At 43.2% G+C, this 72089-nt stretch overlaps 1 protein-coding gene across 1 annotated transcript; it reads left to right on the top strand.

Annotated features, from left to right (window-relative positions):
• The first annotated feature begins 44121 nt into the window (after positions 1-44121).
• Positions 44122-50439, top strand: tdrd15 (tudor domain containing 15). Its single transcript, XM_067985268.1, has 2 exons — positions 44122-44759; positions 44820-50439. Exons 1-2 carry the CDS (start codon positions 44122-44124, stop codon positions 50335-50337), a joined length of 6156 nt encoding a protein of 2051 aa, XP_067841369.1. The 3' UTR covers positions 50338-50439.
• Positions 50440-72089: the final 21650 nt, after the last annotated feature.

Raw genomic sequence — 72089 nt, 5'->3', positions numbered from 1 at the left:
CCAGGTACAGAAACAAAGTTGATAAAGTTCTAGGTCATTTGCTGTTTACAAACGCACTGTTTTCTTCCAATGTTCAAGTAAAACATTTTCAAAGAAAATATTAACAGATTATCTTTTTGAACAAACATTGAGTCATCACATGTTCATGAGCTAAAATACTTTTCAAATAACTGACACACATTCCCTCAAATAATTTTTTAAAAATCACGTCTTTCAAAAGATAATGGGATTTTCGACTTCCACCCTAATTGGGGGCGAAGTCAGTACAGCGACCACACCACCCATTCGAAGCTACAATCGAAAGTCCTGAACTGTTATTGAGTTCGGGACTCATTTGAATGTAACCGGCTAGATGAGTGCCCTTCTGCAATTTGCTGACTGTGGGAAGACAACTGAGACCTATGGTGAGCCAGCCAACAAATCGGGCCTGGGAAGGGGTCGGAGGTGATCCTGGGGGAGGGGAGTGAGCAAGGGCTGGCGCCTGCTTCTCCGGGCCCCACAAAAATTTAACCCACGAAAATTTCTGAGCCTTTTTGTGTTTAGGCCTGGTACAAATCGGCGAAGTGCACTGTTCGTCTATTCACAGGCCTGCCTGAAAATTGCATCATTCGGGCCTTGAGTGCCCATGAAGCAGCCAAGGTGCACCCCCCCACCACCTATTTTCAACTGCAAGCTGTGAGAAACGGGTGGCCAGCAGTTGAAAATCGCCTCCAATGTATTCAATTCAACCCCACCCCATTTACTTCAACCAGGAAAGATATTTGCATGGTAATCATTAAATGCATCTCATACTAAATTGCATACTGTATACAGATGATCTTCTCCAATGGTTTTACAGATCTCTGGGGCTGAATTTTCCTTCCATTGGCAGGTTAGCAGCAGAGCAGGAATACTGCTCGCCAATATGACTCCACCACGAACCTTCTGCAATTTCTTTCTGGGCTCTCGTTTGCTATGCAGGTTGGGTTTGGAGCAATAATACTGCTCCTGAAAGGTTTCCCACTGCTGGGAGGAAGGGAATTTCAGTTTAAAAGGCTGTAGGTAGTTTAAGGGACGCATCACTTTCTGAGCAGAAGGAAGAACAGCAGAACTGTTTGAAGCAGCAGCAGCATTCTCAGTGTGGTCAGCAGCTGCAAGGACTCCCAAATTCTCAGATGCATCTTTAGGTGTGTTTCTGATTGAAGTGAGGGCCAGAAGAAGCAGATTGCTGGGAACTGAGGGTAGAAAAGTGGTGCAGGCTATATGTAGGGAGGTGATAGAGGTAGTTGGTACAACATGCACCACCCCAGGAACTGCAACACAGTGCAAGAGGTTCAATGACCTCACAATAGTGCTCAACGTAAATCTAGGCACTCTTGTCAATACACATCCTCTAACATACAGCCTTCATTCAGCCCCTTACTCTCTAGGGAATTTCTTGCCAGATCCACAGTCTCAACTGCTGCCACTTTCTCATCAACTCCGTCACAACATCACACTTCAGAAGCACCAGCCCAGAGACACCGACTCAGGAGAAAGTGAGGGCCAGAAGAAGCAGATTGCTGGACAATGAGGGCAGAAAGTCCCATAACTGGATGGTGCAGGCTCTCTGCAGGGAGGTGGCAGGGATAATCAGTGCAATTTTTACCACTCCAGGAACTGCCACACAATGCAGGAAGGGTTCAATGATCTTACATGGTTAAATAAACAATTGCCCTTGGCTGAGGAGCCTAGGGACATAGATTTAAGGGGTAACAGTTTTCAAAAGAACTACAATTAGAGAGCACTGATCTCATGTGCAGGCAGTAGAGACAGTTTCCCGCATATGGTTGAGATGATGAGCAAATGGTAGGAGTCCATTACCCACATCTGCAACACATTTTAGGAAGTTTCCCAAGACCTTCAGAATACACTCTGTGACAGCCTGGGGAATTTCTGTGACATCAAGATTTCAAGAATACCTTCTAAGAAGATTGTTGGCTTCTGGAGTAGCAACAGTGCTGCCATAGATGTTTTGAACAAGACATTTTCACAGGGATTTCAAGATCTGGTTGTGACTATTCGGTCTGTATTGACGCTGACCAGTTACAGATATTTGCTTGCGGGTAAACACTGATATGGGCTGGTTGGGCCAAATGTTTCCGTGTTGTAACTTCTGTGTATGTATTTCTATATATCTGAGCCTGTGCTCAGCTCCTGTGAGCTGCAAGGAATGGGCACAGATGTTGCTGTCTCTCCAGAGAGTGTCATTGAGCCGGCTTCTTTAAAGCCCCCTCCGTTCCTCTGAGCATCGCAGTGGATTGCTCAATTCTTATCCATGTCTTCATGTGTGCTTCACTTTGTGTTGATCTGCAGCACTGCTGGGCCTACGAAGAGATGTCACAATCCAAGAGAGTAGCAAATATCCCTTGTCACCCAGCAGCCAGCTGTCGAAATAGAGCCAAGACATTAAACTGATGAAGTATAAAAGCATCATGCCAGCTCCCAGCATGGCGTGAATTTGCATGCAAGAAGCTGTGCCTGTCATTGCAAATGAGCTGCAAATTGGGGGAGTGGAAGCTTTTGCGATTCATATGAATATGGGGCTTTGCATTTGGGGAACACAATACCACATGGGTGCAATCAATAGCCCTGACAACCCTGGGGAATCCAGCAATTCTGAAAAATGTGATGGTCCTCTCATTTGTCTGCGAGCACCTTGAACTGTAAAGAGGGCATTGGTTACTTGCCTTATAGAGGAGTACACAGCAAATCGACTGAGCTGGCAAAAGTTTCATCAGCGTGCACTTAAACTGAACTGAATTTATGCTGGGTGCTTCTGCAGTGGAAAACCGCCCCCTCCCCCCAACCTCCGCACATCAGCCGCCTCAAAAATTTGGGGCCTCACAAAGTGTCAATGCTGATTTACACTCTCCCCAAAGGTCGACATCTCTCAACAAGTGGTTTTACACAAAATTACTTTTGTTCATAAAAGCTATGTGGTGCCGATTTAATTATTCTTTTGAGTGAAACAAATGTTGAGTATAAAATGTTTTATTTTCCTTTGCCTCATCAAAAAATATGAAACTACTAGAATATCAGTTTATTAAACTAAAATGTTTCTTGTAATTTGCTAGCTATCACTACAAATCAGAACATATTGATTAAAACTATATAAACGTGAGGTCTTTATTAACTGAGTAAAGTTGGTGAACTGTTATTATAGACATAAGACATAGATTTTTAAAGAAAATTTCTGTCAACAGAAATTCCAGATATATTTTGGCTTTGTAATTCCAGACATAGTTTTCCTCCGGAATTCCAGATATATTCTTGCTAACTGTGAAGTGCCTTTGTGGGAAATATTGTTATCTTTTGATCATCCCTATTATTTGTTTGTTCTTCATAAAAAATATATTTGTAGAATTAAACTAGTTTTAAAATTAATCTACAGTCTTAACATTTTATTTTCAGATATACTACTGAAATAACCTTGTGAATAATTGTATTTGCAATTGAAAAGAAAGAATTTGTATTTATTTGGTGCCTTATCCCCTTCTCAGGACATCCCAAAATACTTTACAACTAATGGATTACTATTAGAAGTCCAGTAACTGTTGTTATGTAGGCAAACACGTCAACCAATATGTGCACAGCAAAGTCTCACAAACAGCAAATGAGATGAATGACCAATTAATTTGTTTTTGGTAGTGTTGGTTGAGGAAGAAATACTGCCCAGGATACTAGGAGAAATCCCTATTTTCTTCAAATAATGTCATGGAATCTGTTATGTCCACTCGAGCAGGCAGATAGAGCCTTAATTTTAAGTCTCATCCGAAAGACAGCACATCCAAAATGCAGCAGTCCTTTAGTACAGCACTGAAGTCTAAGCCTAGACGAAGAACTTTTATAGTTATATTAGGAAAAAGAGGGTGGTCAGGAGCAGTGTTGGCCTCTTAAAAACTGAAAGTGGGGATATTGTCATTGACAATGAGGAAATGGCGGACATGTTGAACAATTACTTTGCGTCAGTATTTACAGTCGAAAAAGAGAATAGCATGCCGGAAGTCCCAAGAAAACTTATATTGAATCGGGGACAGGGACTCGATAAAATTAACATAAGTAAAGCAACACTAATGAAGAAAATAATAGCACTAAAGAATGACAAATCCCCAGGACCAGATGGTTTCCATCCCAGGGTTTTAAAGGAAGGAGGTGAGCACATTGCAGATGCCCTAATTATAATCTTTCAAAGTTCTCTAGATTCAGGAACTGTCCCTTTAGATTGGAAAACTGCACATGTCACTCCGCTTTTTAAGAAAGGAGAGAGAGGGAAACCGGGGAATTATAGACCAGTTAGCCTAACATCTGTTGTGGGGAAAATGCTGGAGTCTATAATTAAGGATAGGGTGACTGAACACCTCGAGAATTTTCAGTTAATCAGAGAGAGCCAGCGTGGATTTGTGAAAGGTAGGTCGTGCCTGACAAACCTGATTGAATTTTTTGAAGAGGTGACTAAAGTAGTGGACAGGGGAATGTCAATGGATGTTATTTATATGGACTTCCAGAGGGCATTTGATAAGGTCCCACATAAGAGACTTTTAGCGAAGATAGAAGCCCATGGAATCGAGGGAAAAGTACGGACTTGGTTAGGAAGTTGGCTGAGCGAAAGGCGACAGAGAGTAGGGATAATGGGAAGGTACTCACATTGGCAGGATGTGACTAGTGGAGTCCCACAGGGATCTGTCTTGGGGCCTCAATTATTCACAATATTTATTAAAGACTTAGATGAAGGCATAGAAAGTCTCATGTCTAAGTTTGCCAATGACACAAAGATTGGTGGCATTGTAAGCAGTAAAGATGAAAACATAAAATTACAAAGCGATATTGATAGATTAGGTGAATGGGCAAAACTGTGGCAAATGGAATTCAATGTAGACAAATGTGAGGTCATCTACTTTGGACCAAAAAAAGACAGAACAGGGTACTTTCTAAATGGTAAAAAGTTAAAAACAGTGGATGTCCAAAGGGACTTAGGGGTTCAGGTACATAGATCATTGAAGTGTCATGAACAGGTGCAGAAAATAATCAAGAAGGCAAATGGAATGTTGGCCTTTATATCTAGAGGACTAGAGTACAAGGGGGCAGAAGTTATGCTGCAGCTATACAAAACCCTGGTTAGACCGCACCTGGAGTACTGTGAGCAGTTCTGGGCACCGCACCTTCGGAAGGACATATTGGCCTTGGAGGGAGTGCAGCGTAGGTTTACTAGAATGATACCCGGACTTCAAGGGTTAAGTTACGAGGAGAGATTACACAAATTGAGGTTGTATTCTCTAGAGTTTCGAAGGTTAAGGGGTGATCTGATCGAAGTTTATAAGATATTAAGGGGAACAGATAGGGTGGATAGAGAGAAACTATTTCCGCTGGTTGGGATTTTAGGAGTAGGGGGCACAGTCTAAAAATTAGAGCCAGACCTTTCAGGAGCGAGATTAGAAAACATTTCTACACACAAAGGGTTGTAGAAGTTTGGAACTCTCTTCCGCAAATGGCAATTGATACTAGCTCAATTGCTAAATTTAAATCTGAGATAGATAGCTTTTTGGCAACCAAAGGTATTAAGGGATATGGGCCAAAGGCATGTATATGGAGTTAGATCACAGATCAGCCATGATCTTATCAAATGGCAGAGCAGGCACGAGGGGCTGAATGGCCTAATCCTGTTCCTATGTTCCTATGGGCTTAAGTCCATAGTAGGATTTAAACCAAAACTTTCAACTCAGAGGTGAGATTGCTACCAACTGAACCAAGTGAGAGTAGGGAGCTCTAAAAGTAATATTAAAAGGTTTTGTGGATGGGAGGGAAGGAATGGTCACAATTTATCTCTGCATATACACTACCCAAAGAAGCATTTAAACTAATCAAAAGAATTATCACAGTAGCTACAATAATAGATTGCACAAATCATAATTAGAGGAACTGAATCTTTACTCTAGAATTGACTAATATTCAAACTATAACTTTGATTTTAGAATCATAGAATCATAGAAGTTTACAATATGGAAACAGGCCCTTCGGCCCAACATGTCCATGTCGCCCAGTTTATACCACTAAGCTAGTCCCAATTGCCTGCACTTGGCCCATATCCCTCTATACCCATCTTACCCATGTAACTGTCCAAATGCTTTTTAAAAGACAAAATTGTACCCGCCTCTACTACTGCCTCTGGCAGCTCGTTCCAGACACTCACCACCCTTTGAGTGAAGAAATTGCCCCTCTGGACCCTTTTGTATCTCTCCCCTCTCACCTTAAATCTATGTCCCCTCGTTATAGACTCCCCTACCTTTGGGAAAAGATTTTGACTATCTACCTTATCTATGCCCCTCATTATTTTATAGACTTGTATAAGATCACCCCTCAACCTCCTACTCTCCAGGGAAAAAAGTCCCAGTCTATCTAACCTCTCCCTATAAGTCAAACCATCAAGTCCCGGCAGCATCCTAGTAAATCTTTTCTGCACTCTTTCTAGTTTAATAATATCCTTTCTATAATAGGGTGACCAGAACTGTACACAGTATTCCAAGTGTGGCCTAACTAATGTCTTGTACAACTTCAACAAGACATCCCAACTCCTGTATTCAATGTTCTGACCAATGAAACCAAGCAAGCTGAATGCCTTCTTCACCACCCTATCCACCTGTGACTCCACTTTCAAGGAGCTATGAACCTGTACTCCTAGATCTCTTTGTTCTATAACTCTCCCCAACGCCCTACCATTAACGGAGTAGGTCCTGGCCCGATTCGATCTCCCAAAATGCATCACCTCACATTTATCTAAATTAAACTCCATCTGCCATTCATCGGCCCACTGGCCCAATTTATCAAGATCCCGTTGCAATCCTAGATAACCTTCTTCACTGTCCACGATGCCACCAATCTTGGTGTCATCTGCAAACTTACTAACCATGCCTCCTAAATTCTCATCCAAATCATTAATATAAATAACAAATAACAGCGGACCCAGCACCGATCGCTGAGGCACACCGCTGGTCACAGGCCTCCAATTTGAAAAACAACCCTCTACACCCACCCTCTGTCTTCTGTCGGCAAGCCAATGTTGTATCCAATTGGCTACCTCACCTTGGATCCCGTGAGATTTAACCTTATGTAACAACCTACCATGCGGTACCTTGTCAAAGGCTTTGCTAAAGTCCATGTAGACCACGTCTACTGCACAGCCCTCATCTATCTTCTTGGTTACCCCTTCAAAAAACTCAATCAAATTCGTGAGACATGATTTTCCTCTCACAATACCATGCTGACTGTTCCTAATCAGTCCCTGCCTCTCCAAATGCCCGTAGATCCTGTCTCTCAGAATACCCTCTAACAACTTACCCACTTCAGATGTCAGGCTCACCGGTCTGTAGTTCCCAGGCTTTTCCCTGCCGCCCTTCTTAAACAAAGGCACAACATTTGCTACCCTCCAATCTTCAGGCACCTCACCTGTAGCGGTGGATGATTCAAATATCTCTGCTAGGGGACCCGCAATTTCCTCCCTAACCTCCCATAACGTCCTGGGATACATTTCATCAGGTCCCGGAGATTTATCTACCTTGATGCGCATTAAGACTTCCAGCACCTCCCTCTCTGTAATATGTACACTCCTCAAGACATCACTATTTATTTCCCCAAGTTCCCTAACATCCATGCCTTTCTCAACCGTAAATACCGATGCGAAATATTCATTTAGGATCTCACCCATCTCTTGTGGTTCCGCACATAGATGACCTTGTTGATCCTTCAGAGGCCCTACTTTCTCCCTAGTTACTCTTTTGCCCTTTATGTATTTGTAGAAGCTCTTTGGATTCACCTTTGCCTTATCTGCCAAAGCAATCTCATGTCCCCTTTTTGCCCTCCTGATTTCTCTCTTAACTCTACTCCGGCAATCTCTATACTCTTCAAGGGATCCACTTGATCCCAGCTGCCTATGCATGTCATATGCCTCCTTCTTCTTTCTGACTAGGGCCTCAATCTCCCGAGTCATCCAAGGTTCCCTACTTCTACCAGCCTTGCCCTTTACTTTATAAGGAATGTGCTTACCCTGAACCCTGGTTAACACATTTTTGAAGGACTCCCACTTACCACTCTCCGTGCTGGGAGCATATATCACAAGTTTGGGCATACTATGCATGTTTTATTAACCATTTAAATTAACCATTGAAAAATCATGTACAGTGCATGCCTGAATTTCCAATGTGCTGTACCAGCAGGCGAACCTCCCTGCTGGAAGCACAAAGTCAAAAATTACCCTTGTGTTTACTTAAAGGATATAGTTTCACCAGTTTAGTTATCTGTAGAAGATTGACATCCCTTTCTATATGCCTCAAGTATACCTCCTGGTAAATCAACCAAGGAAAGGTGTTGTGGAGGCAGGGGAGAAAAATAAATTTGAGGTACACAATGACTATGTGTAATAGATTTCCCTGGGCAATCCAACTTTAATCTTTTTTCTCCCCACTAACTATTTGTGAAAAAAGCAAGATTAGAGGGATGGAGGTAAGTGTCCATAATTTAAACACCATCCTTTCAACTCTGAGATCCAGGCTGAAATCTAGCACAGAATTATATGATGGGAATGTCGTCTCTCTTGACAGTAAAGGTCCCAAGTAAAATGTGGTCAGGGAGTCTGAAATGGGTTCAGTTAACATCATAACTGGCATGGTTATAGTGGAGTAATAAATGCTCTTTTGAGTTAAGGAAAATACTTCCACCCTGACTTTGGTATTCAAGCCATTCGGCACAAACTTGACGCAAGGTAAAAAATGTCACCTAAATATTTTAATGCATGACTACTTAAGATGACGATGCATTCCTTTTTTCGAAGTAATTTTAATGTACCCCAATTTCTCCAAAGATTATTTAAAAATACTAGCTCTACAGGTGAATTTTGTTTTCAAAGGATCAGGGAATAATAATGTATTACTGCAACATTCACAATGGACACAGTAGAACAAAGAGGAGAAAATGATTTAGGTGGGTAAATGAAAGTGGAAGCATGGGAACAGAAGAAAAACTTATAGAATCAAACAAAAGTCTAGCAATGGAGAACAGAATGGTAAACATATAATACTAGAAAAATCAGAACTCAGCATAAAAAGCATACACTGCTGCAAAAACACAACAAAAAGTATGGTCACTGTTTTCATAACAAACCCAGAAAATGTTGGAAGTCCACAGCAGCATCTGAAAGACAAAGGTTAATGTTATGGGTGTCACATCCAATATGTTAATCTTTCTCCATCAGGTACTAATTGACCTGCAGTACATTTTCAACATTTTCTGTTTTTATTAAGATTTCACCATTCATGTTTTTCTTTTTATCTGATTGTTTCTATTTTTTCCTCTCAGTGTATTTACACTTCTGTGCATAAAGGAGAAATATACACAACATGGGGAAAGAGGTACAATTACATAATCAGTGATAAAGGGGTCAATTTTGGTCTCCCAGCAACAAACTGGGATGGGGTGGGGTGAGAGCAAGGGCCGCTCGGAGGTGTCGTGGGGGACCCTTCCCAGTTACCGGGTCATCACTTAGATGCATTACATTCTTGCCAAGTAGGAGGTGGGAAATTAGGTACTGCTGCAGGCTTATAAGGGCCCGCAGCAGCTTAAAGAGGAGATGTAATTTTTGTGCTGGAGAAAATGCATGGGAGCAAAAAGAATTATAGCAGGGCTCCACGGTTTTCAGATACAGTCGTGGAGAGGCTGGTGAAGCAAGTTCAGGAAAGGAAGTAGGTCCTCCTCCCCTTGGATGGTTGACAGGCGCCATGTTAAGTTGGTGAATGGGCATGCTGAGGGGTAGCACAAAATGTGAATGTAAACAGCATTATCTCAGTTCAGAAATAAATTTAACAATCTCACCAAGAGTGCCGAGGTGAGACTCCTCTTCACATCTCTCATTCTTTCTGCACAGCCCTGCAGGACCCTATCTTTGTCCCTGCACAATCAATCCTTCCCTTCCCTGCTTCCCATGGCTGTCCATAAGTCAGAAAGAAAGACTTCATTATATTTCCTTTCTGCTTCTGCTCACGTCCATAAAAGTTGCTACAGCCCTCACAATTACTTCTCCCTCTTGGCTACATTTGCTGCTACGTCTTTGGACCCCGATCTGCATATTTATAGAAGAATCCCGCTGGCTTTAGGTGGGTGCTTTTGCCGCCTGCTCAGAAGAGCAGGTTAAAATCAGAATTACCACATTTTAGCTGCCCAACTGCCCAGTTCAGGCTTAAGTAATGGCGCATACAATAGTAAATCTATTGCATTTGGAACTATAACCAAATGTTGCACAATCAAAAGAGCGAAGCTGTTATTTCCTCAATCCACCCAAATTGCCTGCAAGGATAGAAGGAGGAGTATGTCACAGTATCTTCCCCTTCCCTCCTTCTCCCCCTCCCACCCCCTATTTAGTAAATGCATACCTCTTAACCCTTGATATATATACAGAAACACAACACCCCTACCTATTCCCCACATTTCACACAGACAATCTTTTCTCCAAACTATCCAGTTCATACTGGCACTCTTCCTCTCCCTCATCAATTCAATCTTGTACTCTTTTGCCTCTCTAATCTTGTCAAGCTGGTACTCTGCAAGCATAGAACAGGTGAGCTGCAATGCATTATGGGTCAATTTCAGGAAGCTCAAAATCAGCTGCTTCCCCAATATCGGCACAAACCGTGCAAAAAATGAACGGTTGGCAACTATGCAGTTATGATGCAGTTTTTGAGATTGAGTGACATTTTTTGTTTGCATCAATGTAAAAACTGAAGCATAACTAGTGAACAAAGTCACTGATCAAATGGCATATCAAATTCTTCCAATTGATGGGATTTCCACAAGGAAGTAGTTGTGCAACTACTCTGCTTTTCCACTGGCTACAGTACAACTGAAACTGGTACAAAGTGAACTTTCACATTTTGTTAATGAAGAACCTGTCTGACTCCACATATCCAACTTTACACTTATATGCCAATCAACTCTGAAACTAACACTCACATAGATATAAAATTTTCTATTTAAAAAAAATATGTATCTATATACAAAATAAATTGAAAACTCATATTTATACTGCATGGGTTTTATATATGTATATACACACACACTTTATATATGCATTACATAAATGCATTTTTAATACATTATTTCATATATATTTTAACTTCCATTGGTTTTATTCAAACATCAGCAATTATATAAAACTCTCTAGTTTATAACCATATAACTTTTCAGTTACATTCATTTCAATTTCAATATAATTTATCTCTGTCATTTAATCTACTTTACCTTATTTTAAAACAATATTCTCTTTATTACCAATACCACCTAAAATGTACCAACACAATAGTGCACTCCAAATTCATGGCCCTAATGCACAAATTCCTTTCTCCCAACTCTGATTGGGCTACGTCCACAACTTATGTTTGTTCGTCATCCCTTTTTTGTTCATCTTCCTCCTCCACCTCTGATTTTTCCTTGGCTTTTCCCTTTTGTTGCTATAAAGGCAAGACTACATCCTCAAGCACTACCTAGCTATTCTCAGTGAAGGGACCTTGATTATCATCAAGGAAAGATTTCCTACTTACTGCATGATTTCTCAGCTAACTTCATCATCCTCTACCATCTCTTGGATATCATAATTGCTTGGGTACTTGAAACTGATGTCTATTTGATGCCTGAAGTCTTCTGACTCACTTACCTAAAAAAACAATCACCTCTAGAGTTCTTTACACTCGCATATTTGTTCTTTTACAATGGGACAGTCCTGATCCTGCCCTCTACATCTGCTTAAGTGCCAAGGTCCCCTGACTGCTCGGTCAGAAAATACTCCCACCCCCAAAATCACTTCCATCACTTGCTTCCTCCCTAAGTCATGGGACATCCCTGCTCTTTTATGATATAAGGTTTCTTCTTTTTAGCCCAGTTAGTGTAGGACTCCAGGCACTTGTCGGGGGTGGTGGTGTGTGTCAGCTTCACCTCTGACTTCTGAGCGGTTCGAATCGCTCCCACTCCCTGGGTTCTAGACCTTGGACTTATTTGGGGGTTGTGACAAAGTGCAGCAGACAACTCGTTTTGGTGCAAGAAAAACTGGGTTTATTGAAGTCACAAATGAATTTATAACATTAGGATTACACTGAGATGATACAGACCTACAAAGTACACTTAGTTAAGAATGGGGAACACACGGCATAATGAGGGGAAATCACGCTACTAATCCCCTTACCCTTGTCCCACCCCCAAAACCTAACTAAATTGAACTAGGAGAGGTCAGGGATCATGCTCACCAACCAGGGTTCCTTGACAATTCGAAATCCAGCCAGGTAAGCCGGTTGCAGTTTTGGGGTACGCTCTTTGTGTCCTTTGGGGCCTGCCGTCCCCACGTGGTCCTGGTCTGTGGAATCTGCGAAGGTTCTTCAGTTGGGTAGAGTCCACTGATGCGGTAAGGCGCGGTTGTGGGTGGGCGATCTTCGTGGAGGGCTGCAGTTGCAGCCTTGTTGTTTTTGGTTGAGCCTGCCACCCTGTGTCCCTCGCCGTGATGTTGCCTGTGGGCTTGCGAACCTCCGGATCTCCTTCCTCTGCTTGGCTCAGCTACCTCTCCCTGCTTAAACTCTGCTTCAACCGCTGAACACCTGCTTACAACCTCTGCTTAAAACCTGTTCCAAAACTGCTCACCCTGCCCCTTCGTAACTGGTGGCCCAGTTATACTGTTTTTCGAATTTCTTATCTGAATCCAAATCAAGGTTAGCTCTTTGTCTGATTTTGGTGAGCTTCTTCAGATGATTGTCTTGTTGTTTTTAAATGGGCTCCCATAATGTTTATCGTTGTCTTCCTGTCCCCGTAACTAGTCTTGAACTGAAAGCCATTGTATATGTGGAGTATTGATAGGTTCGCATAATTGCATTGATTGCTGCCTTCCTGCCTTAGTAGTTAGTAGCAATTATTTATGCAAGATTTTGATGGGCTTTAGTTTCGTGTAAGATGAAGTCTTTCTCTGGGTTGATTGTTTTAATGGGAAGAATGCGTATTCTGTCTCCTCTCGTTGTCTGGTTTCAGGCAACAATCCACACTGCACTCAATAAGCCCGGGCATGTCCAGTCCCAGGCCTTCATGGGCCTAGACTCCAGTCTGCAGGGTTCTACACTTAACCCAGCAGTTGGGTCCTCTGCCATAAAAGTCCAAAAGTCATATCCTTGTTGATGATATGAAAAATGTGGGAATTTTGAGACCCCTTCAACTGTTTGAACACAGTGCCTCTTCCCCATGAGTTCCATCTTTCCGCAGCAATACATTTATTTGCATAACGTCGTTGTGACCCACAGCTCTTAACTGATTTCTCCACTAAAATTCACTGCTAAAAGTCCTTGGCCCCACATTGAAGACATATTTCAGGCTGACTAAGGTAAACGACACAACCTTGGCAACTGCCGATCCGAATTACATTTGGAATGTGCTCAACCAGTCCAGTGACAGGAGTTGCCTGAAGGATTACCTGGAACAACCACAAAGTTTTAAACCCATCCACATCATAGAGTCATAGAGTCATAGAGTTATACAGCACGGATAGAGGCCCTTCGGCCCATCGTGTCCGCGCCGGCCATCAGCCCTGTCTACTCTAATCCCATATTCCAGCATTTGGTCCGTCGCCTTGTATGCTATGGCATTTCAAGTGCTCATCCAAATGCTTCTTGAATGTTGTGAGGGTTCCTGCCTCCACAACCCTTTCAGGCAGTGAGTTCCAGACTCCAACCACCCTCTGGGTGAAAAAGTTCTTTCTCAAATCCCCTCTAAACCTCCCGCCTTTTACCTTGAATCTATGTCCCCTTGTTATAGTACCCTCAACGAAGGGAAAAAGCTCCTTAGTATCCATCCTATCTGTGCCCCTCATAATTTTGTACACCTCAATCATGTCCCCCCTCAGCCTCCTCTGCTCCAAGGAAAACAAACCCAATCTTCCCAGTCTCTCTTCATAGCTGAAGCGCTCCAGCCCTGGTAACATCCTGGTGAATCTCCTCTGCACCCTCTCCAAAGCGATCACATCCTTCCTGTAGTGTGGCGACCAGAACTGCACACAGTACTCCAGCTGTGGCCTAACCAGTGTTTTATACAGCTCCATCATAACCTCCTTGCTCTTATATTCTATGCCTCGGCTAATAAAGGCAAGTATCCCATATGCCTTCTTTACCACCTTATCTACCTGTTCCGCCGCCTTCAGGGATCTGTGAACTTGCACACCAAAATCCCTCTGACCCTCTGTCTTGCCTAGGGTCCTCCCATTCATTGTGTATTCCCTTGCCTTGTTAGTCCCTCCAAAGTGCATCACCTCGCACTTTTCCGGGTTAAATTCCATTTGCCACTGTTCCGCCCATCTGACCAACCCATCTATATCGTCCTGCAGACTGAGGCTATCCTCCTCGCTATTTACCACCCTACCAATTTTTGTATCATCAGCGAACTTACTGATCATACCTTTTACATTCATATCCAAGTCATTAATGTAGACCACAAACAGCAAGGGACCCAGCACCGATCCCTGTGGTACCCCACTGGCCACAGGCTTCCAGTCACAAAAACAACCTTCGACCATCACCCTCTGCCTTCTGCCACTAAGCCAGTTTTGTATCCAAAGTGCCAAGGCACCCTGGATTCCATGGGCTCGTACCTTCTTGACCAGTCTCCTGTGGGGGACTTTATCGAAGGCCTTACTGAAATCCATGTATACCACATCCACTGCGTTACCCTCATCCACACGCCTAGTCACCCCCTCAAAAAATTCAATCAAATTAGTCAGACATGATCTTCCCTTGACAAAGCCATGTTGACTATCCCTGATTAATCCTTGCTTCTCCAAGTGGAGACTAATTTTGTCCTTCAGAATTTTTTCCAATAATTTTCCTACCACTGATGTTAGGCTCACTGGCCTGTAGTTCCCCGGTTTTTCCCTACTCCCCTTCTTGAATAATGGTATTACATTAGCGGTTCTCCAGTCCTCTGGCACATCCCCTGTGGCCAGAGAGGTTCTGAATATATGTGTCAGAGCCCCCGCAATCTCCTCCTTTGCCTCACACAGTAGCCTGGGATACATTTCGTCCGGGCCTGGGGATTTATCCATTTTTAGGCCTGCTAAAACCGCCAATACCTCCTCCCGCTCGATGTTAATATGTTCGAGTATATCACAGTCCCCCTGCCGTATTTCTATGTCTACGTCGTCCTTCTCCATAGTGAAAACAGATGCAAAAAATTCATTTAGAACCCCTCCTACATCTGCCGGCTCCACACACAGATTGCCATTTTTGTCCCTAATGGGCCCTATTTTTTCCCTAGTCATCCTCTTACCCTTAATATACTTATAAAACATCTTAGGATTTTCCTTTATTTTGCTCGCCAGTGTTATTTCATGGCCCCTCCTTGATCTCCTAATTTCTTTTTTAAGTATCCCCCTGCACTTTTTGTACTCCTCTAGGGCTTCCTCCGTCTTTAGCCTTTTGTATCTGCCAAAAGCCCTCCTTTTTTTCCTAATCCATTCTCGTATATCCCCTGACATCCAAGGTTCCCTGGAGTTCTTGGAACCACCCTTGACCTTTACGGGAACATGTTGCCATTGTATGGTCTCAATCTCCCTTCTGAAAGACTCCCATTGCTCCGATGCGGATTTTCCTACAAGCAGCTGATCCCAGTCCATTTTGGCCAGATCCTGCCTTATCCTATTAAAATCGGCCTTCCCCCAATTTAGAACCTTTATTTCCGGCCCCTCCCTGTCCTTTTCCATGACCACCTTAAATCTCACCAAATTATGGTCACTGTCACCAAAGTGCTCACCTACTAGCACTTCTTCCACTTGGCCGGCCACATTCCCTAGAATTTTGAGCCAGCATGTAGAAAGCCCCCTCTCTTGTAGGACTTTCTACATGCTGGCTCAAAAAGCTCTCCTGGATGCACGTTAAGAATTTTGTACCCTCTAAGCCTTTTACACTCTGAGTATCCCAGTTAATATTGGGGAAGTTGAAATCCCCCACTATTATTACCCTATTATTTGCACAATTTTCTGAGATTTGCCTAATAGAGTCCTTGACATCAAAACTGAAAATGCTGTAAGTGATAAAAATTTTCACAGATAACCAGTTCAGAATACATTAGATCCAAAACTGTCCTCAAATCCTTCCAAATTAATGGGATGCAATTAAACATCTGCAGATATGGTGTTTTGTCTTTAGCACAAAAGCATTTGCAACAAATTTCAGAGCAGCTAGTCAATATAACTTCAAAAATTTTCCCACTTGGGTAGACAAAATGTATTCCAACTACCTCAGTTCAAATTCCATCTCCTTTTGTCACACTGATTGTGGCCTTTCCATCTGAAACTCTTCCTGCAGCTCAAAACAAACAGCATTCCATAGTACCTGAAAGTGAACATTTTAAACAAATGCTCACTCCTCCCAGCTGCAGTGGTGGATGTAATGCAAGTACACTTGTACTGAGGAATTCGAAATTGGCAACAGCCTCAGAAGCCTTCAGCACTGTAGCTTGGCCAATGGCCTCTATTGTGGCTGAAGATGTTCATTTTTTTTCAAAAAAGCACCATAGCCTGTGCAATCGATCACCAAACTCTGGGCACTCAGGATGAACAGGCAGGCATCCCTTGCACTCAGTGATGCCTAGGTGCAACTGGCAGGAATATGTCATATGATATTTCCTATCATTGTAGGGGAAAACTGTGCAGAACACAGCAGGTTACAATAATATTTGACATCTTGGCTGAACTATACTGCAGCACTCCTCTTAATCCATCCAAGCAGCTGAATCACTCCTTGAGAATGCCAATGATATGCTCATCCAAGACCCTGGTGGAAGCCTGCCCCACATTATACCTTTCAAATCTTCTTGAGATCCGTAGTGGTGTCATCAACCACAGCTATAGTGCATATCTTTGGTCCAAAGGATTAAGGAATCTCATGAGCTTCCAGGGTAAGGTACATTTGCAGGAAACCCGGAAGTAAGGGTTTCCCGCAGGTTCTACCGAGTTTAACTGTAGGACCTGTTTTAAAATTTTTCAAAAGGTTTCCTGCCCGATAGCCAGCTTGAATGACTGGGGTCTTCGGGGTTTGGATGGGGGAATCGGGGAGAGATAGGGATCTTCGGGGTTTGGATGGGGGGGGTCGGGGAGAGATCAAGGTCTTAAGGGTTTGGATAATAGGGGGCGATCGTGAGGGGTTGGGGGGAGATGGAGATCGTGGGGGGTAGTCGGACATCGTGGGGGGGAGCAATGGGACATTGTTGGGGGGTTGAACAGTCAGAGATCGCGGAGTGTGTGGAGGGAGTTGGAGATCGCACGGTCAAATCACGGGGTGTATAGTGGTTAGCTTGGTGGGGTCAGGGGAAGCACTCCTGCTCCTCCTGGCCCACAAGCAGCGATGTAAATGCAATTACATCATGGATCCGGCTCTGCTCGCCCCCTTTAACGTGCCGGGAATCCCACGGCCTGGGAAACCCAGCATCCATGGGTTAAAAATAAAAGTTTTGGCAAAATGGAGGCATGCAGCGTTCTTAAAAGATTTCACTGACCGACCTGCCGCATGAGAGTGGGTTGGTCACCCACCCCCCCGACTGACCTCCATTAAAACCGGAAGTGGGCACCTTGGAGCCAGGATGCGGTCGCACTGCAAAATTCTATTATTTTAACTTCCCACCTGCCCCCAACCTACCCATTCTTGGGGGTTAAAATTCCCCCCAATGTATCAGTGACCTGCAATTACGCAAGCGTGGTCTGAAGGTTGGAAGATGTGACAGAGATCACCCGTGGTTGCTTAGAAACTGCCTCCCACATAAAAATTCAACATTGCTGTAACCTTCACAGCCACTGACAGACCTGAGCCTAACCTGGAAGTGGTTCCCAAGGCTAGCTGCAGAACTGCTGTTATAGCCTTCATCAGGAATCTTAGTCTTTGCATGTCCAGGTACAAGCTGTTGGCCCTGTTCATGGGTTGGTGATATTAGAAGTATGGGTCCTAATGGAGCATTTAAGATGCAAGCCTCTTCTGAACCTTCTCTTTCAGAATCTTCAAACACAGAGGTATGCCCATAGCTCCTGAAAAATCAGCACATTAACACCATTCGCTGGACAAGAAGGCATAGATGACAGATGCAGAGCAGCTTTAAGAAGCTATAGAACGGCTTCAAGATGTTTAATTATCTTCCTTTGTCTAGTAACAGCAGTAATAGCACAGAAATTGTGATTTGTAAACAGACACATTAAAAAAGAGCAAAGACACCCTTGTAGCACCCATTTTATATGGGTGTGTACTCTTATGGATCTCCCCTCATCTGCAGGAGAATCGGGATTTCAATGAGCTTAGTGCACAATCAGTACAAAGGCTCCCAAGCACCTTAAGTGTTTCAGTCATGTCAGGTGCTCCGTAGACTCAACCCTCAGCACCCCATAATATAAGGAGCCTGAGACTGATGTGCAGCAGCACGATGGGGACCAAAGATCGCCTTATTGACCCTTCTACAAATTGTTGCAAAACAAGAGGCAGTCTTTCTCGTAGCTTTTTGGCCTGAGCGTTATATGGTATATGACTCCCTAGAGCCCTCTTAGATGTTTCAAATGGTATAGGCAGTGCAAAGCAGGTAACTGAATACCATAGGATCAAAAGTTATACTGGATGTCCTTTTTTGATGTAAAGGCATAGTCCACTTGCTGTTGATGTCTGCATACCTGTCAATATACAACCTGAACTGCTCTTGGAATAAAGCTCTTTCGATGGGTTAGCTATTTAAGATGTAATGAGTTAACCTTTCATTCTTTTAATAATAGCCAGCAAATGAAACCACACCTTTGACTGATGGGTAGTAGTTGAAGTTTATATATCAAATACCCACTGTCCTTCAGAGATCCAACAATTTAATTTGTACCTTGAACCAAACTTCTGCATCATCATCAATTTATATAGGAACCAATCGGCCCTTTGCCTCACAAACCAACTGACTCTAGTCTCCAATTTGAAGATGGGTAAGGAAAGACAACTTCTAACTTAACTGTCTGTAGTTGTTCCAAAATTGTATAACATGAAATACTGACAATATTTCCTATTTGATATATCACCAAGGGGTGCTACGACTTCCATTTTCCTTATGCTGCTGGAGTTACTTACTGATACTAAGTCAAACTAAGAATACCTTCTTATGGTTTCTCTGACATCAGATCGTGAAACAGCCATGCATTACACTTACCAATTCTAAGTATAAACTACTTATGCAGTCTCAATTTCTGTTTGGTTGCTTGACATCCTCCAGTAATACAACATTGTCATTGTAAAATACCATGTGCACTACCTATTGCTACTCTCCAGGATAGATCCTGCTTGGTACTTCTGATGGGGGGAGAAAAAAAAACAGGTGCTATACGGTTCCCGCCTTAAGTGAAGTGACGTGAGGCGCGCCGCACTCGCATTGAGAAGACCGGAGATTTCGATGTCTAATCGAAACTCATTGTAGAACTTTTCCCGCCGGATCCTCGGCCGTTTAACGGGCGACGCACGAGGCAACGAGTAGTATCCGAACCTCACAAAGGATGGAATGATGATGGCGCGAGCAGGTAAGGGAGGGAAGGGAAGGGGAGGAGGGGGGATGCGGACGAGCCGGTGCGCGGGCACGCAGGTCAGTGTAGGCGGTTGCTCTGTGTGTGTGAAGGAGGTCGCTGCGTTGTGAGGCGGAGTTCGTATCCATATAGGAAAAAAGGGCGAAATTTGAAAGTCAGGAGGTTTGCTGAGCGAGAAGAGACTGCGCCCACGAGAACTTAACGACAGGGCGGAGACGGAGAGGTAGAAAGAGCATCGTGTCAAGAGTGGGGAGGTAAAAAGTGAGTGTTGAAATCTAAGGAGACCCCCCCGGGCCCGAATAGACCGGCGTGATTCCTGTGCGGACATTCTCTGCAGACATTTCAAGTGGTAGCAGATCTTGTCAACTATTCTCTTCTTCCCCCTCCCCTTTTTTAATTATTTTATTCACTTAATAAACTAGTGCAATACTTGACGTTCTGCAAATTGAAGGAAGTGAAATCTATGCAGTTAATCACATAGCGAATTTTTGTATGCTGAGGTGTTTAGTACCAAGGGGGTGGTGCGTTAGGTACATCTAGTTTCGCTATAAAGTGTCTTTATTCAGCCACATTTGCCTTTTCTTAGAAACCCATAAGGAGACAATTGGTTGCCCCAGTGTCATAAAACCAAAAAATCAAACAAGTGCCCCCTTTTTAGAGGGGCACGACGAATAGAAACCCAACTCATTTTTAAAAAAAGGAAACCTATCTCATTAAATAATAAGTGTTTATCCCAATAACTAATAATAGTGTATCGAATATGCCCTCCTGTCCCTGCGGTGCCCACCAATTGCGGAAGGCCTCAAGCGTACCGGTAAATACATTTGCCCATGGCTTGCTCTCACGGCATGAGGAACTAAAAACAATCACTATCACTAGAGAAAAGGTACTAGGTAAACTAATGGGTCTAAAGGCTGACATGTCCGCTGGACCTGATGGCTTGCATGCGAGGGTTTTAAAGGAAGTGGCTACAGAGATAATGGATGCATTGGTTGAAATCTTCCAGAATTCACTAGATTCTGGAAAGGTCCCAGTGGATTGGAAAACCACAAACGTAACACCCCTATTCAAGAAGGGAGTGAGACAGAAAGCAGGTAACTATAGACCAGTTAGCCTAACATCTGTCATTGGGAAAATGCTAGAATCCATTATTAAGGAAGTAGTAGCAGGACATTTGGAGACTCATAATACAATCAAGGAGAGTCAACATGGTTTTATGAAGGGGAAATCATGTCTGACAAATTTATTAGAGTTCTTTGAGGAAGTAATGGGCAGGGTGGATAAAGGGGAACCAATGGATGCAGTATATTTGGATTTCCAAAAGGCATTCGATAAGGTGCCATATAAAAGATTACTGCACAAGATAAGAGATCATGGTATTGGGGGTAATATACTGGCATGGATAGAGGATTGGCTAACTAACAGAAAACAGAGTCGGGATAAAAGGGTCATTTTCAAAATGGCAATTTGTAACTAGTGGGGTGCCGCAGGGATCAGTGCTGGGGCCTCAACTATTTACAATATATATCAATGACTTGGATGAAGGAACAGAATGTCTTGTGGCCAAATTTGCTGATGATACAAAGATAGGTGGAAAAGCAAGTTGCGATGAGGACACAAAGTGTCTGCAAAGGGATATTGACAGGTTAAGCGAATGGGCAAAAATTTGGCAGATGGAATATAATGTGGGAAAATGTGAAGTCATCAACTTTGGGAGGAAAAATAAAAAAGCAAAATATTTGAATGGAGAAATATTACAAAATGCTGCGGTACAGAGGGATCTGGGTGTCCTCGTACATGAAACACAAAAAGTCAACGTACAGGTGCAGCAGGTAACCCGAAAGGCAAACGGAATATTGGCCTTTATTTCTAGGTGGATGGAGTATAAAAGCAGGGCAGTCATGCTACAACTGTACAGGCTGCTGGTGAGACCACACTTGGAGTACTGGGTACAGTTCTGGTGTCCTTATTTAAGGAAGGGCATACTTGCATTGGAGGCAATTCAGAGAAGGTTCACTAGATTGATTCCAGGTATGGAAGGGTTGTCTTACAAGGAAAGATTGAACAGGTTGGGTCTATACTCATTGGAGTTTAGAAGAATGAGAGGCGATCTTATTGAAACATATAAGATTCTGAGGGGACTCGATAGGGTAGATGCTGAAAGGAGTTACCCTTCATGGGGGAATCTAAAACTAGGGAGCATAGTCTCAGAATAAGGGGTCGCCTGTTTAAGTTGGAAATGAGGAGGAATTTCTTCTCCCAGAGGGTCATGAATCTTTGGAATTCTTCACCCCAAAAAGCTGTGGAGGTTGAGTCATTGCATGCATTTTAGGCTGGGTTAGAAGGACATGCGGAAAGGGCAGGAAAGTGGAGTTGAGGTAAAAATCAGATCAGCCATGATCTCATTAAATGGCGCAGCAGGCTCGAGGGGCCGAATGGCCTACTCCTGCTCCTATCGCTTATGGTCTTATTTCATTTTTGACTAAATAAAAGCTGAAACAATCCAATTCAGTAATTCACAAAACTTTTGACAACTAGTTCCACCACAAAATTTCAACCGCATGCTGCTTTAAGGATACGGATGAGTCTAAAATGTATGTGTGTCTTCCCCCCGCCCACTTGTTTCCCTTCTAAACTTCATTGTCTGCCTCTACCTTGACATGGAAATCAGAGTAACTGAAAGTCAAACTATCATCCGCGTGATTTGTGATCACAAAAATGCTTTCCTCATCAAATCCATTCAAAAGTGGCAAACTTTTCTTTAAACTTTATTATGGGTGAAATTAAATTACCTCAGACTTGCCCCAAACATCTACCTTGTTGAGAGAAACTCAAAATTACAATTTAAATTTAATATAAGAACATAGCATGGGCCTCTGAGTCAGATCCACTTCTGAAAACATGTAGCAAAAATAAATGCAGCTGTGGCACTAATGTACCTGGCTAGCGGACCCACAAATAAATTTTCTGCATCTCATCTCTGACTTTTTTTAAAAAATGGACTGAGGTAGGTACGGCCTACCTAGTTGATGTCCTAGAAAAGAATGAGTTGCAGTAGGACACTGCAACAAATTGCAATTTCAGTAGTGAGAGTGTAGGGAGAGCACATAGGCTAGCAAATTTGGTACTTCGAAGGAATGAGTGGTGTATGTCAAGGTACTGTGACTATTCTGATTTTTATTTAACTCTGCTTGTGAAATTTACAATACAAAATAAGAATTAAGATCAAGGATTAAAAAAATGATTGTTACGTTATTAGAATTGTACGACAGACCCCCTAATTCTGGGAGAAAAGGGAAGAGGAAATCTGTAGTTAGATCAGGGAGATGAGTAGGAATAAACAAAACTATTCTAGAAGATTTTAATTATCCACTCATTGATTGGGACAGGGAGAGAATAAATGGAGAAAAGAGAATGGTATTCCTAAAATGTGTGCAGGACTTCTTGCTCGAGCAGGATGTTTGTATGCCTCCAAGGAGTGAGTCGTTGCTGGTTCTAGAAGGATACTGGGACTTAGAGGGTCAAATTATGAGGACAGGTTGCATAAACTTGGCTTGCACTCCCTTGAGTATAGGCAATTGAGGGGTGATCTGATCAAGGTGTTTAAAATGTTAAAGGATTTGATAGGGTAGATACAGAGAAACTATTTCCTCTGGTGAGGGAATCAAGAACAAGGGGACATAATCAAATTAGAGCTAGACCGTTCAGAAGTGAAATGAGGAAGCACATTTTCACACAAAAGGTAGTAGAAATTTGAAACCCCCCCCCCGGCCAAAATGCTGTAGAAGCTAGGTCAATTTGAGTTTTTAAGATTGAAATAGATAGATTTTGTTAGGTAAGGGTATCAACGGATATGGAGCAAAAGTGGGAAAATGGAGTTGAGGTACAGATTAGCCATGACCAAGTTAGGGGAATGATAACAAATTGGATTTAAAAACTGTTTGGAAAGGAGGAAACATATTAAGAATTAAAGGTAGTTTGTCAGAGTGATTGGAAGTGGATAGTGATGTCCCAAAAAGGTTTTGGGGCTGATTCTGTTCACTGAGAACATCAACAATTTGAATATAGGGCTAGAGGGAGTGATGTCCAAATTTGGAAAGAGTTCAAAAAAGAAGACATAGTAAATATTTCTGAGGGCCAAAGGAAACCACAGAGATACTGATCAGATAGTGGAATGAACAAAAAGGTGGCAAATTGAACTCCATGACATTAAACTGTAGTAAAATTACAGTTAGAGTACTGTGTGCAATTTTGGGCTCCACACGATAAGATGGATCTTTAGGCGGTACAGTGCAGATTCACCAAGATGCTGCCTGGAATGAGGAAATACAAAGTTTGAAGAAAGACTCGGCGGTGGGGGTGGGGGAGAAAAAAGATTCCGGGTGATTTGATAGCTGTTTAACATTATGAAGGGATGGGACAGGATAGATTTAAACAGTTTGGGGGAGATTTTAACTGCTAAGAACGGGTGGGTTGGGGGCGGGTGGGAAGGTAAAAATGTTTAAATTCTCAAACCTGACCCCAACCCGCCCACTTCCGGTTTAAACGGAGGCGGGTCAGGTGGCGAGCGGCCAAACTGCTCTCAGGAGGTGGGTCTGTCACTCAATCTTTTAAGGATGCTGCGTGCCTCCATTTTAACTCAGTTTTTATTTTGAACGCATGGAGGCACTGCTTGTGGGCCAGGAGAAGGAGGAGTGCTTCCCCCTTGCCCACCAAGCTAGCTTCCATGCGATCGGCCGACCCCCTCACCCCCACAATGTGTAATTCACCCCCCACCATCCGCACGATATCCAAATTTAACATCGGGCCTTGCAGGAAACCCTTCCAGGTTTCCCGTCCGAAAACCCTCCCTCCCCCTGGCTCCGTGTGCATATCGGGGCCCTTGCCTACAGACGTTGAGGGATCTAGAATGAGGGGACATGGATATAAGATTAAATGTAAGAAAGTTAGGATGGAATTCTGGTGATACTTGTTTATATAGAGGGTTTTGAGGCTGAAGTTAGTGATTTGAAGCAGAGACCATCTCGACATTTAAGGATAGGTTAAGATAGGCGGTTGAAGGAAAAGGGGATAAAGGGAGATGGGAATAGGGTGGGGCACCTGGAATTAAGACTGCTTGCTGCTGTATGGAGGATAAATGCCAACATGGAGTGGTTGAGCCGAGCTCCATATTGTAATTTCTATGAAAGAATTAAGTAACAATCACTTGTCTTGTTGCCACCAGATTTTAGTGTGAAGCAGTGTTGATCTTTATTTCTATTATCAACAACTACAGTTGTTCAAATACATAGAAAATAGGAGCAGGAGTAGGCCATTCGGCCCTTCGAGCCTGCTCCGCCATTCAGTATGATCATGGCTGATCCTCTATCTCAATACCATATTCCCACTCTCTCCCCATACCCCTTGATGCCTTCTGTGTCCAGAAATTTATCTATCTCCTTCATAAATATATTCAGTGACTTGGCCTCCACAGCCTTCTTTGGTAGAGAATTCCACAGGTTCACCATCTTCTAAGTGAAGAAATTTCTCCTCATCTCAGTCCTAAATGTCCTACCCTGTATCTTGAGACTGTGACCCCTCGTTCTCGACTCCCCAGCCAGGGGAAACATCATCCCTGCATCCAGTCTGTCTAGCCCTGTCAGAATTTTATACGTTTCAATGAGATCCCCTCTCATTCTTCTAAACTCGAGTGAATACAGGCCTTGTCGACCCAATCTCTCATATGACAGTCCTGCCATCCCAGGAATCAGTCTGATGAACCTTTGCTGCACTTATATTATAGTGTGGCAAGCACTGTGCGCAGTCACTGCAACCTCCTTCTCACCTCTACCCTAAGATAGGATACTCAGTTTATCCTCCTCAGACAGATGAAAGGCTGAATGAATCCCACCAAGATTGGAACATTGCTTCTGTCTGCCAGGCGAGCATTTAACCAACTGACATTCTCCTACAACTGGGGCGGAACATTTGATGCTTTTATGTATCACTGAGTAGTGATGTCTATGGGATACACATAATCTTGGAGAAAGAGGAAACCTGTAAGGCGATGGAAAAAATGTATGGAGAGTGCATATCATCATTCAAAAATATTAGGCACTGTTGCTCTTTTCAGATTTATTCCTAATCAATTAAATCCTAGTTTGTAATTGTTTTTGCAATTTTAGTATCATTCCAATGAATAATTTTTATTTGGAAGATCCATTTTTGAAAAAAATCATATTTTGCCATATCCTGATTGTGTATTGTAGGAATCTACAGAATATTGAGTTTATTTTTAAACCTATATCAAAACATAGCATTACTGAGGAGCTGCAAAGTCCTTAGCCAGGTGACACGATATCAGGATACACTATTTGGAGGCTGGAATTTATTGGGTGGGGGGGGGGGGGGGAAATAGAGATCTGCCCGAAGTAGTGTGCCACTATGGGTTATGTGACGTTGGTGCACCAATGTACAATGCCACAGATTGGCAAAGTGTGAACATTTGCACTTGTCATTTACTGATTGGCTTGAATTACTGATTCGTTTAGTGAGGGGGATGCTGAGTAGGAGTTTGGATAGTTAAAAGTCTGAGGGAGAACGACAAGTGAATTGTTATAGTGCACTTTCCAGCTAGCTAAAGAGCCACATTGGTGGAGTTCCGGGTGAGATCACTTACTTATCGATACTTTGTGCGTTGCCTAGGGAGGCCTGAATAAAATTAAGCACCTACCTCACAGAGAAAAAAAAATTCCCTCTTGGCTCCTTGCCTTAAATCCTCTTTTTTTATCTATTGCCCTTTTTAAAAAATTAATTCTAGGGATGTGGGCTTCCCTAGCATGTCCAGCATTATTGCTCACCCATAGATGCCCTTGAGAAGGTAGTGGTGAGCCGCCTTCTAGAACCGCTGCAGTCCATGTGGTGAAGGTACTCCCACAGTGCTGTTGGGGAATTCCAGGATTTTGACACAGCGACAACAAAGCAACAGAAACATATTTCCAAGTCAGAATGGTGTGTGACTTGGAGGGGAACTTGGAGGTGATGGTTACACTGAGTCTACAGCACAGAAACAGGCAATTCAGCCCAACTGATCCATGCCGGCAGTTATGCTCCATACAAGCCTATGCACCTGTGCCTTGGTGAGTTGCTACAGTGCATCCTGTGGATAGAACATACTGCAGACAAGGTTTGCTGGTGGTGGAGGGAGTGGATGTTTAAGATGGTGGATGGGCTACTGATCAGGCATCCTGCTTTGTCCTGAATGGTGTTGAGCTTCTTGAGTGTTGTTGCAGCTGCACTCATCAAGGCAAGTGGAGAGTATTCCATCGCATTCCTGACTTGAGCCTTGAAGGTGGTGGAGAGGCTTTGGGGAGTTAGAAGGTGAGGCACTCGCCACAGAATATCCAGCCTCTGACCTACTCTCGTAGCCATGGCATTTATGTGGCTGGTCCAATTGAGATTTTGGGCAATGGCGACTCCCAGGATGTTGTTGATGGGGGATTCAATGATGGTAATGCCATTGAATGTCATGGTGGAGGTGGTTAGACTCTCTTATTGGTGATAGTTATTGCCTGGCAATTGTGTGGCACAAATGTTATTTGTCACTGATTAGCCCAAGCCTGGATGTTGTCCAGGTCTTGCTGCATGCTTCGTTATCTGAGGAATTGCGAATGGAGCTGAACACTATAATTATCAGCGAACAGCTCCACTTCTGACCTTATGATGGAGTGAAGGTCATTGATGAAGCAGTTGAAGATAGTTGAGTCTAGGGCACTGCCCTGAGGAACTCCTGGGGCTGAAATGATTGGCTTCCAACAACCACAACCATCTTCCTGTGTGCTAGGTATGACTCCAACCACTGGAAAGTTTTTCTCCTGATCCCCATTGACTTCAGTTTTACTAGGGCTCCTTCGTGCTGCAGTCGGTCGAATGCTGCCTTGATGTCAAAGGAAGTCACTCCCAACTCACCTCTGAAATTCAGCTCTTTTGTGCAGTGGTCACCCATACCAATACTGTCATGGACAGCTGCATCTGTGACAGCTAGATTGTTGAGAATGAGTTCAAATAGGTTATTCCCTCGTGTTGGTTAGTAAGGAGGACTTTGCTGGGTCGACTGGGCTGGGTGTGTCTTTGTTATGTCTGAATTTCATGCCGAGGTCGCAGCCAAGTGGTCATTCTGTTTTTATGTTTCTTCTTATTCTAAAGATTAACTATTGTACTGTAATTTTACTTTGGGTTCTGGAGTGCAGTCCTATTGCTGATATGGATGGCAGGAAAATGTATCTTGCTGTAGGTTTTACATGTAGTTTACCTTGTAAGATTTTGTGCATTTGGTTCTCATGCTTGTGATGCTCTTGTAAGGCAATTGAAAAACCCCAGGCTAGGTCTTAGGAGTGTGGCCTAAGTGCACTGTTCATCCAAATTTACAATACTCTTTGTCAATTATCTTCATCTGAATTGCCGCTGTGACAAATTGGCTTCTGTGCATGCACAATGTAATTGCATTGTGACGTCAACATTAGATGACTCTCAAAGCATCCTGTGCATTAAAATTAATTTAGAAAGTTGTTAATCCTGGGACAGGAGTTTCATCACGTTGGGGTCATGGTGTTTACTGGCTAGTTCTACATTAAGTGCTGATTTCAAAAGATCAAAAACGGAGTTAAATTTCTCTTCTTTCTCTCTCTCCCGCACGTGCACGCACACACAAAAAACACTGGAGTGTGCATAATATAGAGGGGTCACGATGGCCCATCAAAATAAACAAGCAGCAAGTTAGGACTGTAGACCGGCATCGCTTCGCAGATCATTTATCATTAAACTACAGCATCTCAATGTGAATTTTGTTTTTGTACCATATGTTACGTGGCATATTCTAAATTTTTATGGCACTTTCATTTGAACAGTAGTAGTCTGCATGACCATGATCATATGCTGAGGTGCAACTGGGGAGAAAAGGCATAAGCATGAGGGGGTACATATGACCAAGAAGGAATGAGAGAAGGTGGGAGAGTAAGGAATGAGAATGTGCAAAGAATGAGAGTTTTTTTTAATAGAACAAGACACTTAATTTCTGGTGTACTTTTTTTCAAATTATTATGGCTAGAAGAATCATAAGGTGATTGTTTCAGTGTTGCATTTTTGTTTATAATTTCATCAGCAGTACACAATGAGATTATTACCTTCAGCTATTTTTGCCTGTAATCATGCAATACAACGCCAACGGCATTGATCCTAAAACATTGGTTATTTTTGCTTTTACTTGTGGATCTTGTGTTAGTGCTGCGGGGCCAAGTAGTGGTGGGTATACTGCCTTTAACTGGCTCTGAAATCTGTAAGCAAGAGGGAAACCTAGCACAAACGAAGAAGTAAAACAAAGCAGTGCATTTAGCAAAATATCTTAAAATGATAACACCATCACTTGAGAAACCTCTGGATCCTTAAAAGCTGTGACAATAACTCAACAGCACAGATGAAAAACTTTTTTTTTTATTCGTTCATGGGATGTGGGCGTCGCTGGCGAGGCCGGCATTTATTGCCCATCCCTAATTGCCCTCGAGAAGGTGGTGGTGAGCCGCCTTCTTGAACCGCTGCAGTCCGTGTAGTGAAGGTTCTCCCACAATGCTATTAGGAAGGGAGTTCCAGGATTTCCACCCAGCGAAGATTAAGGAACGGCGATATATTTCCAAGTCGGGATGGTGTGTGACTCGGAGGGCAACGTGCAGGTGGTGGTGTTCCCATGTGCCTGCTGCTATTGTCCTTCTAGGTGGTAGAGGTCGCGGGTTTGGGAGGTGCTGTCGAAGAAGCCTTGGCGAGTTGCTGCAGTACATCCTGTGGATGGTACACACTGCAGCCACTGTGTGCCGGTGGTGAAGGGAGTGAATGTTTAGGGTGGTGGATGGGGTGCCAATCAAGCGGGCTGCTTTGTCCTGGATGGTGTCGAGCATCTTGAGTGTTGTTGGAGCTGCACTCATCCAGGCAAGTGGAGAGTATTCCATCACACTCCTGACTTGTGCCTTGTAAAGGCTTTGGGGAGTCAGCAGGTGAGTCACTTGCTGCAGAATACCCAGCCTCTGACCTGCTCTTGTAGCCACAGTATTTATATGGCTGGTCCAGTTAAGTTTCTGGTCAATGGTGACCCCCAGGATGTTGATGGTGGGGGAATGTCAAGGGGAGATGGTTAGACTTTCTTCTTGGAGATGGTCATTGCCTGGCACTTGTCTGGCGCGAATGTTACTTGCCACTTATGAGCCCAAGCCTGGATGTTGTCCAGGTCTTGCTGCATGCGGGCTCGGACTGCTTCGTTATTTGAGGGGTTGCGAATGGAACTGAACACTGTGCAATCATCAGCGAACATCCCCATTTCTGACCTTATGATGGAGGGAAGATCATTGATGCAGCAGCTGAAGATAGTTGCCCAGTCTGGCAGCTGTGTCCTTCAGAACTCGGCCAGCTCGGTCAGTAGTGGTGCTACCAAGCCACTCTTGGTGATGGACATTGAAGTCCCCCACCCAGAGTACATTCTGTGCCCTTGCTACACTCAGTGCTTCCTTCAAGTGGTGTTCAACATGGAGGAGGACTGATTCATCAGCTGAGGGTGGGCAGTAAGTGGTAATCAGCAGGAGGTTTCCTTGCCCGTGTTTGACCTGATGCCATGAGATTTCATGGGGTCCAGAGTCAATGTTGAGGACTCCCAGGGCCACTCCCTCCTGACTGTATATCACTACCGCCACCTCTGGTGGGTCTGTCCTGCCAGTGGGACAGGACATACCCAGGGATGGTGATGGAAGAGTCTGGGACATTGGCTGAAAGGTATGATTCTGTGAGTATGGCTATGTCAGGCTGTTGCTTGACTAGTCTGTGGGACAGCTCTCCCAATTTTGGCACAAGTCCCCAGATGTTAGTGAGGAGGACTTTGCAGGGTCGACTGGGCTTGGTTTGCCTTTGTCGTGTCCAGTGCCTAGTAGTCCGATGCCGGGTGGTCCGTCCGGTTTTATTCTTATTGTGACTTCTTTTAGTGAGATTTTACAACTGAGTGGCTTGCTAGGCCATTTCAGAGGGCAGTTAAGAATCAACCACATTGCTGTGGGTCTGGAGTCACATATAGGCCAGACCAGGTAAGGACATTAGTGAACCGGATGGGTTTTTACGACAATCCGGTAGTTTCATGGCCACCATTACTGATACTAGTATTTTATTTCCAGATTTTTAAAATTTAATTAATTGAATTTAAATTCCCCAGCTGCCGTGGCGGGATTCGAACTCATGACTCCGTATTACTAGTCCAGGCCTCTGGATTACTAGTCCAGTAACGTAACCACTATGCTACCGTACCCTCAGGACACTGCCATAAAATGCACAAAATATTTTACTGCCAAACACTAGAATATTATATGATGAACTCCTTCATTCCTGATATCCCCCAGCTCAGCTCAGCCACACAGTGATGAACCATATAGATTTGCTGACTCAGGGACCACATTACCTCAACGTGCTAAATCAGCCTCCAGGAAAGAATTAAATACAGACTCAATAATGTGGATGGGTTTGGATGTTTTATACAAATCCCTTAAATTACACAGCTCTCATGTGAGCTAACTTATTTGCTGCTGCTGTTTCCACAAAGTGTGGGATGTCAGGTCAAGATAAGGAAAAGGCAGCAATTGACCGCAAGGACTTCACATGTAGTGCGATTGAGAGTGGGGCAGAAAACATTTAACAGTTGGGGAGATGATGAAGTGGCAGCATTGGAGAAGTGTAAAGAAAGAAACATGGTTGGTAGAAAAGTCATATAATATTGCTGGAGAAGTTGTAGCTAACTGGGGGAAGCCTAAAAAACAGAATGTCTCCTCGTCAGAGCAGAGATTGGTCCAAGATAATTGCATAACTGAGAACATCAATGATTGTGGTTCCCAAAGATCAATCTGATCATTAAAAAGTATCGTGCACTGAAGGGACCAATCGGATGGCCAACAGAGGATCCGAACTTAATATCTAACTATATAGTTAGAAAATATAATTATATATAATTAGAAATCTTGTCAGGTCTGTATCCATTGTATTACATTTCCAATGTGTCAAATGTTTGTTGGGCAAAAAATTGTGATTGGTTGAAACAACTACTAAATTATGAGATTGACTGGTACTTTTTGATTTGTTCATAATGTGGAATTTAGTATTCAGTAAAACAACGAGCAATGAAATTCCATCCTTTTTTTTAAAGTTAACATTCAGCACTTAACCAATATCATAAAATGAATCAAATTACTGAATTAACTTCTTTACACAGGTTTGATTCACTGTTTTTCAGGCATATTGTTAGAAATTTATAACAAAAATTACATAATTCTGAAAGGAAATTGCTACATCTACCAATAGGTTAATTAACTTTAGAAATTCCTACAAAAAGTTTCTTCAGATAGGCTCCAGACAAAAGGCAAGCCCTGAATTGGAAAATTTCACTTGGGTGCTGAAATTGGCAGCGCACTTGTATGTGCACGTGCATGATGTATTCAAATTGGTGTTTTCACTCTGCACTACTTTGGGTGTATTTGGTATAAAGTTCTAGCTCCTCGGGAGGAATTCTGTATATGAAAGTTTTAACTGCTCCTGTGGGTTTACTAAGTTGCTGTGGTAAACCAGGGCAGAAGATTTACAAGTAACTGAGACATAACTGTTGAGGGGTCGAGGAATATATTTCAATTTTTTTTTACAGTATTATAAATTCAAGCTATAAAATAAAAATTCTGAAATGATAATGTTGTGTGGGATGATGGATTTTTTTTGGGTTGTGGAGGGAGACTGATGTTTGTGCAGGGGCTACAGGAATGCTTTATAAAGAAAATGGATGTTAACTGCTATCAGCCAGCCAGACCTGAGCTCTGGATACTGATCACTGGACTTCGGTATAGAGGGCACAATTTCAAAGTTTGCAGATGACATGAAGCTCGAAAATATGGTAAACAGTGACGAGGATAGTAACAGACTTCAGGAGGACATAGACTGGTGAAATGGGCAGACACGGCAGATGCACTTTAATGCAGAAAAATGTAAAGTGATGCATTTTGGCAGGAAGAATGAGGAGAGGCAATATAAACTAAATGGTACAATTTTAAAGGGGGTGTAGGAACAGAGACCTGGGGGTGTACGTACACAAATCTTGAAGGTGGCAAGACGAGTTGAGAAGGCTGTTCTTAAAAAAAAAAGCATATGGGATCCTCGGCTTTATAAACAGGGACACAGAGAACAAAAGCAAGGAAGTTATGCTAAACCTTTATAAATCACTGGTTAGTCCCCAACTGGAGTATGTGTCCAATTCTGGGCACTCTTTAGGAAGGATGTCAAGGGCTAAGAGAGGGTGCAGAAGAGATTTGCTGGAATGGTACCAGGGATGAGGGACTTCAGTTACGTGGAGTGACTAGAGAAGCTGGGGTTGTTCTCCTTAGAGCAGAGAAGGTTAGAGGAGATTTAATAGAAGTGTTCAAAATCATGAAGGGCTTTGATAGAGTAAATAAGGGGAAACGATTTCCAGTGGCAGAAATGTCGGTAACCAGAGGACACAGATTTAAGGTAATTGGCAAAAGAACCAGAGGCGAGATGAGGAGAATTTTTTTTATGCAGCGAGTTATGATCTGGAATGTACTGCTTGAAAGAGTGGTGGAAACAGATTCAGTAGTAACTTTCAAAGAGGAATTGGATAAATACTTGAAGGGGAAATTTTGCAGGGCTATGGAGAAAGGGCAGGGGAATGGGACTAATTGGACAGCTCTTTCAAAGGGCTGGCACAGGCATGATGGGCCAAATGGTCTCCTGTGCTGTGTCATTCTATGATCACTTGTACAATCATTGGAGACTCAATAGTGTGGGTGAATCTGCCACTGTTGTGCTAAACTAATAGTTCTAGTAAAAATTACAAATTCACTGTCGGAAGAGTGGAAAAAAATCTTTTTTGATACAAGTAAGTGAGAAAAAATATTTTGTGGAGAGAAGAGTAAACAAAATATTTGCATCATAAATACTGCAAATCCACATTGGGAGGTTAGGCAAAAAGACTTTTTACAACGTGATTAATGGATTATTGAACATTTGAGCAGCACTGACTGGTAATTTTAAGTAGTTGATTGGGAACTGTATAAAATTGTTTAATCCCTGATTTAACAATTTCCTATTATTCTCCAAGATGAAGCATAGTTTTATACTGCACTGATTTTAAGTGGAGATCGTGATCAACTGTTTAAAGTGACACTCATGCACATTGCGTCATTTGAAAAAGAGCCGGGCAATTCTCCCAGTTGTCAGGGCCAAAACTTATCCCTCAACCAACCCCACCAAAGCCGATTATCTGGTCATTTATCACGTTGTTTGTGGAAACTTGCTGCGCACATATTGGCATGCTGCATTCTCCATTAACTATCCTATTTGACCGTGAGATGAGCTTCCGACCCCATATCTGCTCCATCAGCAAGACCGCCTACTTCCGACCCCCTCATCCATGTCTTTGCTACCTCTAGACTTGACTATACAATGCTCTCCCAGTTGGTCTCCCATCTTCCACCCTCCATAAACTTGAGCTCGTTCAAAACTCTGCTACCCGTATCCTAACTCGCACCAAATCCCGTTCACCCATCGCCCCTGTGCTCACTGACCTACATTGGCGCCCGGTCCGGTAATGCCTCGATTTTAAAAATTCTCACCCTTGTTTTCCAATCCCTCTATGGCCTCGCCCCTCCCTATCTCTAACATCCTCCAGCCCTACAACCCTCCGAAATCTCTGCGCTCCTCCAATTCTGGCTTCTTGCACATCCCCAAATTTAATTGCTTCACCATTGGCGGCCGTGTCTTCAGCTGCCTAGATCCTAAGCTCTGGAATTCCCTCCCTAAACCTCTCCGCCTCTCTACCTCTCCTTTTAAGCTGCTCCTTAAAACCTACCTCTTTGACTAAGCTTTTGGTCACCTGTCCTAATATATCTTTGTGGCTTGGTGTCAAATTTTGTTTGAGACTGCTCCTGTGAAGTGCCTTGGGATGTTTTACTACGTTAAAGGCGCTATATAAATGCAAGTTGTTGTTGTTCAAAAGTACTTCATTGGCTGTAAAGTGCTTTGAGACATCCTGAAGTCATGAAAGAAATGATAAATTCAAGGTCTTTATTTTGTTCATTCAGGTTTGAGCATCAGTACAATTTGAAATAACCTTTTAGCATTGCCATCTCTAGAACATGACCAGTATATCTAAATTCTGCTGACCACTGCAAGTGGTTGGGAATATGAGCCTTCAATGCAATGTGGTTATGGCATTTTACATCCATGTGATCAATACAAGCTGTGATTACAAGTGGGTCCTACTGTAATCACTTTTTTTCTGACTTTTTTTGTCTGGCTGTATTCTTTCCTCTACTAGCTGACTTTATGTACCACAAAAAAAATTACATTAGTAATTCATAAAAATATTTACCCATCTCATGTTGAAAATCTGTCCAGTAAATTTTGTCTACATTCTGGGAACGGGACTTAAATTTTACTGCTTTCCTGGGGCTTGCTTTGTACAGCTGGATCTTGCATACAAATTTTTTTTTAGGACTACCATAAGTCTTTTAGATCTTTCTGCATGCACAACCTCAGTGCTGAATGATGGCAGTACTGACCCTCCTGTGGGTGTTATAGCTTGCGTTTACAAAATCTTTTCCTGATGATCAGCATTAATAGATAAAGATTGTTTAGAACATTCTAAATTGTGCAGTTGTTGCACTGAAGTTGTTGCAAGTATTGGGAACGATTATGGATTTGAATGACACTGTGGAAAGCCATGTGGTCAATTGTTGGGGACTGTTGCTCAGTTCCTGGGACAGTTGGCTGTTGGATTTGAAAAGAGAGATTTTAAGAGTTAGGTGGACACACTCCACATAAGTCAGTTAATAACCCTGGATGGTCTCTATTATTGAATTCTCTTTGCTGGTGTGATATTGTGTTAAACAGGAAGTTACAGAATAAGCAGTACACAGTTACTGAGTGCTACCCAATGTAAAAGAGAAACATGCATGGGTACCACTGAGGACATCCTCCACAGGTGCTGGTGTGCATGCATTCTGGAAGGTAGTGGTTCAGTCACCAATGATAAAGGGACTGTGGCCACCTGCATGAGCCAGAATTAGTAGGGGACAAGTGGAGGCACACGAGATCTTCCAGCAATCTATTAGCCATAGCAGCTGCCAATACTTAAGGGATTTTATAATTACATAAACAGTAAAATAAAATAAAAGTTTACCAAAGATTAAGTTGGAGATGCTAAATAGATATTTAGCCTTGTTCTTCAGAGTAGTGAGGTAGTGAAAATGAAGGTGTATGTTCAGAGGAGGTGGAGCAATTAAGATAAGCAAATAATGCTGAAAAAATTGGTGAAACTAAGTGGGAAAGGCAATGGGCCTTACAATGTTGAAGGAAGTCAGAGAGGAAATGGAGGTATTGATCACAATCTTTCAAACAACCTTAGCTATGGAAGTTGTGCCAGAGGACTGGAGGGTTGCTGATGTAAAACCTCTTTATAGAATCATAGAATGATACAGCACAGAAGGAGGCCATTCAGCCCATTGTGCCTGTGCTGCCTCTTTGAAAGAGCTATCCAATTAATCCCACTCCCCTGCTCTTTCCCCATAGCCCTGTAAATGTTTCCACTTTAAGTATTTATCCAATTCCCTTATTTATATATTTTTTTAAAAGGATAAACCAAATAACTATAGACCAGTCAGTCTAATATCAATAATGGGTACGCTTCTAGAGGTCATAATATGGGATAAAATCAACTCTCACCTTGAAAAACTTGGGTTAATTAAAGACAGCCAACATGAATTTGTAAAAGGCAAGCTGTGTCTGACAAATGTAAGAGTTTTTTGAGGAAATAAGAGTGTATTGGGAGCGGAAATGTAGCTCTTTGATAAAATTAAGGTACACACTATTAAAGGGAGTGTGTTAGTTAAAGGACAGAAGAGAGAGAGTAGTAGTTAATGGATGTTTTCTGGACTGAAGGAATGTAAACAGTGGTATTCCCTGAGGGTCAATTTTGGGAGCATTGCTGTTCTCCACATGTGTTAATGATGTGGGCTTGGGCATAGGGGACACAAAATTTAAAAACTTCGCCATGAAGGAGGACTGTAAGTGACTTCAAGAGGACATAAGGTAGGTTAGTGGATTGGGCAGCCAGCTGTTAGATAAAATTTAACACAAGTAATAGGAAGAATAAAGCGAGGAAATATACACTGGATGGTAAAATTTTAAATGGAGTGGAGAATCAGGGAGACTTAGGGATTTAGATGCACAGACCTCGGGATTGGTTTGCGTCACCGATGCATCCAATATTGGGCCTCAGGCCTCATTTACGTGAGACCAGTGAGCTGCAGACATCCGCTGGGCATCCCCAGGCAGCTCACCGGTGAAGAGGATTTGAATTTTGGGCCGCTGCATCATCGGCAGCGACCCTTGGGTAGATCCTAGGAGAAGGTGGGTAAGCGATCGTAAAGCGGGGGGCGGGGGGACCTGGGATGGCAACGGTCTTTGGCACAGCAGTGGACATGGAAGGAGCACTCTTACAGCTCCCGGTTCCACATTCAGGTAAATATTTTTCAACAAATTTACATTTTTGGTGGTGGCATCCAACAGTCCCTTTAAGGACTGATGGTTAGATGGCATGTAGATCACGTTTTTCTGAATGCAGCCAGCCTGGTGCCGGCTGCCTTCAGGGCTGTTCAATGATACAAAGGAGGCCTCAAACAGGCATTCGACCCCCCCCCCCCCACCCCCACCTCCCGTATTTGTATATGCAAATGTCCTAATGCCTGTTTCCGACATGGGCCCTGGTTGTCTCTTTTTCTGCCTTTACCAATATGGCGGATTGCACACTTCCAGTGTGTAATGAGTTTGTGCGCCCAGCCTGCTTAGATGCTTAGACGCCCATTTTGCACCTGAGAAATGGATGCGTTACCATTTTTAGGCCACTATCTTTAAAACTGCGAAAACAAGTAATTAAAGCAGTTTTTTCAAACAGTATATAACATCATAGGTTTTATATAGGATCCAAGGCTTCATAAACGGGTGCATAGCATGCAAAAGTAAAGAGGTATTGCTGTACCTATATAAATCAACAAATACTAAGAAACAATGCCAATTGGGGAAAATAAAATTCAGAAAGCATTTTGAGTAATTTGTGGGAACACTAACCAGATTGTGCAATTACAGAATGATATATTCTGACTAAATTAGCAGCTATTGTGTGTCTCACAGTGTGACACCTTTAAAGTTGAGAAAGCCTATCAGTGTCACCTACAAGAATAATGGGTACTGCAGGTACGTAGGAGTTTTCAATTAAATGTGCACCCCACGAACTTAATTTAACATAAGAAATATGTATAGATTTGTATATCTTAAAACAAAAAAGATTTTGGGACGGGAAGAAAAACAATGTGACTTATAGCCAAGCAAGTTTTGTAAAGTGGTAGGTAAATAGTTTATATTACAAGTTTATAATACAAGGCTTGTATTTTCCAGTATTGGTATTTTTACCTTGTTTCACTCATGATATTTATAGCTTCAGTAAATTTGCTCTATTGCAGTGATCAACTGCATCAAAAACCATGTTCCAGGTTGTGGATCACCTGTGAGAAATACCACAGCAGATCTACTAGCTTTTAAAATGTGAATAGATGTATTTAAATGGAGGATTTTATTTTCCTTTTATATTTGATAACCTACAATATTTTGGGGAATGGATTTAATGTCAAAAAGGACATTGAAAAAGTATTCATGCATGCTCCTATCCATACCACAACTTAGTTAATTCAATGTATATGCAAATAATCTATATCCAAATGATCTATTAACCATTTTGCTCATTGGTTTACAAATAATGAAATTCTCAACCAAACTACATCAGAGGGGTATTAGTTTTAAACTGCTTAAGAACCAACTCTTCCATAGTTTTATAAAATTTGAGCATTTTTAATGTACTTTTTATGCAAAGATGGTATCATATCCATTAATTATTTTTCATATTTGTCCTCATGTCATCACATCTAACTACTGAAACAATTTTACTATGCTACCGCAGCTTGCTTTTCTTTAGTGCCTTTATCATAGCGAAACATCCCAAGGTACTTGACAAGAATGAGGAGGGAAATTCAGACACCAAACAGAAGTTGTTAGGGCAGGTGACTGATTGTAGGATCAAAGAGGTAAGTTTTGAGGAGGCTTTTGAAGGTGTGGAGAGATTAAGTAGGACAGAGAAGTTTAGGAAGAGAATTCCGAAGAGCAGGACAGTAGTACCTGAAAACTGCAATTTGGAGGGGTGAAGAATAGCAGAAGGTGCCAACTGGGTTGAAGAGCTGGATAAAGTTCCAGAGAGGATGAGGAAGCATTGGAGGTCAGAGGTGTTGGGTGAGTGGGACTTGGTGCAGAGTGGAATACAGCAACAGAATTGTGGATGAATTGAAGTTTGAGTGGGGTAGACCTTTGGAGCCTGGTTGTGACAAAGGCTGCTTTATAGTTTCCACATTGGCAGGGTGAGGTGAGGATAGAGGCAAGACAGTATCGTGGAGGTAGAAGTACTCAATCTTGATGGAATGGCTGTGGGATTTGAAGTTCAGCTACTGGTTAAATGAGGCACAGAGGTTAATGACAATAGATCCTAAACATAGGAAAGTTATTGCACAGTTAAATAGACCTTTAATAATAATATATAGTATAAGTAAGGTTACATTATGATGACCTGTGAGGGTTGTATGTCTGTCTTCTTTGTTCATGTGGTGTTTTTTGAGTCAAGCTGACATTTAGACACCGAAGTATACCTTGACTCAATGGCAGCATTTTTACCACTGGGTTCAAGCCTCATTTCAGCAAATAATCTAGGTTGATACTTCAGCGCAGTATTCAGAGAGTACTTTCTTTCTGGATAATATGTTAAACTGAGGCCCAGCCACCTGCTAAGCGAAGAAGAGCAGCAGAGTTCTCCCGTTGTCCTGTCCAACGTATATGGCTGCATCTATTTACAGCACTGTGTTGCAAATACGTTACTGTCACTGAGAGGAGGTGGGAGGACAATACTCACCTAACCCTTTGTCTGCAATGTGTAATTTGATCCGGTTATTGTCAGGCAGGCTATAGAGTTCAGTCAAGACACAGTGCTAACACTGCTGATTTCAGAGAACAGTCAGCACTGATGCTACCGAGTTCAGGGAACGCACGGGCCGCTGACGCTACCGAGTTCAGGGAACGCACGGGCCGCTGACGCTACCGAGTTCTGGGAACGCACGGGCCGCTGACGCTACCGAGTTCAGGGAACGCACGGGCCGCTGACGCTACCGAGTTCAGGGAACGCACGGGCCGCTGACGCTACCGAGTTCAGATAGGAAGGGGTGAGGCCGTGGAGGGCTTTCAACATGAGGATGAGAATTTTAAAATCAAGGTGTTGGACCGGGAGCCAATGTAGATCAGCGAGCACAGGGGTGAATAAGACTTGTTGTGAGTTAGGATACATGCAGCAGAGATTTGGATGAGCTCAAGTTTATTGAGGGTGGAAGATGGGAGGCTGGCCAGGAGAGCGTTGGAATCGTCAAGTCTGGAGGTAACAAAAGCATGCATGAGCTTTCAGCAGCAGATGGGCTGAGGCAGGGGCTGAGACAGGCATGATGTGGAGGTGGAATCAGGTGGTCTTTTGTAATGGAGAGGATATGCGGTCGGAAGCTCAGCTCAGGGTCAAATAGGATGCCAAGGTTGCAAACAGTCTGTTTTAGCCTGAGACAGTGGCTAGGGAGGGGGGTGGAATCAGTAGTGAAAGAACGGAGTTTGTGACGGGGACCGAAGCCAATGTCTTTGGTCTTCGCAATGTTTAATTGGAGGAATTTGCAGTTCATCCAAGACTGGATGTTGGTCAAGCAGACTGACAACATGGAGGCAGTGGAGGGGTCGCAAGAGGTGGTGGTGGTGAGGTAGAGCTGGGTGCCATCAGTATAAATGTGGAATCTGATGTCATCTCTTTGGATGATGTCGCCAAGGAGCATCATGTATATGAGAAATAGGACAGGGCCAAGGAAAGATCCATGGGGGACTCCAGAGGTAACAGTGCAGTGATGGGAAGAGAAGCCATTGCAAGAGATTCTCTGGCTACATCTCGATAGGTAATAGTGGAACAAAGCAAGTGCAATCCCTCTCAGCTGGACAACGGAGGTGAGGCATTGGAGAAGGATGGTGTGGTTAACCGTCTTTAAAAACTATTGAAATAAAGATGAGAAGGGATAGTGCACCACAGTCACAGAGGATGTCAATATTGACTTTGATTTGGGCCAAAACCTGATCGGAGAGGTTCAAACATGGAGTTATGGGAAAGATGGCACACAGGTCATGGGGCCAATGGGCAGCAACATTGCCTTCTACTCCACAGCTGCAGATAATGCACGGTGTCTTTTGGCGTACGGGTGATAGCTGTAGGGAATTGCAGGCAACACAAACTGCAGTTCCTCTGCTGGTTGGATTATGTGTGTCTATGAATGCTGCTCATCCTTCTTCCTTTCTTCATTCAAAAAAAAGAGATCACAAGATAACTATGGACGAGCAAGGCCATTTGGCTTGCCTTGAATCAAGTGTTGGTCCCTCTTTGCATGAAGAATGATTTCTTGATATAATTCCTACATTTGAATCTGTTGATTTCTTCTATACTGGCGATCCTCCTTCTGGCTTTTCAAATCGCTGGTCACAGCACGTCAGTAGCTCTCTTGTGCCTCAGTGACCAGCACTGCACAAGGGAGTCAAGGTGTGGTCTAAGCAGCAGATTGTTCACAACTTCCTCTGACATAAAGGCCTGGACTGTCCTTATGAAAACCACCCACTTCTGGGTGGTAGTCTGGCAGGTGAAATGGGACAGGGCACCTCAGCCAAAACTCCACCCCAGAGTTGGCCACCTCGATTTCTGCCATGACTGCCCTCCCATGACACCTCTGTGGCCCTGATCATTCCGCTGGCAGCACACCCACTGGAATCAAATGAACGCGGGCGGGGGATGCATGCCTAAATGCAAGCTCACGGGTGCGATTCTGGAACACTGATTTGACCAAGAGTTACGTCTACTATGTTGAAACTAATTTCTGAACAGTCAAGGCTACTCTGTAAGACTGCCATCTTTGCAAGAAGTAACTGTTGCTATTACACAAGTGACAACAGCTCTTATACCCTCTTCCTAATGTTTGGTTAGCAGCTACATTGATCTCCTGGACTGCCAGTCACTAGGGCCTTCAGCACTTCCTGCCTCCCTCATTGCATTGCTGATGTGGGTTCTGGATTCCTTCAATTGTCCTGTCAATAGCACCATGAGAGAAGAGACTGTCTCCATCACCTGCATGTGAGACCATTGCTCCTGAATCATTGATCTTTAACAGCCTAGGTCCTTGAGATCTTGGTCTTGGAATCCTCAGCTGAGGGCTCTTGCTTATGTCACCTCTGGGGAGAGGCAGATGTCTCCTCAAATTTGCCTAGCTGCTCACTGCTCCTCTGGGATCCACCCAGTAATATCTGGTCTTTGTCAGTAAGAGCACCTCCCTGAATGGATGTATCTGAGCTGTTGCTTGAGTAAACAAGATGCCATGACAGAATGGGTGGATCGGGTGCAGGAATGGTCCTTCTGGAGGCAACAGGCTGTTCAAATGTTTCTTTCAGCATTCAGCACCTTTTGAGGGATGCAAAGGACAACCAACTGACTTGTGGGTCATTAGGTTGTGATGCTGTTCAGTATCGCAGTGTTTCCCTGCATGTCGTTGAGAGCTGACTGCTGCTATTGTAAAGGCTTCACTGTGGTTCTCACAAAATTTTGGCCCTTGCCCACCCGGAGGTGGTTGGTAATCGTTGAAGTGTCATGCACCAAGATACTAAGAGAACTCAGTAAGGAGGCACAAAACTAGTTCTGTGGCCAGGCAGAGGAGCAGCACAGTAGCTACTTCACTAGTTTAGGGCTGACCAAACGGACAACCAGGTGAATTAAGTAGCTTTGAGAAGTGGCCAGTCTGGCAAGCCAGGCTTCACTCTATAGAGGACTACATGGCACCAATTTGTGCCAGTCGTTGTGAACTTAGCGCACCATGCGTGACTCCATCAGCATGATCTTTAAAAACGTCCTTGAAACTCTCCTGCCTGCTGGAAGAGTGAGGCCTCCACGTTGAGCAGCCACCCACCTCGCTTTGACTCTGAAAACACCTCATGTCAGGTCAAACCAACAATTGACTTAGGGTCACATATTTAAAGGGGCCCACGTGAAATGGCACCGCAAGATCATGCGGGGTGCTGTAGGCGTTTCTCTGAGGCTGAATGTCCCAAATCCGCAGCATTGACTATTTTAAATAATTTGAGTTGCAAGGTTGGTTTAGTGAAGCGGATTTCATTCAACAAGAAAGGGTGAGGTTGACGTCATTGAAAGTGACGTCACTAGTGGAGCTGTAGCTTTTTAGCATGCGCTGAGAGTGACGTCATCGGGTGGCCCGGCCATTCGTAGGAGGATGACATCACGGATCGATCGAAAACCGGAAGTACCTACACTCGTAGCTAAACACTCTGAGAGCTGCAATGACTGATGGGGCACTATGTGTGGGGGATGAATTGTTTTAAGATTTATTGGGTAGAAGGTGGGGGAGGGGGGTTCACATATTGCATTACAAAGTGAGTAGTATTGTGACATTGTATCATAACTTCCGGATTTCGGACTATCCGATGCCGTCATTTGACGCGCATGCACCATGCTTTCCGACAAATCAACTCGCTGCTGTTTGTGCTTCACTCCCCGCTGCCCGCGCTCCGGCTTCCCCCGCTGCCCCCCTTGCATTTTTGGTGGTTGGCATCCTGTCCTCACTTGTCGTGAATGGCAGCGAGGAGGGCCCAGTTGTTACCCCGCAATGCGCGTGCGCGGCTTGATCGGAATTGTGTGCATGCGCGTCAGTGACAGAGGATGTTCTCATTCCCTGGCACTGGTCACAGCGAACGTTTATCCCTCAATCAACAACGAAAATAGATCAATTGGTCACTTATTTAATTTGCTGTCTATGGGACCTTTTGTGTAAAACAGTGCCTATATTTTAAAAGTAATTTATTGACTGGAAAGTGTTGTGGGAATTCCTGAGAAAATGAAAGTTGTGATATGAATGTAAGTTATTTTTCATTCTTTCTAGTTACTATTGCCTTTGCTATGCTAATGTTTTATGTAACACACTTGTTTGCAAGACCGAGATTGTAGACTACTTAAGACTAGCAATGGGAATAAACCTATGTGTACATGTGTGTATATATAATACATTTTATCCATACCTGTAGCCATTTACCCTGGCATTTGGTTGGTTTGATTTGTTCAGATCTATATATCCAACCACAATCAAATGCCAGAATCAAAAATACAATTGCCTGAATATTTTGAATCTAAGATAGACTGTCAAATGTCTGATGAAGTTGCCCCTATTATATACTACTTGCTATGATCTTTTAAATGTTTTAAATAAAATATTTGTTTTACAGGCCTTATGTGTTCAACCTTTGCTTTACCTGCTTACACCTTGCACCTTGATCTGAATATAACCCGTGTGGAATGTCATCCAGAAAAAACATTAGTACATTTTTGGGGTCGGTACAGCAACGTATGTGAATTGGACTATCATATTTTGCACAATGAAGTACAGAATGCAGCAAAGACCAGAGCCAACATTGCAATTGATGAGTTTTGTTTTGCAGAGGACATTTACAATGGAGGATGGCATCGAGGAAGGGTAATAAGAAAAGACGAAGAATCATATGAAGTGTTTCTCATAGATGTTGGGAAACTGTTGACAGTAGATGCTAGACATATTGCTCCCGCCTATGAGAATTTGTTTCAACTGCCTCCACAAGTAGTATGTGGCATATTTGCCAACATTGTGCCAGTAAGAGGAATATGGTCCCCAACAGCAGTCAAATATTTTGCATCGTTGGCAACTTCTGAAATCAAAGGTTGCGTTGAAGATATCTTAATGAACCAAATTGTTCTAGTAGAAGTACCCAGTATTAACCAAAAACTCTTTGAACTTGGTTTAGCAAAAATTCTTGATGGCAATACTTTCCATTTTGTGTTGGAAATGTCAGAAGATTTACTAGGATGCCCTGGTTATGAAAATACAAAACTTAAGTACATAAATAAACGATGCTGGAGGCCTGTGCTGGATGAAACCATTATATTATCACCTAGTTTCCAACGTATCCTGGATGTTTTGAGTCCAAGTTTACAAACTGGTGCTATAGAGACAGTTAAAATAACATGTGCTTCAGGACTTCATAACTTTTACTGCCAGTTGAAAAGGCTGGCTTCAGAGTTAGAAGCAATGACTAGAGACATGCATTGTTACTATGAAAGTGAAGGAAAAGAATTAAGTGATGAACCTATTGACAATTTTGGTGCACTCTGTGCTGCAAAAGGTAAAGATGGAAGATGGTACAGGGGAGTTGTAAAGCAACTCTTAACTTCTGGCCGGGTAGAAGTTTGGTTCATGGATTATGGAAATACCGAAGTTGTATTTCTTCATCATATTAAAAAATTGATGCCAATTTTTTTTATGATGCCTCTGCTGTCATTTCCTTGTGCACTAACCGGCTTACCAAACCAAACAAAACAATGGATAAGTTTGCAGACTGACATTTTCAAGAAATCGTTGTTTGAGGAAGCATTAAGTATTTGCATCGATTCCTACTCCTGTAAAGAACATTTATACTATGTTACACTCTACAATCACAAAAACATTAATATCCATCAGATGTCTGGAATGTTGTCAGAAGGTAAGCTTCGAGAAGTAAATCCAGAGATTGAGTGTGGCCCAAAGGAGGAGGAAAATAAGGATATCAATGGACAATTTGGAAAACTTCCAGAAACTAAGATGACAGCAACTGGGAAAGTGACATGTAAACCAATACATCATAGTTTAAGATCTGATGAGATGAAAGTAAATGCTTCCTATGTTGGATTTGTTGAATATGTAATTAACCCATCCGACTTTTGGATTCAAACATCGGAATACAATCATGAATTTGAATGTTTAATGAACAGCATTACAGACCACTACAGCAAAATTGGCATAAGTGAGGAACTGATTCAGAAACCAGCACCCGGTTTATTTTGCTGTGCTAGGTATAGCAAAGACCTACATTACTACAGAGCAGTTATTATTGAAGTACTTGACAACCAACTCAGAGTTTTTTTTGTTGATTTTGGAAATGCTGAAGTTGTAGATTTTAATGCTGTGAAATCCCTGCTTCCTGAGTACACGAAACTGCCCGCTTTGGCTATGAACTGTTCTGTTGCTCATGTTTTTCCTATCGGAGAAGTGTGGACAAAAGAAGCCACTAACTTCTTCAAGAAATCTGTATTCAACAAACAACTTTTTATTGAAGTAGTCTCAAAACAGGGCAGCAGATATATAATTGATATGCAAGATACGGAGTGCATGGAGCCGTCATCTATTAGTGCACTGATGCTTAAAGCTGGGTATGCTGATTTTTGGAATGTACAGCCAGATGTTACTTTGCCTCGACAGAGATGTAAACTGAAATTTTCAGGATCTAGAAGAACCAAATCATCCACAAATGAGGAAAGGATATGCACAGATAAAAACTCAAAGGTGAAAAATTCATGTGGTATTCCAGTTTCACATATCCAGGTGTCTACTGCTTTCTTTCCAACAGTTACAATGAATAGTAGCTTTCCATGTGCACATCTTACCATGTCAACTTGGACTAAAGAGTCCACGGTAGCATCACCATACAGGCAACAAGTGTTTAAACTTGGGTCTGTTCTCGATGTGAGAGTGTCTCATGTAGATTCTCCAGCAGAATTTTGGTGCCAACTGCAAAGTAAATCAAGCCAACTTCAGTTGCTTATGAGAAATGTCCAACATTATTACAGTACTCCAAGGGATACTTTTCAATTTGAACATATTGGGTGTGTTGCAAAATACTCTAAGGATGGTCAGTGGTATAGAGCGTCAGTTATTCAAAGGAATTTTCCAAAGGAAGAAGTTACTGTGTTGTTTGTTGATTATGGTATCCAACAAAAAATAGCCAAGAAGAATCTTTGTGCCATTAATCCAGAATTTCTTCAATTAGAAGGGCAGGCTTTTAGATGTACTCTTAACAGCATAATTCAATCTGTAAACCATGACCCTAATGATTGGGATCAAGTTTCCTGCAATACATTTAAGCAATTCATCGACAATACTTTGATTTCTGGTGTGGATCTCAAATGCACAATATTTGCAATGGCACTGATGGATGGAAAGGGTCTGTGTAATGTGGTAGACCTTCACACTCCATGTATTAATGCATGCCAGTTACTTTTGGACAAGGGCCTAGTCCCACACGTTGAATCAGCACATTTATTTAGTCCCTCCATTCAATTATACACACATTATTACAGTGCCCATGGTATGAAAATTGGAAGTGAAGAGGACGTGTATGTAACTCATGTGTCTAGTCTGGCAAAATTCTATTGTCAACTTGAGAAAAACACTGTATTTGTGGATAAACTTATGACTGAGGTCAACCTTATTAGTAAACAAATGCAAGAACAAAAATTGGACTTGGGTAAAACCATTATGTGCTTAGCAAAATATTTTGAAGATGGTCAATGGTATCGTGCTATAGCCCGTTCTGTGCAATCACCTGCACATTTTAAAGTGTTTTTCATAGACTATGGAAACACTGAGATTGTTGATAAAAATGATGTGGTTCCAATTCCTAAAGAAGCAAAGGAGCTGATTTTGATACCGATGCAAGCAGTTAAGTGCTGTTTGTCCCTTCATCTTCAGAAACTGCCGGAAGAAGTTATCACCTTGTTTAAAGAGACTGTGATGGGAAAACCTCTGAAAGCCTTTGTGGTAGCAAAGAAGTCTGATGGTCAGTTGGTTCTTGAGCTTTACGATGGAAGTGTGAAAATCAGTGCTCAAATAACAGAACAACACATGCCGTATTGTTATGGAAAAGAGATAAGGTGCCTTGATGAAACAAAATGGCAAAGTGATAAATCTCTCCACCCAATAAAAACAGTTCCTTCCTCGGAACAACTGATAAGTAAGCAACCTGATTACTTAGTACCCTTGATCAAAGAAACAAATCGACTGATCCGCTCCTTTTTGAGAACAGATCTATATTGTGTGCGACATAAAAATAAAGAGCAGGACTACAGTCTTAAAAAGGGAAATACACCATGTAAGGCAGGAAAACATTGCAAAGATAAAAACTCTAAGTATTGCCAAAACAAAATTGTCCCTAAATTTGCTTCACATCTAGCAAAGTTAAAAAAAACATACAACAAAAAGAACTCAAGTGAAACCGTCCATGCAGGCAAGACTACGTTCCATCCAGGGAAGACTAAGATGGCATCTCGTGATGCGATTACCTTCAATGAAACATTGACAACTACTAAATTTTGTCATCTTGTGCAAAACAGTGCTGCAGCACAAAATGCAAGGGACAGTTTTGAAATGATTTGTAGAACTAGGAAGCACTGTCAGACCAAATGGCTTCTTCAAAATCTGATAGATTTGCCTCAACCTGCGTTGACCACTGGGGTAAAGTTTGAAAAATATATTTCACATGTAAATAGTTCTTCAGACGACTTCTTACAACTAGAACACAATGAACATAGAACCCCAGATCTTGCAATTCCTGGAGCTAGACTTAAGAATCTTCAGAATGCACAAGTAAGAAATGTTGATGATGAGTTTATAGAGAATGATGCTTGGTATTGTGCTGTTGTAAAAGAAATCAAATTAAATGCATTGCATATAAAGTTAATTGATCTTGCCAACGCAGTAGATATTGATTTAACTTATTCTAAATCAGGCCTGCTTGAGAAGAAATTCTTACCAAAGCCAAGATTGCAGGGTACACATTTTGATGGAATGTGGCGCTCTGAAGCGATTTCACTTTTCACAAATGTGCTAACTGGGAAAAATATTGTTTGTGAGTTTGTGCGACAGTCTAGTCATTTGCGGAAGGTACATCTTAGTCATAGCACTAGATCATCAGCTGGCAAATTCTTAGAAAGTGAGTTGACAACTAACATGTCTTCCAGCCAGGAGGCTTTGAAGCTCAACAGAGCTTCAGAAGTAGAAAAATATGTTTCTGAGCTGGGTTTGTCTTTACAAGACATAAGGAATGCATCTGAGAAAATTGGTTTTAAGGATAAAAAACAAAACAGTACAAAAGTTATGTCTTGTGAGCAACAGTATAAAACCAACAAAGAACTTGAATTTTGCATAGGTAAAAATTTACTTATGAGGCCCTTGTGTTTGAGAATAATTGCTTGGCTCATTAAAGCTGTCAATTTAGTAAGTGTGTCAAACAATGGAGACTTCAGAATTAAACTTAATGTAAGTCCTGAGGAGCTGTTTCCCTTGACTTTGGCTGTTGATGAAAATGTAGAAAGAGGAAGAGTTCTGCCTCTGAATGCAATTGAAAGAAGATTTTTGGTGAAGTCCAAACAATGTTCTGAGCAGGAGAAATCTATAATCAAACTTCTTTACTGGGAAGGTAAAATGGTGGACTATGGTAGTACTGAGACTATTTTGTTGCCGCGGCCTAAAATATCAAATGACAACATTTTGAATTTTATTGAACAAGTCATTATGTGTCCATGGAATACCATTGAAAAAGTTAAGCAGCTATTAAAAGAATATCTAATATCTCCTATGATTCTATTAATTGACCAGAAATTTATCAAATTGCTAAGGAAGTTGGATTCTGGGGTTTGGGAGGTTGAAGTTAGCCAAAATCCTATTTCTTTTCCTGAAAAACATCAAGCAATGGTCCTTGAAAATGATATAATTACTGCATCGCAAGATTGTTTACCTGATTTGGATGGATGGATGAATAAAATGACTTTTACAGAAATGGAAATCAATATAGCAGACAAACAATGTTTGGAGTCATCAGAAACTTTGCTTTCTGTTGATAACAGCATGATATGCCTATCATTGAACTCAATTTTGTGTTGCCCTATCCAGACTAGAACAGAGTATACTGGCTTTGCTACTTCTGTGATTGACCCCTCAGAATTCTGCATTCAGCTTGAAGATTCATTTGAAACAATGGAAACACTCTCTTCGCTCCTGGCTAAACTACCAGAGAATTTACATGCTTTATCTCGAGACTTATTGAATCCTGGTGTAAGTTGCCTAATCAAGTGTGCCACAGATGAGCAGTGGTCTAGAGTGGAAATTTATGTAGTCTCACAACAGTTTGTTCTTGTTAGAGCTGTTGATTACGGACATTATATCTTCATACCATCTTCAGATTTGAGCAGACTAAGGGCACTTCCTAAAGAGCTTGCGGAAGTACCACGATTGACTAATCCCTGCAGTTTAAGTGGTGTTGTACCTTCAACTGGACAGAACTGGACAGATGAAGCTATTATTTTCTTTCAAAAATCTTTAAACAAACAGAATTTGACTGTATTTTTCAGACAGCCTATTGCTGACTTGCTCTGGGAGGTAGACCTTGTCATAAGTAACAAGAGTGTAGCAGAAGATTTGGTTTCTGCAGGACATGCTGCTTTTCTGAAAGGAATACCCAACTCCTCCACTGAAGACTCTGTTTTCAGATCTGTAGAGATCTTTCAAGAACTGACTGCACTCAATTTAGAGGGACAATTTCACAAAAACAGTGATGAGCTTACAGTTTTACCAGGTGAAGAGCCTATCACCCAGAAATTTTAGTCCAGTTATTCAGCAACAAAATGTGAGTATTGATTTTCTAAAATGTTTATTTTGTAATAAATGGCATTCCTACATGTTTGTTTTGTAACTGCAATAGAAATAAATGCCTTTCAAATTTGGAGATGTTTTTGTAATTTAAAATGTAAAGTCTTTGATGTACTTAATTACTTCAATAGATTTTGAAAATGTATTGCACAAATAGAGATCTTTTGAGTTACATTAAAAATTGTAAAGGTAGTAAACTTACCCCATTATTGCTTTCAATAGCATCAGGGGAAAGCTCAAATCCCAATTGTTATGGAGAGGAAAATGGGATGGAAACCAGTTAAGTTGGGTCTTCATGCCACCTTTCTCCACCCCCCCTCCCCCCTCGGGGTTTATGTTGCTTTAGGATTTCCAGTACTTCCCTAAAGAAGTAGAAAAAAGGGCAGCCATGGAAATGAGTTGTTCCTGGCCCTTCTAACTCACTTTCCTCTATGACTGACGTCCATTTTGAGAAGATGGAAGGCTTGAGAACATAAAAACATCTGAAAACGTCAGTCAGGAAAAGACCAGCTGGTCTATACAGTTGTTTTTTTTTTATTATTCGTTCACGGGATGTGGGCGTCGCTGGCGAGGCCGGCATTTATTGCCCATCCCTAATTGCCCTCGAGAAGGTGGTGGTGAGCCGCCGCCTTGAACCGCTGCAGTCCGTGTGGTGACGGTTCTCCCACAGTGCTGTTAGGAAGGGAGTTCCAGGATTTTGACCCAGCGACAATGAAGGAATGGCGATATATTTCCAAGTCGGGATGGTGTGTGACTTGGAGGGGAACGTGCAGGTAGTGTTGTTCCCATGCGCCTGCTGCCCTTGTCCTTCTAGGTGGTAGAGGTCGCGGGTTTGGGAGGTGCTGTCGAAGAAGCCTTGGCGAGTTGCTGCAGTGCATCCTGTGGATGGTGCACACTGCAGCCACAGTGCGCCGGTGGTGAAGGGAGTGAATGTTTAGGGTGGTGGATGGGGTGCCAATCAAGCGGGCTGCTTTATCTTGGATGGTGTCGAGCTTCTTGAGTGTTGTTGGAGCTGCACTCATCCAGGCAAGTGGAGAGTATTCCATCACACTCCTGACTTGTGCCTTGTGGATGGTGGAAAGGCTTTGGGGAGTCAGGAGGTGAGTCACTCGCCGCAGAATACCCAGCCTCTGACCTGCTCTCGTAGCCACAGTATTTATATGGCTGGTCCAGTTCAGTTTCTGGTCAATGGTGACCCCCAGGATGTTGATGGTGGGGGATTCGGCGATGGTAATGCCGTTGAATGTCAAGGGGAGGTGGTTAGACTTTCTCTTGTTGGAGATGGTCATTGCCTGGCACTTATCTGGCGCGAATGTTACTTGCCAGTTATCAGCCCAAGCCTGGATGTTGTCCAGGTCTTGCTGCATGCAGGCTCGGACTGCTTCATTATCTGAGGGGTTGCGAATGGAACTGAACACTGTGCAGTCATCAACGAACATCCCCATTTCTGACCTTATGATGGAGGGAAGGTCATTGATGAAGCAGCTGAAGATGGTTGGGCCTAGGACACTGCCCTGAGGAACTCCTGCAGCAATTCCCTGGGGCTGAGATGATTGGCCTCCAACAACCACTACCATCTTCCTTTGTGCTAGGTATGACTCCAGCCACTGGAGAGTTTGCCCCCTGATTCCCATTGACTTCAATTTTACTAGGGCTCCTTGGTGCCACACTCGGTCAAATGCTGCCTTGATGTCAAGGGCAGTCACTCTCACCTCACCTCTGGAATTCAGCTCTTTTGTCCATGTTTGGACCAAGGCTGTAATGAGGTCTGGAGCCGAGTGGTCCTGGCGGAACCCAAACTGAGCATCAGTGAGCAGGTTATTGGTGAGTAAGTGCCGCTTGATAGCACTGTCGACGACACCTTCCATCACTTTGCTGATGATTGAGAGTAGACTGATGGGGCGGTAATTGGCCGGATTGGATTTGTCCTGCTTTTTGTGGACAGGACATACCTGGGCAATTTTCCACATTGTCGGGTGGATGCCAGTGTTGTAGCTGTACTGGAACAGCTTGGCTAGAGGCGCAGCTAGTTCTGGAGCACAAGTCTTCAGCACTACAGCTGGGATGTTGTCAGGGCCCATAGCCTTTGCTGTATCCAGTGCACTCAGCCGTTTCTTGATATCACGTGGAGTGAATCGAATTGGCCGAAGACTGGCTTCCGTGATGGTGGGGATATCGGGAGGAGGCTGAGATGGATTATCCACTCGGCACTTCTGGCTGAAGATGGTTGCAAACGCTTCAGCCTTGTCTTTTGCACTCATGTGCTGGACTCCGCCATCATTGAGAATGGGGATGTTTGCAGAGCCTCCTCCTCCCGTTAGTTGTTTAATTGTCCACCACCATTCACGACTGGATGTGCCTAATGAAGCATGTGAAGAGACCCTCTACCTCCTAGTTGTCACATTTTGTCTGATAATGCTCCTGTGAAGCACCTTGGGATGTTTTTTTATTATGTTAACGGTGCTATATGAATGCAAGTTGTTGTTGTTATAGGTGCTGTGTAGTCTCTTGGGAGAGGTGAAAAACCAGATCAAAAACCCAAGGCTAATTAGGGTAGAAAAATCTGGAAAATTCCTCTGATACTTCGAGGTGATCAAAGCTAGTCCGGGAGACCACATTGACCATGACTTGGATTATTTGGTACCTCCTCAACCGGTTCAGCTCTCGCTTGAAGATATACAGTGATTCAACACTCACTGCATAAGCTGAAAACTTGTTCCATAGATGTACTATTCTGTGGGAAAAGAACAACTGCCTAACATCTAACTTCTTCCCTTGTGTAATTTATACGCATGATTCCTGGTCCTCCCCAACCTGTCTAATTGAAATTATTTGTCAGTATGTACACAATCCAATCTTTTCATTTTTTTATAGACCTCAATTAAATCATCACCGAGTCTGTTTTTCTAAAGTACATCGACCCAGCTCTTTAAGCCTATCTGAGTAGCTATGGTTTTAAACTGGGAATCATTCATGTGGCCCTCCAAAGCTACTATATTACAAACCATGTGAGGGGACCAAAACTGGACACTGTATTCTAAATTAGATCTGACCAAGGCCTTGTACAAGAACAAAATATGTTTTGTTTTGTAGTGGATATTCCTGTGAATGCAACCCTTATTTGCTTTAGCTATAGTTTCATTGCATTGATCATGAACCTTTAGAGAGTTATGAACTATGATACCAAGATCTTTGTCTTTTACCACAGTTTTCAGTTCTAATCTTTGTATGGTGTAGGTATGCTTAGCATTGGTCCTGCCCACACGTGTAGCACGGCACTTCTCATTTGCTAAACACGGGCCCATTCCCCCAATAGATTGAAATTGCTTGCAGTTGTTTAGTTTCCTTCACAGTCCTAACACGTGCACAAATCTTCATATCATCTGCAAACTTGGCAAGTAGCATCTTCTTTTGGGCACGGAGGCCTTCATTCTGCTGTTCTCCAACAGCAGCTAGAAGCCCCTGAAGCAGTTGGAGGCCTCATAGACCTGCAGCTGTGTTTATGTTCCCACTCTCATTTTGAGGCACACAGGCCTGCACTGGCTGTACGATCTAGCCATACAAATGACCCAGCTTAACAAATTCAGGTGCTCTTGAGAGATGATCTAATTGAGGTGTTTAAAATGATAAAAGAATTCCAAAGCGTAAGAACATAAGAAATAGGAGCAGGAGTAGGCCATATGGCCTCTCAAGTTTTCTCTGCCAATTCAGTAAGATCAAGGCTGATCTTCAACCTCAACTTCACTTTCCCAAACTATCCCCATATCCCTCAATTCCCTTAGTGCCCAAAAATCTATGGAATTTTGAATATACTCAACGACTGAGCATCCACAGCCTCTGGGGTAGAGAATTCCGAAGATTCACAACACAGTGAAGAAATTTTTCCTCATCTCAGTACTAAATGGCCGACCCCTTGCCCTGAGACTGTGGCCCCTATGACAAAATTTGGAAGGGTAGTAAACAGTAGGGAGGATAGTGATAGACTTCAAGAGGATATAGACAGGCTGGTGGCATGGGCGGACACGTGGCAGATGAAATTTAACGCGGAAAAATGCCAAGCGATACATTTCGGTAGGAAGAACGACGAGAGGCAATATAAACTAGAGGGCACAACTCTAAAAGGGGTATAGGAACAGAGATCTGGGGGTATATGTGCACAAATCGTTGTAGGTAGGAGGGCAGGTTGAGAAAGTGGTTAAAAAAGCATACGGGATCCTGGGCTTTATAAATAGAGGTGTAGAGTACAAAAGTATGGAAGTCATGATGAACCTTTATAAAACACTGGTTTCAGCCACAACTGGCGTATTGTGTCCAGTTCTGGGCACCGCACTTCAGGAAAGATGTGAAGGCCTTAGAGAGGGTGCAGAAGAGATTTACTAGAATGCTTCCAGGGATGAGGGACTTCAGTTATGTGGATAGATTGAAGAAGCTGGGGTTGTTCTCCTTGGAACAGAGATGATTACGAGGATATTTGATAGAGATATTCACAATCATGAAGGGTCTAGACAGAGTAGATAGGGAGAAGAAACTGTTCCCACTAGCGGAAGGGTCAAGAAACAGAGGACATGGATTTAAGGTGATTGGCAAAAGAACTAAAGGTCATAGAGTCATAGAGTTATACAGCACGGATAGAGGCCCTTCGGCCCATCGTGTCCGCGCCGGCCATCAGCCCTGTCTACTCTAATCCCATATTCCAGCATTTGGTCCGTAGCCTTGTATGCTATGGCATTTCAAGTGCTCATCCAAATGCTTCTTGAATGTTGTGAGGGTTCCTGCCTCCACAACCCTTTCAGGCAGTGAGTTCCAGACTCCAACCACCCTCTGGGTGAAAAAGTTCTTTCTCAAATCCCCTCTAAACCTCCCGCCTTTTACCTTGAATCTATGCCCCCTTGTTATAGAACCCTCAACGAAGGGAAAAAGCTCCTTAGTATCCATCCTATCTGTGCCCCTCATAATTTTGTACACCTCAATCATGTCCCCCCTCAGCCTCCTCTGCTCCAAGGAAAACAAACCCAATCTTCCCAGTCTCTCTTCATAGCTGAAGCGCTCCAGCCCTGGTAACATCCTGGTGAATCTCCTCTGCACCCTCTCCAAAGCGATCACATCCTTCCTGTAGTGTGGCGACCAGAACTGCACACAGTACTCCAGCTGTGGCCTAACCAGTGTTTTATACAGCTCCATCAGAACCTCCTTGCTCTTATATTCTATGCCTCGGCTAATAAAGGCAAGTATCCCATATGCCTTCTTTACCACCTTATCTACCTGTTCCGCCGCCTTCAGGGATCTGTGAACTTGCACACCAAGATCCCTCTGACCCTCTGTCTTGCCTAGGGTCCTCCCATTCATTGTGTATTCCCTTGCCTTGTTAGTCCCTCCAAAGTGCATCACCTCGCACTTTTCCGGGTTAAATTCCATTTGCCACTGTTCCGCCCATCTGACCAACCCATCTATATCGTCCTGCAGACTGAGGCTATCCTCCTCGCTATTTACCACCCTACCAATTTTTGTATCATCAGCGAACTTACTGATCATACCTTTTACATTCATATCCAAGTCATTAATGTAGACCACAAACAGCAAGGGACCCAGCACCGATCCCTGTGGTACCCCACTGGCCACAGGCTTCCAGTCACAAAAACAACCTTCGACCATCACCCTCTGCCTTCTGCCACTAAGCCAGTTTTGTATCCAAAGTGCCAAGGCACCCTGGATTCCATGGGCTCGTACCTTGACCAGTCTCCTGTGGGGGACTTTATCGAAGGCCTTACTGAAATCCATGTATACCACATCCACTGCGTTACCCTCATCCACACGCCTAGTCACCCCCTCAAAAAATTCAATCAAATTAGTCAGACATGATCTTCCCTTGACAAAGCCATGTTGACTATCCCTGATTAATCCTTGCTTCTCCAAGTGGAGACTAATTTTGTCCTTCAGAATTTTTTCCAATAATTTTCCTACCACTGATGTTAGGCTCACTGGCCTGTAGTTCCCCGGTTTTTCCCTACTCCCCTTCTTGAATAATGGTATTACATTAGCGGTTCTCCAGTCCTCTGGCACATCCCCTGTGGCCGGAGAGGTTCTGAATATATGTGTCAGAGCCCCCGCAATCTCCTCCTTTGCCTCACACAGTAGCCTGGGATACATTTCGTCCGGGCCTGGGGATTTATCCATTTTTAGGCCTGCTAAAACCGCCAATACCTCCTCCCGCTCAATGTTAATATGTTCGAGTATATCACAGTCCCCCTGCCGTATTTCTATGTCTACATCGTCCTTCTCCATAGTGAAAACTATGGAGAAGGACGATGTAGACATAGAAATGTCTACATTGTGCCCTCTAGTTTATATTGCCTCTCCTCGTTCTTCCTACCGAAGGTGACATGAGGAAAATTTTTTTTACACAGCAATTGGTTAGGATTTGGAATGCACTTCCTGATGGGATGGTGGAGGCAGATTCAATTATGGCCTTCAAAAGGGAACTGGATAAGTACTTGAAAGGAAAAAATTTGCAGGGCTACGGGGAAAGGGCGGGGAAGTGGGACTAGCTGGATTGCTTTGCATAGAGTCGGCGCGGACTCGATGGACCAAATGGCCTCCTTCCGTGCCGTAACCTTTCTATGATTCTAGTTCTAGACTCTCCAGCCAGGGGAAACACCCTGTCAAGCCCTCTAAGACTTTTATACGTTTCAATGAGATCCCCTCTCATTCTGCTAAACTCCAGAGAGTATAGAAAGAAAATATAACAGAGCAGTCAGTTATTGATATCTGAAGGTATTCTCTCATTAATTTTTTTAAACAATATAAATGTCACTTAATGGCTACATTGCTATTTATGTTTGGTTGGAAATATATATACCATGATACATATTCCTTCAGAATTCTAATGTTAATTTAAGGTAGGATCATAGGTTACTGCACGGAAGGAGGCCATTCGGCCCATCGAGTCTGCACTGGCTACGCAAGAGCAATCCAGCTAGTCCCACTCCCCTGCCTTTTCCCTGTAGCCCTGTAAATTTTTTCCTTTCAAGTACTTATCCAGTTCCCTTTTGAAGGCCTTGATTGAATCTGCCTCCACCATCCCCTCAGGCAGTGCATTCCAGATCCTAACCACTCGCTGAGTTTTTTTAAAAAAAAGTTTTTCCTCATGTCACCTTTGGTTCTTTTGCCAATCACCTTAAATCTATGTCCTCTGGTTCTTGACCCTTCTGCCATGGGGAACAGTTTCTCTCTATCTACTCTGTCTAGAGCCTTCATGATTTTGAATATCTCTATCAAATCTCCTCGCAACTGTCTCTGTTCCAAGGAGAACAACCCCAGCTTCTCCAGTCTATCCACATAACTGAAGTCCCTCATCCCTGGAATCATTCTAGAAGATCTCTTCTGCACCCTCTCTCTAAGGCCTTCACATCTTTCCTAAAGTGCGATGCCCAGAACTGGACAAAATACTCCAGTTGTAGCTGAACCATTGTTTTATAAAGATTCATCATGATTTCCATACTTCTGTACTCTGCCTCTATTTATAAAGCCCAGGATCCCATATGCTTTTTTAACTGCTTTTTCAACCTGCCCTGCCACCGTCAATGATTTGTGCACATGTACCCCCAGATCTCTCTGTTCCTGTACCTTTTTTAGAGTTGTGCCCTCTAGTTTATATTGCCTCTCCTCGTTCTTCCTACCGAAATGTATCACTTGGCATTTTCCAGCTTTAAATTTCATCTGTTCCAGCCTGTCTATATCCTCTTGAAGACTATCACTATCCTCCTCACTGTTTACTACCCTTCCAAGTTTTGTATCATCTGCAAATTTTGAAATTGTGAACTGTACACCCAAATCCAAGTCATTAATATATATCAAGAAAAGCAGTGGTCCCAGCACTGATGCCAGGTAACACCACTGTACACCTCCCTCCAGACTGAAAAACAACCGTTCACCACTACTCTCTGTTTCCTGTCCCTTAGCTAATTCTGTATCCATGTTGCTACTGCCCCCTTTATTCTATATGCCGCATTCTTGATTACAAGCCTACCATGCGGCACTTTATCAAACGCCTTTTGACAGTCCATATACACCACATCAACTACATTACCCTCATCTACCCTCTCTGATACCTCATCAATAAACTCTAACAGGCTAGTTAAACACGATTTGCCTTTAACAAATCCGTGCTGGCTTTCCCTAATCAATCCACACTCGTCCAAGTGACTGTTAATTCTGTCCCGGATTATCGTTTCCAAAAGTTTCCCCACCACTGAGGTTAAACTGACTGGCCTATAGTTGCTGGCTTTATCCTTACACTGTTTTTTGGACAAGGGCGAAACATTTGCAATTCTCCAGTCCTCTGGCACCATCCCCATATCTACAGATGTTTGGAAGATTATGGCCAGTACCTCTGCAATTTCCTGATACAGAGGAGCTTATTTATCTGGTAGGGAAATTAAGAACAAGTGGACACAATCTTAAAATTGGAGCCAAGCCATTCAGGAATGAAATCAGGAAACATTTTTACCAAACAAAGCGTAGCGTAAACTTGGAATTCTCTTCTCCAAAAGGCTGAGGATTCTGGGTCAATTGAAATTTTCAAGTCTGTGATCGACAGATTTTTGTTAAATCAGGGTAACAAGGGCTATGGATCAAAGGTTGGTAAATAGATTTGAGGTACAGATCAACCATGATCTAATTGAATTGCAGAACAGGCTCAAGAGGTCAAATGGCCTACTCCTGTTCTTGCATTCCTGTGGACAAGGGGAGGACTATCTGAGTGTGTATCTTTGTGTTAATGTAAAAAAGGAACATTATGTGTGGTTAAACTGTTGTTTGATATCCCAGCAGCTGCTTCAGAACAGAGCAGTCAGTTATTGGTTCCTGAAGGTATTCTCTCATCATTAATTTTTTTAAGCAATATAAATGTCACTCAATGGCTACATTGGTATTTATCTTTATTTGGCTGGAAATATATCCCATGATACATACTCCTTGAGGAGTCTAATATTAATTGTCACTGTATTTATCATATTTTTGTAATATTCAGTTGCTCTGGGAGGTAGACCTGGTCATAAATAACAAGTCTTGCAGAAGAATTGATTTTGTTGAACATGGTCATTTTATGAAAGGAATAACCAACTTCATTAGTTCTGAATCTACTAAAGAATCTGTTTTCAGGTCTGTAGATATTGGTGCTTGGTGTACTGAGGCTTATAATTGGGAAACCATCTTATTCCTAAGTAGAAATTCTTTCATGTTTAGCTCCCTCAGATATGCATGAATGATGCAAGTTAGGTGGGAATACGCCCTGGAATAACAGGCAGTCCACGCTCTCTACTATGCTCCGCTGTTTGCGTGCTCCCAACCTCTCTTCAAAAGCATTGGCACACCCTGTACTATAGCTGTCCTTTTCCACAGTTCCACATCATCCTTCGTCTCATCTTACATTTAACAAAAAATTATTTGTCTTTTCAGGTATTAAGAACTTGAAACTTGAGGAACTCTTGGATGCTAACCTGCCTTTTGATCCCTCTTTTTTCCTTTGCTGTCTTCTAATTACATCTCTCCTAGTCTCATTCCTTGCTGCATTTTCATCATTCCCTCTGATTTTCCCCTAGATCCTGAACCATCTGTCCTCAGCAAAGTACTCTGTATCATTCCCCTACACCCCAACCTCAACAAATACAAAGCTTGCCTCCATGCTGTTTTTGGTCGAGGCACTTTCTCTTGCTCCCGTTGAAACCTGATTCCTTCTCCTGTCTGAGCACTTCTTCCTCAGTTTTCATGCCTTTTTCATACAGACGACTCCCCATCTTTGAATCTGACTCCTTCTCCTATCTCCAGCCTTCTTAATCCTCTTGGATCCCGCCTTCTGGCCTCGTGACATCTCTTGATCTTTTCATCAAGAACTGCTGTGTGACACCAACTATTTGTTTCTCTATTCTCCTTAACAATTTTACACTCTCTCTTCCTCCGAACTTATAGCTTTGCATTCCCTGTGCTCCAATCCTGACATTATCATATTTTCTGACAAAGGAAGCTTTGTTGTATGGGAGAAGGTCTCTGCCTGGTTGAGGCTATATGCCAAGTATCTGACTTTTCTATCTCCCGCCAGACCATGATCCCCACTACTGAATACCAAGTAATTATTTTCCAGACTCTTAATGGATCTTATCTCTTCCAGAGATCTTCTTTTGTCCCCCTCCAATCTTGTAAATGCACAGCCTATTTCTTTTTCATGTCCAAGATACACAAATGGGACTGTCTCAGCAGACTGATCGTTTTAGCCTGTTCTGTTCTATTTAACCATCATCCCCTTGACTCAATGGTAGCATTCTCGTCAGAAGGTCATAGTTTCAAGCCCCAGCCCAGAGTCTTGAGCACATAATCTGGGCTGACACTTCAGTGCATTACTGAGAGAGTTCTGCACTTTCGGATGAGACGTTAAAACGAGGCCCCGTCTGCCCTGTCAGGTGGACGTAAAGATCCCATGGCACGATATTTGAAGATGATCAGAGGAGTTCTCCCGATGTCCTGGCCAACATTTATCCCTCAACCAACATCAGCAAGAACATATTATCTCATCATTTATTTCATTGATTTTGTGGGAGCTTGCTGTGCACAAATTGGCTACTGCGTTTCCTACATTATTACAGTGACTACACTTCAAAAGTACTTCATTGGCTGTAAAGCACTTGGGACGTCTTGAGGTCATGAAAGGCACTATATAAATGCAATTTCTTTCTCTTTCATTCTTTTTTCTTTTCCTTCTTTCTTCCTCCCCCACCCCCCATCCAGTTCCTGCCCAGCTATGTCCATGACTCTTGACCCTTTAACAATTTCAGGTTCTCTGGCCACTGACATCATCGTCTTGTCCTGGCTGTATTGTCCCTTTACTACACCTCACCAGGATGGTCTCCAGACCATTCTCCTCTTCCTTGAATAACGGTTCAACCAGTGCCCATTTATGCACCCCTTCTTTTAACTTCCCTTACTTCCTCCAGATAAAATGTGCTACAGTGGGAACCTGCAAGGGTCCTAGGCATGCCTCTCTTGTAGGATATGTGGAATCCTATTTAGACTCTTTCCCTGACCTCTTCCTCAGTTATATTGACAACTTTGTTGGTGTTGCTTTCTACTCTTATTCTAACCTGGAGAATTTCACTTGCTGTGCTCCTAATTACCACCCGTTCCTCACTTTTACATGATTCATCTGACCCTTTTGTTTTTACTGGACTTCTTGCTCCATCTCATTTTTGGACTTTTCTCTCTCATTCTCTGCAGTAGGCTTTCTACATATATCTATTACAAGGTCACTGACTTATCTGAATTTTACTCCTTTGCCTCCACAATAGATTCAGAACAGATCTAGCAGCTCAAAAGTGGGCATCCATGAGGTGCTATGGGCCATCAGCAGCAGCAGAATTGTATTCCAGCACAATCTGTAACATCATGGCCCGGCATATTCCTCACTCTACCATTACCAACAAGCCAGGAGATCAACCGTGGTTCAATGAGGAGTGTAGAAGAGCATGCCAGGAGCAGCACCAGGCGTACCTAAAAATGAGGTGCCAACCTGGTGAAGTTACAACTCAGGACTACATGCATGCTAAACAGCGGAAGCAACATACTATAGACAGAGCTAAGCGATTCCACAACCAACGGATCAGATCAAAGTTCTGCAGTCCTGCCACATCCAGTCATGAATGGTGGTGGACAATTAAACAACTAACAGGAGGAGGAGGTTCTGTAAACATTCCATCCTCAATGATGGCGGAGTCCAGCACATGAGTGCAAAAGACGAGGCTGAAGCGTTTGCAACCATCTTCAGCCAGAAGTGCCAAGTGGAAGATCCATCTCTGCCTCCTCCCGATATCCCCACCATCACAGAAGGCAGTCTTCAGCCAATTCGATTCACTCCACATGATATCAAGAAACGGCTGAGTGCACTGGATACAGCAAAGGCTATGGGCCCCGACAACATCCCTGCTGTAGTGCTGAATAATTGTGCTCCAGAACTAGTTGCGCCTCTAGCCGAGCTGTTCCAGTACAGCTACAACACTGGCATCTACCCAACAATGTGGAAAATTGCCCAGATATGTCCTGTCCACAAAAAGCAGGACAAATCCAATCTGGCCAATTACCACCCCATCAGTCTACTCTCAATCATCAGCAAAGTGATGGAAGGTGTCATTGACAGTGCTATCAAGCAGCACTTACTTACCAATAAGCTGCTCACCGATGCTCAGTTTGGGTTCCGCCAGGACCACTCGGCTCCAGACCTCATTACAACCTTGGTCCAAACATGGACAAAAGAGCTGAATTCCAGAGGTGAGGTGAGAGTGACTGCCCTTGACATCAAGGCAGTATTTGACTGAGTGTGGCACCAAGGAGCCCTAGCAAGATTGAAGTCAGTGGGAATCAGGGAAAACTCTCCAGTGGCTGGAGTCATACCTAGCACAAAGGAAGATGGTAGTTGTTGTTGGAGGCCAATCATCTCAGCCCCAGGATTTTGCTGCAGGAATTCCTCAGTGCAGTGTCCTCAGTCCATCCATCTTCAGCTGCTTCATCAATGACCTTCCCTCCATCATAAGGTCAGAAATGGGGATGTTTGCTGATGATTGCACAGTGTTCAGTTCCATTCGCAACCCCTCAAATAATGAAGCAGTCCGAGCCTGCATGCAGCAAGACCTGAACAACATCCAGGCTTGGGCTTGTGAGTGGCAAGTAACATTTGCGCCAGACAAGTGCCAGGCAATGACCATCTCCAACAAGAGAGAGTCTAACCACCTCCCCTTGACATTCAACGCCATTACCATCGCCGTATCCCCCACCATCAACATCCTGGGGGTCACCATTGACCAGAAACTTAACCTGATCAGCCATATAAATACTATGGCTACAAGAGCAGGTCAGAGGCTGGGTATTATGCGGCGAGTGACTCACCTCCTGACTCCCCAAAGCCTTTCCACCATCCACAAGGGCACAAGTCAGTAGTGTGATGGAATACTCTCTACTTGCTTGGATGAGTGCAGCTCCAACAACACTCAAGAACCTCGACACCATCCAGGACAAAGCAGCCCGCTTGATTGGCACCCCATCCACCACCCTAAACATTCACTTCCTTCACCACCGGCGCACAGTGGCTGCAGTGTGTACCATCCACAGGATGCACTGCAGCAACTCACCAAGGCTTCTTCGACAGCACCTCCCAAACCCGCGACCTCTACCACCTAGAAGGACAAGAGCAGCAGGCACATGGGAACAACACTACCTGCACGTTACCCTCCAAGTCACACACCATCCCAACTTCAAAATATATTGCCGTTCCTTCATCATGACTGGGTCGAAATCCTGGAACTCCCTTCCTAACAGCACTGTGGGAGAACCTTCACCACATGGACTGCAGCGGTTCAAGAAGGCGGCTCACCACCACCTTCTCAAGGGCAGTTAGGGATAGGTAATAAATGCCGGCCTTGCCAGCGAAGCCCACGTCCCATGAACGAATAAAAAAAATAGTTGACTAGATTCTTGACCATGTCCACCAAATTTCCAAAGCCTCTCCTCTTACCCCCTTCTCCTCTGAATGACAAGACCCCTTAAGTCTTTGCATTCACCAGATCATTTTCCACCACCTACAACATGTTCCCCTTCTTTTTCTGCTTTCTCAGGGATATCCTTGTTTCCCTCTTCTGCTTCCAGCTCCCCTTCTCCTTGGACACTCTGCAACTGTTTCCTTTCGACATTGACTGTAACAACATCAGACCTTGCAGATATTCTCTCTTTTACATCAGAGGGGATGCTTATGATGTGGGATGGGTCTTTGAGTGTCCAAGGTGACAGAAGGTGCGTTAATGTATCGGGTGGAGACCCTTTGCCAGAACACAGCGGTGACTGTACCAGTGGTGTTAATCCGTTTTTTTCCCCCTCAGGACTGGCAGATCCAATGTATTGTGCCAGCATGTTCTGTTTTCAGTTCAGATCTGCTGCATTTGCAGTTTGTTTTTCTCTTTATTTTTTTCTCACCTTTTTTATTTGTATGGACTTTTCATCCTCCACTATTTACACATTCTTTTGTTCTCTTTATATCTCCATTACCTCCTTTATATCATCTAACAGTTTTCTACTAAGCAGTCTTGCCGATTATTCAACTAGTGGCTTAGAATTTACTGGAGCACGGCATCTCGGACTTAGAGGGCTTGACCGGGTAGGTGATGAGAGGCTGTTTCCCCTGGCTAGAGAGTCTAGAACTAGGGGGCATATTCTCAGGATGAGGGGTCGGCCATTTAGGACTGAGATGAGGAGGAATTTCTTCATTCAGAAGGTTGTGAATCTTTGGAATCTACCTCAGAGGGATGTGGATGCTCAGTTGTTGAGTATATTCAAGGCTGAGATGGATAGATTTTTGGAATCAAGGGATATGGGGATCAGGCGGGAAAATGGAGTTGAGGTCGAAGATCAGCCATGATATTTTTGAATGGCGGAGCAGGCTCGAGGGGCTGTATGGCTGACTCCTACTCCTATTTCTTATGTTCTTATCTCGCGACATCTGCTGTGAGTTGGATTCTTTTCCTCGCCCTTCAGCTCCAATTATTTTTGGGCCGCAAATTGCTGGAAGTGCGAGTTGATAACGGGGCATCAGGGACCTTGGTGAATGACGGGACCAATAATCTATCTCCTTTAGCAATGAAACAAAAGGATAGAGAAACAGATTGAACAATGGAGATGGAAATAGCATGAATTAGAGTTAAATTAGATACAAAAAGAGAAATAAAGAGAGGGAAAGAAAGATTCGATTAAAAGAGAGAGAAACAAGAGACAAAGGAAAAGTAAGAAATTTTTAAAAACCTCTGGAAACAATTTGCTACCTGCAGAAGTGAGACTCCACAGTTTCAATTATTCCCTTTCTGGGCCTCCAAGATTGAGTTTCATATGAGAACCATAAATCATCCCATTGACAGGGTCCTTATGCCGTGAAATTGCAGCCCTAACTTTCTGCAACGAGTTTAATTTGTATTTACGGCGCAAATCCAGCAATTTCTAGACACTCATGAGATTGATGGCAAGCATCCGTTTTTGAGAGATTAATGGCAGAGCAGCGCAAATTGTCTAGTACTTTGTGGCAATTCGCAACTCACGGCGTATCTCTACCTCACCACAAATTGCTGAATTTTTTTTACACACTAATAACAGCATGCGCCATGAACTCGCTGGTATTTTTCCACCAAATTCTGGGCCATTATCTCCGTCTCCGATTGATATACTTGTTCATTCTTGCTTCTTCCCATTTTTTGCTGTTTTAATAAGGTCGGGGGAAAAAGCGTCTGCTTATCCTTTAGCCTTCAGTTCCAATGAAGGGTACCCTTTTTTTTTATTCGTTCATGGGATGTGGGCGTTGCTGGCAAGGCCAACGTTTATTGCCCTTGAGAAGGTGGTGGTGAGCCGTCTTGAACCGCTGCAGTCCGTCTGGTGAAGGTTCTCCCACAGTGCTGTTAGGTAGGGAGTTCCAGGATTTTGACCCAGCGACAATGAAGGAACGGCGATATATTTCCTAGTCGGAATGGTGTGTAACTTGGAGGGGAACGTGCAGGTGGTGTTGTTCCCATGTGCCTGCTGCCCTTGTCCTTCTAGGTGGTAGAGGTCGTGGGTTTGGGAGGTGCTGTTGAAGAAGCCTTAGCATGTTGCTGCAGTGCATCCTGTGGATGGTACACACTGCAGCCACTGTGGTGATGGAGGGAGTGAATGTTTAGAGTGGTGGATGGGGTGCCAATCAAGTGGGCTGCTTTGTCCTGGATGGTGTTGAGCTTCTTGAGTGTTGTTGGAGCTGCACTCACCCAGGCAAGTGGAGAGTATTCCATCACACTCCTGACTTGTGCCTTGTGGATGGTGGAATGGCTTTGGGGAGTCAGGAGGTGAGTTACTTGCCGCAGAATACCTAGCCTCTGACCTGCTCTTGTAGTTACAGTATTTATGTGGCTGGTCCAGTTAAGTTTCTGGCCAGTGATGATGCCCAGGATGTTGATGGTGGGGGATACGGCGATGGTAATGCCGTTGAATGTCAAGGGGAGGTGGTTAGATTCTCTCTTGTTGGAGATGGTCATTGCCTGGCACTTGTCTGGCATGAATGTGACTTGCCACTTATGAGCCCAAGCCTGGATGTTGTCCAGGTCTTGCTGCATGCGGGCACGGACTGCTTCATTAACTGACGGATTGCTAATGGAACTGAACACTGAGCAATCATCAGTGAACATCCCCATTTCTGACCTTGTGATGGAGGGAAGGTCATTGATGAAGCAGCTGAAGATGGTTCCGCCTAGGACACTGCCCTGAGGAACGCCTGCAGCAATGTCCTGGGGCTGAGATGATTGGCCTCCAACAACAACTACCATCTTTCTTTGTGATAGGTATGACTCCAGCCACTGGAGAGTTTTCCCCGATTCCCATTGACTTGAATTTTTCTAGGGCTCCTTGGTGCCACACTCAGTCAAATGCTGCCTTGATGTCAAGGGCAGTTACTCTCAACTCACCTCTGGAATTCAGCTCTTTTGTCCATGTTTGGATCAGGGCTGTAATGAGGACTGGAGCCGAGTGGTCCTGGCGGAACCCAAACTGAGCATCGGTGAGCAGGCTATTGGTGAGTAAGTGCCGCTTGATGGAAGGTGTCGTCGACAGTGCTATCAAGCGGCACTGATGATTGAGAGTAGACTGATGGGGCGGTAATTGGCCGGATTGGATTCTCCTGCTTTTTGTGGACAGGACGTACCTGGGCAATTTTCCACATTGTCGGGTAGATGCCAGTGTTGTAGCTGTACTGGAACAGCTTGGCTAGAGGCACAGCTAGTTCTGGAGCACATGTCTTCAGCACTACAGCCGGGATGTTGTCGGGGCCCATAGCCTTTGCTGTATCCAGTGCACTCAGCCGTTTCTTGATATCACTTGGAATGAATCGAATTGGCTGAAGACTGGCTTCTGTGATGGTGAGCATATCGGGAGGAGGCCGAGATGGATCATCTACTCTGCACTTCTGGCTGAAGTTCGTTGCAAACACTTCAGCCTTGTCTTTTGCATTCACATGCTAGATTCCGCCATCATTGAGGATGGGGATGTTCACAGAGCCTCCTCCTCCCGTTAGTTGTTTAATTGTCCACCACCATTCACGACTGGATGTGGCAGGACTGCAGAACTTTGATCTGATCCGTTGGTTGTGGAATCGCTTAGCTCTGTCCATAGCATGTTGCTTCCGCTGTTCAGCATGCATGTAGTCCTGTGTGTAGCTTCACCAGCTGGCACCTCATTTTTAGGTACGCCTGGTGCTGCTTCTGGCATGCTCTTCCACACTCCTCATTGAACCAGGGTTGATCCCCTGGCTTGTTGGTAATGGTAGAGTGAGGACTATGCCGGGCCATGAGGTTACAGATTGTGCTGGAATACAAATCTGCTGCTGATGGCCCACAGTGCCTCATGGATGCCCAGTTTTGAGCTGCTCTATCTGTTCTGAATCTATCCTATTTAGCACGGTGTTAGTGCCACACAACACGTTTGATGGTGTCCTCAGTGCGAAGACGGGACTTCGTCTCCACGAGGACTGTGCGGTGGTCACTCCTACCAATACTGTCATGGACAGATGCATCTGCAGCAGGTAGATTGGTGAGGACGAGGTCAAGTAGGTTTTTCCCTCATGTTGGCTCGCTCACCGCCTGCCGCAGACCCAGTCTGGCAGCTATGTCCTTCAGGACTTGGCCAGCTCGGTCAGTAGTGGTGCTACCGAGGCATTCTTGATGGACTTTGAAGTCCCCCACCCAGAGTACATTCTGTGCCCTTGCTACTTCAGTGCTTCCTCCAAGTGGTGCTCAACATGGAGGAGGACTGATTCATCAGCTGAGGGAGGGCGGTAGGTGGTAATCAGCAGGAGATTTCCTTGCCCATGTTTGACCTGATGCCGTGAGATTTCATGGGGTCCGGAGTCAATGTTGTGGACTCCCAGGGCCACTCCCTCCTGACTGTATATCACTGTACTGCCACCTCTGCTGGGTCTGTCCTGCTGGTGTGACACGACATACCCAGGGATGGTAATAGAAGAGACTGGATGTTGGCTGAAAGGTATGATTCTGTGAGTATGGCTATGTCAGGCTGTTGCTTGACTAGTCTGTGGGACAGCTCTCCCAATTTTAGCACAAGTCCCCAGATATTAGTGAGGAGGACTTTGCTAGGTCAACCGGGCTTGATGTGACTTTTTCATGTCCGGTGCCTAGTGGTCCATCCGGTTTTATTCTTATTATGACTTTTCGTAGCGAGATTTTACAATTGAGTGGCTTGCTCAGCCATTTCAAAGGGCGATCAACCACATTGCTGTGGGTCTGGAGTCACATCTAGGCCAGACCGGGTAAGAACGGCAGGTTTCCTTCCCTATAGGACATTCGTGAACCAGATGGGTTTTTACGACAATCCGGTAGTTTTCTGATGCTAGTTTTTTTTTAAATTGCAGAATTTTATTTAATTAATTGAATTTAAATTCGCCAGCTGCCATGGCAGGATTTGAACTTATGACTTTGGATTACTAGCCCAGTAACATAACCACTATGCTACCGTACCCGGTCTTTTATTACTTGGCTACTTCATACGTAAGCCTTTTGATGCTATGATTAACCTGAAATTGTAGCTCTGAAAGATGGAAATGTCAATGTTTGCATATGCACGTAGCTGTTTTCCTTCTTTGGTGCAGGGGTACTTCATCTGTCCTCATTGACCAGCATTGACCTAGCGTTCACCTAGATCATCTGCGTAATTTAATCAGCTGATCAAAGTTCCATGGGGGCGGGGGCTAGAAGATACAGCTAATGGTGCATATTGATTCTTTTTAGCACTACATTTTGTGAAGACAGTTGTAAGTACCATTTTTTTTTTGCTTTCATTGGTTCTTTCCAAAATTAAATCCAGTTTAAACCCTAATTTCTGATTTCAAGCTCTTGTATTTCAGATGAAAAGTTTCTTTTAGCCTGAATTTAGGAAAAAGTAAAACCAGAGGAACAGGGAGATCGCACCTAATTTTGTTAGAGCACAATTCTGAAACTCTAGAGAAAATGGATATTGTAATGTATTTTGTAAACCTACCTTGTTCTCACAACGAATCATCTTGTCAAAGAATTCAAGGGGAGGTAAAAAAAAAACATTCTTTACCTAGTCATTAGAATTCTCTACCATACATCATTGTTGAAGCAGAGTCCATAAATTAAATAAGCACAGACTTGATGCCTGTTGTGTTCTAACATTCTATGAGTCTGTGACAAATATTAGAAAAACAATCTAATTGAGTGGTTCTTAAAACCTTTGAACCAACTTCATCTCAAATCTATCAGCCTCTGTTGACCTCTATTTAAAGAGAGATCTGAAGGGGTTATGCCAGAGTCGCCCAGCCAAATTTATGACATGACGTTGGAACACAAAATTAAGTAAGAACACTTTGGCTGAAGCAGGGGTTTGATGTGACTGATATGAACTTAAGGCAGTCAGAAAGAATCCAAGCAGCCCCATTCCAAATAAGAGCTTCATTCAGATTCCCTTTGCTTATTTTAAAGTGCAGTTATCATAAGGCAAATTCACAAAAAGGTGAATTTGCAAACAGATGCCTTCCCTTGAAGCCCTAAATCATTTTAAAATGCATCTTTTGAAAATTTAACAGATAGTGCCATCTAGTGGCTTTTTGTAGATGGTGTCACTTCCCTGTGCTGCTTCACATTTGATTTGAAAAAAAAGTTTATTTTGAAGCAATAAACTGTTGAACTTGGATTTCTTGATGGGATCAGCCTAATTATAATGTTACGGGTGTGCTCCCAGCATTGTAAATACCTCTCATTTGGGAGCTCAACAAATTGAGGGCAATGAATAGTATGCTCTAGGTGTACACTGGAGCAACTTTAAAGAGTCAGGCATGCTGAAAACCAGCCTAGGAGCAGAGGCTGAAGATTTGTGGCAGAGAACAGTCCTACATTCTCAGGTGTCACTCTCGCCTCTGAGTCAGAAGGTCGTGGGTTCAAGTCCCACTCCAGAGAATTAAGCACATAACCTAGGCTGGCACTTCACTGCAGTACTGAGGGAATGTGTTGCACTGTTGGAGGTGCTGTCTTTCGGATGAGACAATTACCCGAGACCCCATCTGCCCTCTTGGGTGGATGTGTAAAAGATCCCATGACACTCTTCAGAGAAAAGCAGGGAAATTCTCCTGGTGTCCTGGCAAACGTTTATCTCTCAGCTAACAACTGAAACAGATTATCTGATCATTGCTGTTTGTGGGAGCTTGCTGTGCGCAAATTGGCTGCTGCATGTCCTACAACAGTGACTTCACTTCAAAAGTACTTAATTGGCTGTAAAGCACTTTGGAACGTCTTGAGGTTGTGAGAAGTGCTATATAAATTTCAGTTTTGTTTTTTCTTGGAGGCAGTGATATAAGTGCTGCTGGACCAAGTGAGGCAGCAGAGGGAGGCTCTCATTTGGGCAGAGTGACGAAAGTCCCAAATGGATCTGCTCAGGCCCTGTAGAGGAAGGCGGACAGGGCAGCGAGTGCCAAGTTCCAAGTATAGCAACTCAGTGCAGTATAAAATTTAATGACCTTACAAGGTCAGGCAAGGTAAGAGAAACCAGCCACACATTTCAGGAATGCATGGTATTAAACATGTTTGATACTGAGTTGGTGATGAGATTTTGTGCTACAGGTTCTGGTAATGTCATATTTTGATTAGGCCCCACAAATCATGACAAGAGGTTTTCCCATGAGAACATGCTGTATTTATGCTTTCTTTAGGAGGGATGCAAGATTTATGAGATCACCAGAGGGGTACTATGCACACCTGCTATTGCTTTCCTAATTACAAACATGGAAAGTGGTGAACTGGATTAGTGCATAAGCTGATTACCCAAGGTGGCTGTGACTGAATTGTGCTGCATGATGCAAAGACATCTGCAGCCAACCTGTTCTGTATGCGAGGTTTCCAGTGCACTTGTTTCTTTGATTCTGCCTCCATCCAGGCTTGCATTGATATCCTCTATGCTATCAGTAAATGTGATGCCCATAGATGTATGAAACAATCAACTGAAGCATAGCTGGCTATTCCAGTTGCTTTCCTGATGAGTAGTAATAAGAGCATGACATGGCTGCCCAGTGGCTATCCATGGTCAGCAATAAAAGAGCCGTAACGTTGTGCCTCATTGTCCGTTCTCACCACAGATACAGAATCATGATGCTAATGACTTTATAACTAGGTAACCCATACACTTCAAGAATCTGCCATAGTAAATTTCAGTTGACACTTTTGACTGCCCTCGAAAGTCAAGATCTAGTCAATGCACGATCTGTTCTGACGAAAACCATCTTGTTCTTGGAGTCTGCCATCAGTGGCTGCCCTAACTCGGTTGAAGATAATGGTACAGAAGAGTTTGCCAGGGAAAGAAAGTAATCTAATACCACGCCAGTTGTTACAGTCACTTCTGTCTCCCTTATTGTCCAAACTTTTAATGTTGATTTTTTTTTCTCCCCCAACACTAAATTAAATTGACATAGGTAGTCAAGTTTTCATCTCCTTTTTCTTTGAGTAATTCTAATGCTATCCGGGTAACTTGTTCTTTGAGTTAGCTATGGCAGATCTACGCACATGCATCGTAATTTTGTCACAATTGACATCCAGTTCAGTCACTTTCTCAATGGAGTTAATTGATCCTACTGTCTGAAGGTG

The sequence above is a fragment of the Heptranchias perlo genome, chromosome 5, assembly GCF_035084215.1.
Source record: "Heptranchias perlo isolate sHepPer1 chromosome 5, sHepPer1.hap1, whole genome shotgun sequence".
NCBI lineage: Eukaryota > Metazoa > Chordata > Chondrichthyes > Hexanchiformes > Hexanchidae > Heptranchias > Heptranchias perlo.
The sequence above is the reverse complement of the archived record's forward strand: the minus strand, read 5'-3'. Positions and strand labels throughout refer to the sequence as shown.

What these genes read in the sequence shown, in the direction of transcription:
- tdrd15 (XM_067985268.1), top strand. Translation starts at nt 44,122, where the DNA reads ATGTGTTCAACCTTTGCTTTACCTGCTTACACCTTGCACCTTGATCTG. An exon ending in TATGAAAATACAAAACTTAA is followed by an intron (nt 44,760 to 44,819) that starts GTACATAAATAA and finishes ATTATCACCTAG; the next exon opens with TTTCCAACGTATCCTGGATG.